This window comes from Arachis ipaensis, chromosome B7 (genome assembly GCF_059453495.1).
Source record: "Arachis ipaensis isolate K30076 ecotype BB chromosome B7, ASM5945349v1, whole genome shotgun sequence".
Lineage (NCBI taxonomy): Eukaryota > Viridiplantae > Streptophyta > Magnoliopsida > Fabales > Fabaceae > Arachis > Arachis ipaensis.
In genome coordinates, this window is record NC_142442.1 from 87,102,417 (window position 1) to 87,174,505 (window position 72,089).

A 72,089-nucleotide genomic window follows, 5' to 3' on the forward strand; every position below is an offset into this window, starting at 1 on the left:
AAAAACAAGCCCTAGTATCATTCACATGCAACAACTTCCAATGCTCTAGATATAAACAACAGCTTGCTTCGACAAAAACAATGCAATACGAAAATTAAAACAAAAGCCAAGAACAGAGTATCAACAAATTCGTAAAAAAAAAAAAAACCTTCACTGACTAATCTGATCTTCGCCGTTTCTTTCTGCGACAATGCTACTTGTTCAACAATATCACCCAACAGTCTAATACATGACGAATGTTACTCTGATTCTCCTTTCTCATAGTCAAGCAGGCGAGAAGAACAAAAATGTGGGAAAGAAGAATAGAAGAAAAGGAGAAGGAAGACGAAGGGTCAAGTTACGTCTGTGTCTTCATCTATAGGTTGACCCAACTTTTTTAACCCAACGAAGCCCTTATACGACGTCACATTGAGTGAAAATTGAGAGGGAACATAAAACGACATCGTTTTAGGGTTTCCTACGTGTCAACTTAACGTGCCACATCAGCTCTCCGTTGACAAAGATAACTACAGGGGCAAACGTGAGGCACGATCCAATATTTGGGGGTGTTGATTGGGTAATTAAAAATTTGGAGGTCGAAATTGAGGTCGGTCTAAATTTCAAGGGTCAAAATGGGTTTCAACTCGTGTAGTATATTCTTCTTTTCTTCTTCGTATCTGCATCATTATTGCTGTTTCTTTTTTTCTTCCATTTTTTTTTGTTTTTTTGTCATTGTTGTCGTTGTCATCACTACTATCTTCTCCTCTTCATTTGATTTTTTTCTCTTCTTACTTTTTTCTCTTTCTCTCGTCATCATTATCATCATCTTCTTAGTTAAATATTACATAACTAATTTAATGATAACAAAAATATATCATTTAATTATAAATGATACTGAAGTTTTTTTTTGAATGACACAGAAAATTTTAGTGAATGACACAAGAAATCTTTAAAGAGTTACAAGTCTAAAATTGACTTATATTCAACTAACAAAATACATTTAAATGTGTTTTAAATTCAAAAGACACATCAAATTGTTTCAAAAAATATATAAATGGCTAAAATCTCTTATATATTAGTTCAATACCACATAATCAATTCAGTGATAATAAAAAATATCATTTAATTAGAAATAATATAAGAATTTTTGATAAATAATATAAGAAATCATTAAAGAATCACAAGTTCAAAAACCTAAACTCTCAATAAACAAAATACACTTAAATGTATTTTGGAACAAAAAAATACAATAATTTATTGCAAATGACACAAAAATAGCTAAATTTCTTATATATATAAGTTCAATACCACTCAACTAGTTTAATAATAAAAAAAAGTATATCATTTAGTTGAAAATATTACGGTTAAAATTTTTTTGTTACGGTTAAAAAATTTTAGTATCAAAATTAAGAAACTTCATTCCTATGTTACACTTCTAAAGTTTTGGTGCTATATATTTTTCTTCTTCTTATTCTTCTCATAATTCTTCTTTCACCATCTTAACAAAGAAATTGTGTTATTATTAAAAAATTTCGATATCATCAAAATTAAAAAAATTCATGCATCACGATTAAAAAGTTTTAATGCTATTTTCTAATAAATTCTGCACAATTCAAAACTCTTCATCATCTTTTTTTTTTATATTCTCCTTTTTATTTCAAATTCTCATAATTCTTCTTCTTTCATCCTCTAAATAAGAATAAAAAAAATAAAAAATAAAAAAATGATGCAATAACTATCCGGAGAAAGAGGAGAAGAAATAATAATAAAAAACAACACAGCAACAACAGTAGCAATAAAAGAACGACGATGAAGAGAAAACACGCAAAGAAAAAGAAAGAACGTAAAGAAGTGTGTGATTCACGTGTACATTGTGTGAGTAGTTTTTGTTAGATTTGGGTCAACTTAGACTAAGTTGACAAAAACGCTTAGATGTGTAGTATGATTGAAATTCTTTATAGCTTTTTGATATACAGGGTTGCCACTATTTTCGGAATCAGTAATGTTAGGGAGATAATAATCTAAAGTGACCTTATTAAACTTAACATTTATAATTTTGCAAATATAACATCTAAAATTACATATTTATTAGGACTGTGAATGAATATAAGGGATTAATTAGTTTATATTGGTACTTCACTATATATATATTGTATTATTTTATTATTAAGTACTATAGTTACAATTTCAATGAATGAGATTCAGTTGTATCCTTTCACTTTCACTTCCACGTTTCACCCTTTCACCACTTTCACCTTCCACGTTTCAAGTCTCTTTCTCCTTTCCAATTCAACTTCCTGCATCCATGCATGAGAACACACTCATGCTTTCAATTTCTTACTCTATCTCAATTGCTATTATGGTATTCAGAGCCTGAGATCCTGCTTCTCTTCAAATTCTAATTCATCTTTCATTTTTTTCCCAATTTTTTTTGTCCCAATTTTTGCCCCAATTTTATTTTGCCCCTTTCTCGATTTCTTCAATTTGGTGTTCCATAATGTCAATCACTCTATCAGAATCTTCAACCAAGAGATCGATCTCTCTAATTTCTGAGAAGTTGGATCACAACAATTATAATACATGGAGACACCAAGCTTTGCTTACAATTCAGAGTTTAAGTCTTGAAGATCACTTGTACCAAAGCAAGATTCCACAACAATATGAAGAAGATGCTGCAAAGAAGACGAAAACAGAAACTGAAGCCTTCAAACAATGGAGATTAGATGATCTTACTCTATCAACGTGGGTTCTTGCATCAGTCACAAAGCCTTCAAGAACAAGATTCTTCAGTGTCATCGATTTTATGAGATTTGGAATGCACTCAATGACTATTTTGCTGAGACCTCTGCCACAAGAATTCAAAGCTTAAAAGCTCAACTGAAATCAGTAAGAAAAACTAGATCGATACCAGATTATCTTTCACAAATCCAGGATCTTGTTGACTCTCTACAATGTATTAGATATCAAATTCAACAAGATGACCATATCTCAGCAATTCTTGATGGTTTACCTGAGGAATATACTGTCTTTATCACTTATGTAATGTCAAAATTATCATCCTACAACGTGCCTGAAGTCGAGTCTTTTCTTAAAGCCTATGATGATATGTTGGAAAGATACAAGAAACCACAAGGTGGCATCCCCATGGAAAATCTGGCACAAGCACCATCATCCTATACCAATCAATCTCAGAGAGGTTCTTTTCTTCGAAGAGGAAGAGGGGGAAGATTTGGAAGAGGAGGTCATTTTTTTAATCAAAGTAATCGACCTCAGTGTCAATTTTGTGGTCGCCAAGGCCATGTGGTTCAAACTTGCTTCCATAGATTCGATCCTAACTTTCAAACTTATGGAAATAGCTCACAATCACCACAATCTACATTTTCCTACTCTAACACGCAACCACCACCACCATCATCACAGTTCCATCAACCAAGAGCTTATTTCTCAAATCCTCAAAATTATCAGGAATCTGTATGGTATCCAAATTCATGAGCAAGCCACCATGTTACACCAGATTCACTCAACTTGCTGAATTTCAACTCTTCAATTCCAGATTCTGATCAATTGTTTGTAGGTAATGGTCAAGGTACGAAAATTCTAGCTCAAGGAACCTCAATTCTTTGTGATAAAGATAGTAAAATCAAGTTTCTTTTAAATAAATTACTTCATGTCCCTGAAATCACACAGAATTTATTAAGTGTATCTCAATTTGCTTTAGATAATCATGTCTATTTTGAATTTTGGCCTTATGATTGTATTGTGCGTGATAAGAACTCTCAAGAAATTCTTCTCCAAGGCAAAGCTAAAAATGGCATATACTCCTTTCAAAATTTGTTTGTTCCCGTGCCTAATAAATCCTTAATGCATAGTTCTTTGAATAATTCTGTTTCTTGTAAGCATAGCATTACAGATTCTTCTATTAAGAAAGCATTTGTAGCTCAAAGCAACAAAAATGTAACCCTTGACCTTTGGCATAAACGCCTAGGTCACAGTTCAATAAAAACTGTAATTTCTGTCTTGAAAAATGTGGAGTTCCTGCCCAATTTGATTCTAATTTTGTTCAAATATGTGAATATTGTGCTCTGGAAAAAATGCATCAGTTGCCTTTTGCAAAATCTGAATCAGTCTATACAGCACCATTAGATCTTATTTTTGTTGATATTTGGGGTCCCGCTTCTATGATGTCTAGAAATGGATATAGATACTACATCTCATTTGTAGATGCTCATACAAAATACATTAACTATTTTTTTACTCACTCATAAATCTCAGTCACTACAAGCATTGAAAAATTATAAAGTGTTTATGGAAACTCAAACAGGATTGAAGATTAAGGCTTTACAAATTGATAGAGGTATGGAATTCATGTCACACTCCTTCACTCAATTTTTAACTGAACATGGTATTATGCATAGAATCTCATGTCCCTACACACATCAACAACAGGGTAGTGTAGAGAGAAGACATAGGCATATAACTGAAGTAGGATTGTCACTTTTGGCTACTGTTGCATTACCAATGTTATTTTGGGAAGACTCATTTCTATCAGCAGTATATATCATTAATAGATTACCAAGTTCTGCATTAGAGAATAAATCACCTTTTGAAACTTTATTTGAAAATTTACCAGATTATAAGAACTTTAAAATATTTGGATGTGCTTGTTTTCCTTATTTAAGATCTTCTAACAAAGTAAAGTTTGCTTTCAAATTAGAAAAGTGCTTATTTCTTGGCTATGATAGTAACTACACGGGTTATAAGTGCATAACTAAAGATGGAAAAATTTACTATTCAAGACATGTGATATTTCATGAAACTGAATTTCCTTACAATTCTCTATTTCCCAATAAAAATTTAGTAGTGAACCATGATACAGTTAAAGATCTGCCAGCTTTTACATTCAACACTTCACCCAAGACTTCTAACCCTTTCCAAACTCTACCTCTTCTAGATATCTCAGATTCTACCTCATCGACTACCTGTCCTGACACTCAAATTACTAAGCATACCTCTTCTAGTACTAGCCTCAATAAGAATTCTTTCATCCCAATTTCAGGTCTTGAAATCTGTTTACCTTTTGAAAATCCTACAAACACTAGTTCTACTACATCTTCTAATACTCATAATATGCTCACAAGATCAAAAACCAAAAACAATAGACCTCAAGCATTAGCTATAACTTCAGTAGAACCTTATGATTTGATTAACAATACCCTAAAGAATGTTAAACAAGCTCTTCAGTGTTTACATTGGAAAAATGCAATGGATGCTGGAATCCAAGCTTTAATAAGATGTAACACCTGGAATTTAGTTGAACCACCAAAGTATAAAACTGTTATTGATTCTAAATGGACATTTGCTATAAAAAGAGATCCATTAGGCAACATCATCAGGTACAAAGCCAGGTTAGTTGCGAAGGATTTTTTGCAAGTTGAAGGCATAGATTACAGCCAAATATACAGTCCAGTTGTGAGACCTACTACTGTGAGAATTGTAATTACTATAGCTCTATCACGTGGATGGACACTAAGGCAATTTGATTTTGATAATGTCTTTCTGAATGGTATTCTTGAAGAAGAGGTATACATGTCTCCACCAGCTGGTTACCAATTTGGAAATGCATCACAGGTTTGTAAGTTGAACAAGGCAATCTATGGATTGAAGCAAGCTCCAAGAGCTTGGTTCAATACATTGACTGCTACGTTATTACAGTTTGGTTTCACTAGAACCAAAAGTGATATTTCATTGTTTATTAAACACACTAATACATCTACCACCTTTCTCTTAGCTTATGTAGATGATATTGTTGTCACTAGAAGTGACCCTGGTGAAATAGACAAACTCATCTCTGATCTTAATAAAATCTTTCCGCTTAAAGATCTTGGAAAACTCAGTTATTTTCTTGGGTTAGAATTCTCCTATTTAACAGATAGATTCATTCTAATTTTCCAACAAAAGTATGCTCAAGATCTATTACAAAAAGCCAAAATGGACACTGCAAAATCAATGCCTACCCCTATGGTCTCAGCCTTGAAGCTTACATCAAATGGTGCTGAACATTTTCAGGATCCAAAACTGTATAGAGAGATTGTTGGATCACTTCAGTATTTGACTATTTCAAGACTTGCTTTCTCTGTGAACAAGGTCTCTCAATACATGCACTCTCCAACAATTGAGCACTGGAAAGCTGTCAAACGCATCTTCAGATATATTGCAGGTACAGGTATTAAATTTAAAAAATGTGCTGACTTGAGACTACTTGCATTCGCAGATGCAGATTGGGCAGGGGATTTGGAGGACAGGAAATCAGTTACTGGCTATTGTGTATACTTAGGAAGCAATTTGGTATCATGGAGGAGCAATAAGCAAGCCAAAGTTAGTCGTAGTAGCACTGAGGCAGAGTATAGGAGCATGGCAGCATCTCAGTCAGAACTAGTATCTATACAGTATCTTCTACAGGAGCTTTGAATTCCACAATCCATAGCACCTACTATTTACTGTGATAATCAAAGTGCTTGCTCATTAGCGGCTAATCCGGTCCTTCATACTAGGTGCAAACACATGGAAATCGACCTTCACTGCCTAAGAGAGATGGTGAATCAGAAACAACTCTATGTCCTCTATATACCTTCTATAGATCAGATTGGGGATATTTTCACCAAACCTCTCTCATCATCTCTATTTCACAAATTTCAAGACAAACTTAGAGTGGTTCTTCAACCCACTACTAAGTTTGAGGGGGGCTGTGAATGAATATAAGGGATTAATTAGTTTATATTGGTACTTCACTATATATATATATATATATATATATATATATATATATATTGTATTACTTTATTATTAAGTACTGTAGTTACAATTTCAATGAATGAGATTCAGTTGTATCCTTTCACTTTCACTTCCACGTTTCACCCTTTCACCACTTTCACCTTCCACGCTTCAAGTCTCTTTCTCCTTTCCAATTCAACTTCCTGCATCCATGCATGAGAACACACTCATGCTTTCAATTTCTTACTATATCTCAATTGCTATTAAGGACTAAGCACGGTTTTGATCCCTAAGGTATAGGTTGAAAATTATTTTTCGTCCAACCAAATTAAATTTTAGAGACGATTTTGTATGCAAAAAAAGGATGGGAACGAAAAAAATTTTCAACTTATATCTTAAGGACCAAAATCATACTTAACCCTATTTATTACCTCTAATATATATTATGTGTTTTTTTTTAAATAATTAATAAATATAAAATAATATAATTTTAGACTAATCTAAACTAGTTTTTATTATTTTTCAAATATTTCTGTTCTTAAATGAGGTAAGTGATCGATTATCATGTTTCATTATTAATTAATTAGTTAGAAAAAAAATCCAAATTGAAAAGCGTAAATGGCATAATAATAAACGAGATGACAAGAATGAGAAAAACAGTGGGACTGTGGTTGAGTAATGCAAAAGGACGACTCACTAATTCTGGAAATTTGATTAAGATAGGTACCTCGCCCGAGCTTAAAGTGATCGAATATATTGAATCACATGCATACGTGGGATTGTGCCTATATTCATGCTTGCATGGATCGGACGTGCCATCTACCCTACTTATTTTGTTTGATTCGGTTTTACTTTCTTTACTTATTTTGTGCATTCAAAATTACGGATTGTGGAAAAGAAACTTCTTCTGTTTCTAAGAAATCAGCAACAATTTGGAAGACGATCAATCAAATAAAGAAACCATGAGCTGTGCCTCTGCGTCATCTAATCTTCTACTCTTACATGAGTATAATCACAAGCTAACACATGCATATTGCTTGAATAAATAATAAAAGTTATTTTCTATAATATACTTAAAAGAATTAGACTTATAAATAAAACCAATTCAATAATATTTTTTATTTAGTATCTCATTTTTCTTTAATTTATTTTTTATAATAAATTTATTAATTTTTATTTTTTAAATTAAATATTAATTATTTTAACATTTTTAATAATTAATTAGCACTAATATTTAGACATCATAACAAACACTCGTAAACAAATATGATAGTTATATTATTCTTATTATCTGAATGCAATGAGACTTAATGTTACATACTATATATGCATAGTATAGGGAAAAGTTTTAAGTGTACTGGAAATACCGGTGTTTCAGTTATTTTAACCGTTGATCTAAATTATAAAAAATATATATAATATATATTAATTAAAATCAACAAGTTAAAACAACTGAAACATTGATATTTCCTGATACACTTAAAATTTTTTCAATAGTATATAGTCATCTTTATGGATAGATATAGTACCTACCGAAAAAAGATGTTTTTGGACTAGTGTTCATTCTCTCTTTTATCACGTGTTGTGCTTAATTAGCCGAAATAACTTTTAAAATTATACAGAGAAAAAGGTATATATATAACTAATCATTATTAACTAATTAACGAATTATATTGTACAAATAACTATTATGTGTCATTGAAATGCAAGCTACACTCTTTGAGTTTTGTATATAAGAAACTATAGATAAATTTTGTATATTTTTTTAAAATTTTAAATGTTATAGTTATAAAAATTTTAATATCATATCATAAAATTAATTTTTAAAATCTTAAATAAAGAAAAAAAGTATATATATGAAATTAATGATCAAATTAGTTTCTGAAAAAATATTCATTATTTAAATTCGTTTTTAAAAAATTTAATCACTTAAGTTAGTCCTTTAAAAATTACAAATTAATTATATTTCTCTTATTATCGCTCCATTAGTAAATTCTGTTAACAATTGATAATGTGAACCATTAAATAATAATATACATAATACTTAACATGTTTAATTAGTCAAAATGAATGTTGATTAGATATATTTATTAAAATCTATTAATTTAGTTTTTTTTGCAAACTACATAAATTATAATCTCAATATAATTTAGGGTATAGATTTTATAAATATATCTTATCAGTTTCTAATTAGACATATTAAGTGCTATATATGTTGGTAGTTAATATTTTATATTATTAATTATTGATAAACATAATTAATTTATAATTTTTGTAAGGACAAATTTAATTGATAAATCATTGAAAGACAAATTTAAAATTATTCCACTAGTCTTTGATTGCTAAATTGTCCATTAACCCGTTATATATCTATCTCTACCTTTAGCTCCACGCATAGAAAATAATGGCATGGTTGGTTGAGAGTAAGAGGAGTTTTTTGTCCACAATCCACAATGAAGAAAAAGACAGAGGCATCAATGTGTTGCCGACAAGTGACATTGTATGGTTAGTTGCTTTAATCTAGAAATTATCAACTCACGTGGGCAGCACATGATTTGAATTATAGTCCCCAAAACGCGTTTAAGGGACAGACACTTGTCATCATAACCTCAAAGCTGTTTGATATATTTCGATTATTGCGAATAAATTGATTCTCCAAATTGATGAAAATATTCATTTGCCTATGTTAAGTAATAAGTAGTAGTGTAGGTTTTTTTTTTTTTAATCTCTAATCAATTTTTTTATAAGACCTATATATCTTGTTACTTAGTTAATAATAGTAAGAAATTATGTTTAATAGTGATCAAATGAAAACTTTTCCAATTAATTAGTTAGTAAATGACCAATTCCACTTCGATTATAGTCCGATCTGCACATGTTTGAACAATGATTTTACAACGACATGCTAACTCATTGTTTCTCGTGGTGGAAACTCAGGTGCAGTCGACTTCACGTGAAGTTGATATTTGACAGCCGTTAAATGATTTGACTGATTTGACTAAATTTTCATTTAATGGCTCTCAGATATTAACTTCACGTGAAGTCGACTTCACCTGAATTTTTACCTTACTCTATTGATCAAATTAATGTGTTCATAATTATTGTGAACAAATAGTGGAAATTAATCAAAACAAAAAGTTTAAAAAATTATGCTTATCGTTATTTTTCCCAACCAATTACTAACATGAATTCCAACTATTTTTATTGCATACATTATACAGTTATTTAAATACTGTTCATGTTTGATTTGTAATAAATTATATGAATATAGCATTTAAATAATATGTATTTTAAAATGGAAATAGAATCCGTAGATTGTCTCCCAAAAGTGAAAGATGGGTAGGAAGTGAGGGAACAAAATCATGGACACAAGATTGTAATTGAAGTTTACCCCTCGTTGGTTGAGTTTAATTATTGAATCAAGGGAGCTTTTCCAATTTAGCTTTATGCTAGCGATTGACTGTTCTACTCTTCATAATCATATATTAACATGGGGTTGAAAGTGAAACAAAGTTACAAATCGCTCTCAAGTAATATTCTCTTTTGTGGCATAACTATTTATTTTTATGTTGAATAATAAAAAATTAAAAGTCAATAATTTTAATTTACATTGGTCAGTATTAATACTTTTAGTCCAACCATTTAACATTATAATTTTAACTAATATTTTTAATATTATTAATTAATTATTAAATAAAAATAACATTTTTCAATATATACTTGGTTGTTGTTGAGTCTTACATCTTGATGTCTTTGTTTGCCTAGCTAGCTAGCTAGGGTGGTAGTGATTGACAGTTTATCTACAAATGAAATTTTTGGGTTCTGGTAGAAACTACAACGAATCCAAAGCCACGTGGTCCAAAGCTACATACTTTAACATGAAAATTGAAGCATTTATGAGAGACCATTTTCTTTAGTGACTAATTATAGCAGGTTACCAAAACGGGTTACTCGTTTCAATTGATATACAATATACTATGATTAGACATGAATCCAATACACGAATTTAAAATTTGTATAAGATACAGAAATATATATATATATATATATATATATATAATATAATATAAAATATTTTTTAGATAAATTAAAATAATATTTTAGTATTTTATTGATATTAAAATATAAATTAATTTTTAAATTATTTTTAATTATATAAAGTATTTAAAATATATTTTATTTTAATAATTAATAATATATACTATTTTTAAATTCAATTCAAGAATACATGTTAATAATAAGATTGGACACACTGACACATGATGGTATTTAAGTGCGTCATGAAAATTTTTCTTTTTATTTTTTATTAAGACAGTCGGATACAAAAAATATACGTGCCGGATAAATGTCGATATGTGTCATGTCCGAAATGCGTCAGAAACACGACAAATTAAGAAAGTGTCCATGCTTTATAGATAATATATTTCCCTTCTTTTATTCAAATATTCCAATAAGCTAAGAAATTAAAATCCACAATAATCTAGCTTGTGAGACCCATTTCATTTCTTTGCCTTCTTATACATACAAACAGAACAAGCCAACAAGTGTAATTGGATAACTTTATTTTTTGTTTGAAAACAACTTATATATAATCAAAAGCTTATTAGCTTTTGGGAAAATAAAATAAATAAAGGAGGCCAGGCGATTGTTCCTCAACATAAGTTGCTTCCAACGTGCCTAAATCCAAAGTTACACTCCTTAATTAGCTGCTTACTCCCTCCAAAATATTCTTCTTCCTCACAAACAGAACTAATTAACCTAACTAGCTACTAAGTCAAAGTTACCTTTTTTTTTATTAGCTCTAGCTACTTATTATTTTTGATAAATGATTAACATTCCTTCAACTTCTCCTTAGGAGATTGTCATCGGAACATTAAAAAATTTGGTACATTTTTAACTCAATGTAATTTGATATAAATTATATATCAAAGTACATTGAATTATTAACGTAACAAATTCATAAAGTGACAGATATTTTAAAACGTAGTGATATGGTCATGTCCAAAAAGCTCCCACATGGAGTTGAGGCTAGTGTTGTCGTCAAAGAAGTTGAGATTATTGTTGATGTGAGGAGGGCTTGCAATGAAGTTGTCCACCGATTGTTGCGGTGACGGTGGCGGTTCTTGTGTGGTGGCGGTAGCCTTATTAGCCTCCGCCATTTGCATGTAAAGAAGAGCCACCATATTGGCCTGTTGAAACTGCATGTTGGCAATCTCAGCTTGAGCCTTGGCTAACTGTGCTTGAAGCTCATTGACTTGCGTCTGAAGCTGGCAAATGGCGCCGGCGCAACCGTAAACCGGATCTCTTATCCTTGCACCTGCTTCATAAACCATGCTTGTTACTGCATCAGCTCTTTGACTCTCCGGAAGTTCCTGCAAATAATTATTTTACAATTTTAATATTCAAAATGTTTAATAACAAAAAAATTAAGGTTTAATTATCTGTTAGTCCCTATAATTTTTGTAAAATTTTCAATTAGGTCCCTATATTTTTTTTAATTGGTTCTCACACTAATTTTTTTTTTCAATTAAGTCCCTCTTAGTAATAATTGGCTTAATTTTATAGGGACAACTAAAAAAAAGAATTGATACAGAGACCTAAACAAAAGGAAAAAAAAGTGTAGGGACCCAATTAAAAAAATATTTTGGTACAAGAACTCGATTAAAAGAAAAAAAAATATAGGAACCTAATTGAAAATTTTACGAAACTATAGCAACAGAATAATTTAAAAAATAGTTCGAATTTATCTTATTTAATAATTAATAAAACTTAAATAAAACAAGTTTTGACTTTTTTTTTTTTTTTACTTAAGAATTAAGGCCCACCATCACCACAAGCTAAATTATTAGGTAGTTGAAAATGATATGAAATAATTAATTTGAGGCATTGTAATAACGTAAGCTTTGGATGGGACTAAATAAGAAAAGAAAAAGAACGTTTTCATTGACCATCAAATGGTTTACTTTTTAGGTACATAAACTACTGTGTATACAAGACTATATAAAATAAAAGTGATAACATCTAGAATTTAGATTATTCAAAAATATATATACACCACTGTTATTTAACTTGGTATCAAGTCATATAGCTAGTTTGAAGGAACATTAAAAATTAGGCAATTGCAGACATAATAATCTTATCTTCTACTTGTCCTCTTGGACACGGAAACAACAATAAAAAAAATTAAAATTATTATTTTTATTATTAATGTTGTAATGTAAAATGCAAATAAGCACCTGCAAGAACTTGATGATGTTGCTGGCTCCAAAGACTCTATGAGCGGTGGTGAACTTGGCAGGTTCAGTTGGAGGAAAATAAGGGGCCAACACACATTTCTCCGCACACCTCCGCCGAAGAATTTTACAAGCAGCGCAAGGGCTCATTATCACTTGCGCTGCTGTAGGCTGCGGCGGAGGTGGAAGAGAAGATGAGGATGTTGGAGACTGAGAAGAAGAAATAGGGGTATTTGTGTCACTTGCCTCCATTTTGTTTTTGTTTTTGTGGTTTGGATATTTGGTGTGTGTTGTGGTGGGAAGCCAAAGGCAGAGACTAAAGGCGGTTATATATAGGGGAAGAGAGTGCGTCATGAGAAAGAAAAATGACGTCAGCGTTGAAATTAGTTATGAGTAGTGACGTGGCTGCGCGCCCTCTTTTCCCACTTCTCCTCTTCGTTAGGTGTTTGGATTTTGATGTCTCTTTGTCTTTTTCTTTGAAAACCTCTCTTCCCATCTTTGAATAACTAACCCATTCTCTCTGCTCTCTTTTTTCCTTTACTTATTTTCATTTCATATCAATTTTGGGATTAATAATAATAACAGCAACTAATATTGACACATGGAAAAAATCTTTGTACTCAATAGTAGTAATAGTAATAATACCCTGGTATTATGCCTAACATGCTGCCCAAATCCACTTTTGATTTTCATGTAATAAAAAAATGAGTAAATAAATATCTCATTCTAAAATTTTAAGCTAATTTTAGAGTTCATTAAAAATCAAATTTTTGATTTTTTAAATTTAAAGCTCTGATACTATGTCATGATATCACTTATCCTAAAAGTTTTAACCGATGAAAAAAGGTAACATTAATGGTTATATCTCTAATAATGAATCGGACATCTATAAACCTCTATTGTACAAATATTCCATTGACATGAGAAAGTACAGGGAACCAATGCAATATTTGTACAATGTGTGCAATAGAGGTTTAGGGAGTATTAGAGATATAACCATTAGTGTTATCTTTTTTCATCCGCGTAAACTTTTAGGATGAGTGGTATCATGACGTGGTATTAGAACTCTAGACTATTGGCTCTATAGCAGGACTCAAACAATTATGCTAGGTGTATTATGCACGTCGAAATTAGTTATTGTTATAAAATATATATATTAAAAATGAATTAAATTATAAATATATAAATTAATTTTAATAGTTAATTTTAATATTTTTTGATAAAAAAATGGAACCTATGAAGCAATTAGAAACATGTCCTATTTGTATTCCTCCAGCTTTATTGGACTTAAATCATGCATGGTAATTCCAATCCTTAAGCTATAAGTAGTTTTATTTTTATGAAAAGAATACAATAAAAAAGTCAAAATTAGTAGAGAAGACTGTTGACTACAGTGGCTACACATACAGTACCGTCCATTTTTGTTTGTCTACCTAATCATTTCCCCCATCCGTTCATATATAATAGGCAACTAAAACCTTCAATAATGTGCAGATCTAAATCTTTTACCTTTTAAAAAGAAAATCTGGTAAATTGAAATAAATGTTGTACTAGTTGTATGAATCTCATACTAGATAGTGTTTTTATTGTACTCTGTGGTCCACACACACTACATTCACACAAACAAAACTACTAGTAGTTGTGGTTAACATCTTGTACTTGTGCCATGTGGCTCAAGTTTGAACATATTAGATTTCAGGTAGAGTTATTGGGATTGCTGCCACCACTGAGACAAATATGCTGAATATAGATACATACTTATCTTAATTTTTTTTTCTTTATTGTTATTATTTTTGTTCAAGACAATGCTATGTTTCTACTCTCTTAACTACCTCACGATAAATTGGTCACACAGAGAAATTTATTATATATTTCTGTGTCCGCATTCGTGTGCAGTGTTAATATTAGCCCACAAGGTGGGTGGAGAACCGTTCACCTCGTTGAACACACCTATCTAAGAAAATAATGACCATCTAAATTCAAAGGATTATTGTTATTGTTACTAGCTAGTGTATTGTTAATGATGTACAATAGTTAAAATTCTTATTTATATACTAATCCTAACTAATCTACTAACCATATCCGTAGGTAACTAAATAATTGAAGATAAGTGTGAAGTGAAAGCATTGAGTCTATTTACCTATGCAGGGTTCAGTGTTCAAATTAACAGTAATACTATATATCTGTAAAAAACAATTAGCCACAAGTGAATTATTGCATATATTTAGCATCTCATTAATTTTTTTTATTATACTCGCTGAAACAAGTTTGATTGTTAGTATATCATAAATTTGATTATTCTAATATGATAAATTTGATTAATTATTCTAATGACAAATTATATAGTTGATAAAATATTAATCAATAAGTATAAATACGTAATAATTAAGTTAGTGATTGATTTTTTTGTGTGTGGATAACATTTTTTATTAACTAATTAATCATTGTGATTTTTGAACAATTGAAACATATAAACACATTATATACTACACCAATATTCTATAATATATAATTACTCAATGCTCTCTTCTAGTTCTAAAATTAGTACTTGTTAGTTCTTAAAATAATTGAGGGTGGGAAAATTAAATGGGTTTATCTTAATTTCGAATGATAAAGTTTTCCACAAGTTAGAAAAACTAAAATTATTATTTCAACTTTGCGGTGGAAGCAGTTGGACTTTTGTAATTTGTAAACAATTTTTCTTTCCCATTGGCTCTATGATCTTGGCTAGAGTCATTTGCGTGTTGACCTTAACAACAACAACATTAGCCAACTTCGCTTTATGGTTTACTCCTACTACATAACACTGTAACCTTTTTTTTCCTTTTAGGTCCATACAACTATACTTTTTCCATAACAAAGTCACTCCACCCCTCTGCTACGTAAAATAATTGAATATGAAAAATGTGGACACACTCCAATTGGATAATGGTACATTCTTTATGGCACGAATGTGACATTTGCTTAAACCCGTTTTAGATTAATCACAAATGTTTAGATAGTAATATTAGCTGGCTAAGAAGGCAACATCTCTATAGTGTGAAAAACAGAAAAAATAGATAGGGGTCATTCACAGTACAATGTGACACCAGGGTAAATAAGAAACAAGTACTATATAGTCATATATGTGAATGTGATCATTACATTATTAGCCAACTAGATGAATGTAAAATGCTATAAATGAAAGGTTGCATCTAACCAGTCAAAATTGCAAGTTCCACCCCGAACTATTATTATTAGTTGATAGGTGGGGGTCCCTAATTAGTCCCTACCCTGCATTCATCATAATAATAGTAATAACCTGTCCTGCCATGCAAGGAATATAAAGAAATCATGTTGAATAACGGTCCTACTAACACTAGTACATTATTTATAACATGTTTGTCCTTGTAGATTATGAGTGCATTTATTATTAGTTACTGCCTTTCATCCTCATGCATCTGCTTCTTAATAAATGCAAACTCCATGTAGCCATTTTTGGTTGGAGTTTGATCATCTTAATTAAACCGTGATCAACAAGGCATCTACAAACTAGAAGAAGAGAGAGAGAGTTGTGCGATCAAGACCGTGATCAGAAACATTCTCAAGACTTGACCTAAAAATTCCAAAACCATATTGGTCAAGGGAAATATTATTTGACTCCTTAATTACGGATACAAATATATGATGTATGATGAACATAATATTATTCCAAAGCTTTTTTTTTTTTTTTTAACATAATATTTCTAGTAAGAACTTAAAGTCAATTTAATATGCTAAATTTGTAGTGGGTGAAAGTTGTCAAAATTAGAAAGACTTAAGCTTATGCAAAGTTCTATGTCAGTGCTCTAGAAACGGTAGCATTAGGCCCACGCGGTTACAAGTTCCTCTAAATTGCTAGCAGTTACCCACTTAGACTGCTGATTAAAAAAGAAAACAGGGAGAAGAGTAAGCCGAAAATAGTTTGCTATTTATTTTTTGTAATAACTCTCCCTGGCGAGGAGTTCTATTAGTTTACTCAATTCCAAGTTCTTTATTTCTCACTTTTCTTTTGAAAATGAAATTTATTTATTGTTCTTAGATGTCCTTTTAGTCATTAGAGTTACATGAGATAATCCCAGTTGATATTAAATAGCGAAAGCTCAACGAGTGTTTAAAGGATTATTGAATTACTTGCAAGTCCAATGCCATCAACATTCGCCTACAAAATCTGACAAGAAAAAGTCAAAAGCTATTGCAGGATCCAGTAATTTGCCGCAATCGGATTCAATCGGATTAATGTACATGATACGACTGGAAGTTGAAACATTTTTTCTTGCAATCTCTATTGCATCAATCAAAGGCATAGCTTCAAAATCTAAAACCATAAACTTAAGGTCAAGGTCTTCATGGATGCATCCTCAACAACTGCATTAACTAATACAAGAGAAGAGAAGAATACAAAAGGAGATTAAAAACCATACAATTAATTCCATACATTCACATTTATTAGCTTTAGGCATGTCCACACTCTTCAAGAGTCTATAGTTCGAGACTTTAGTGTGTCGCTTGATAAGGGTAAGCAACATCACACTAGGTGCGGCATATTATATTAAAATGATTAATTACAAAGAAGTTGAATCCAGCATGTTACAAAAGCTTTTGCAAAACATGACAACTGCTTTTATGAGGAGTCAGGTCAAGATACTACAAATCGAAAACTTTACCATCAAAAATGGAGTAAAGAACTGCTCTATGCGGAGGAGTTGGGAACAGGTCAACATACTACATGTCCTTTCATATTTGTTTTGGTCTGTTTTGATTCTACAAATGAAAGCATCTCAATCCAGATACAATTGCCACTCTCCCAAATTAAGCAAGATGTGATGTACAATCTCTCAATAATCTGCAACAGGTGAATTTTAACCACAGTCAATGTATAATGAAGTAGATCCGTCCAAAATTACCAAACACAATAGAAGATTCTTCAAGTTCATTTTAATTCAAGAGAGAAAGAAAGTACGGATACGAACTATGGAGAGAGTTTTTAACTCAAAAGTTATAATCCTTAAAAAACATGAAATTCTTATTTCTCTTTATAAATGGAGATATGATGTGTTGGAAGTACATTTTAGCAACCTTAATTACATATGAAACTAAATAAAACAAAAAGTATCCATATATTCATTTCAAGCTCAGGATATGCCACACATTCCGAATTATATCAAATACTAAGAGGAAAAACAAAGCTTACTGGTATCTATCACATAGCCGCTGAGAGAAAGAGGCTGCCTGCAAAACTATTCTCACTCTTTATGCTCAATGAAGTCCTGAAGAGCAATCATTTTGATAGAATTGGACTTCAAACTCTTTATTGCTTCAGCAGTTGCTATAGCTCCGTTAACCGTTGTGACAATAGGAACCTTGTAATCCAAAGCCATCCTTCTAAGAGCTAAACCATCTATCCGATCAAGTGCATCACCAGAACTCGTTATCACCATCAGCTGAATGTCTCCATTGGCAATCATGTCACCAGCATGAGGCCTACCTTCATGCATCTTCAGCACTCTCTCAGCTGGGATATTAGCTGATTCAAGAGCATGAGCCGTTCCAGAAGTAGCAACAATCTTAAAACCTGCCTCGACGAAGGTCTTTGCAATCTTCTCAAGGTGAGGTTTCGTTAAATCATTTAAGCTAATGAACACAATACCAGAAGTTGGTAACTTCTGGCCGGCAGCAATTTGAGCCTTAGCAAATGCAGTATTATACAGAGAGTCAATACCCATGACCTCACCAGTACTTCGCATCTCAGGACTTAGAAGCACATCACAGCCTGCAAATTTTGAAAAGGGAAGAACAGCTTCCTTGACGGACACATATTTAGGAATGACCTCTTTTGTGAACTGTATATCATAGAGAGACTTTCCAGACATGACAAGGGAAGCATATTTAGCCAATGGGTGGCCTATTGCTTTTGATACAAATGGGACAGTGCGAGAAGCACGAGGGTTGGCCTCAAGCAAAAATACCTCCTCTGAATTATTAATTGCATACTGACAGTTCATGAGCCCACAGACATTCAGTCGTTTCGCCAATTTTTCAGTCCATGACCTGATTGTCTCCAAGCAAGAAGATGGAACAGTTCTTGTGGGAATAGAGCAGGCAGAGTCACCGGAATGTACCCCAGCCTGTTCAATGTGCTCCATTATCCCACCAATGACCACATTGCCATGTGAGTCAGCCAGTGCATCAACATCAATCTCAATGGCATCAGATAAATACTTGTCAACTAATACAGGGCGTTCTGGATCCACCTCAACAGCAGTTTCAAGATAAGTCACAAGTTTATCATCACTATAAACAATCTCCATTGCTCGACCTCCCAGAACATAGGAAGGGCGAACAACAACTGGGTATCCAATCTCTTCCGCAATGGCGAGTGCATCTTTTTCACTCCTGGCAATTCCTCCTTTTGGCTGTTCAATCTTTAATTCATTGAGCATCACATTGAACCTTTCTCTGTCCTCAGCAGCATCTATGGAATCAGGGGATGTTCCCCAAATGCGAACATGACCAAGCCCACTGGCACATGCTGGCTTGTGTTCATCCAGGTATTGTTGTATGGGGAGAGACAATTTCAATGGTGTTTGACCTCCAAATTGCACAATAATACCATCAGGCCTTTCCAAGTCAATAATGTTCAAAACATCTTCAACAGTTAAGGGTTCAAAGTATAGACGATCACTGGTGTCATAATCTGTAGAGACTGTCTCAGGATTTGAATTCACCATGATTGTCTCATATCCTGCATCCTGCAAATATAGAGAGAGACAGAGAACAGGAAGATTAATCCTTTTAAAAGCATATGCCAAACCGAAAGCCAGGACACATACCAAGCCAATAGACAGTTGTCATCATGATATTGAAAGTGTTTTCATAAATAATTAATGTTTTCATATCGTTACTAATTAGGTCATACAATTTTTCTTTTTTTCTTCTTTTTTATTTACATTTAGGGTATTTATTTAATATCTTTTATGTAATTTTTTATACATAAATTATTTTTTATTAATGAAATATTTTTAAAAAATAAAAAATGTAGTACGTGCTCAATGTGTAGAGTTTATAATCTAGGTTTTAAGCCTTTTGCTATCTAACAAAAATATACTTGGGAAATAAAAATAAGTCACTGCAAAAAAAAAAAAAAAGACAGTTCACTACAAAAAGATTGATTGAAGGAATTTTTATTTTTACCAACAGATTTCAGAATATTGACGAATTTCGTCCCTTAATAAAAACTTTCAAGTTAACAGTTTCACTTTCAGAGAGAAAAAAATGAAGCAAGCAAAGACATAAAGAAGAGTTATGTATTCTCTTTTTAATTGGTTTCAGAGACGCAAATTTGCAACCAATAAAGCAGGAATATTCAGATCTGTGGAATTTAATCAACATAAAATAGAAGAAAACACACCTGAAGAGAAAAGGATGCATGACAACAGCAATAGTCGAACTCAATCCCTTGGCCAATTCTATTTGGTCCACCACCCAAAATTAAAACCTTCTTTCTTTTAGTGGGAGCTGATTCACACTCAAAATCATAAGAGGAATACATATAAGGAGTATTAGCTTCAAATTCTGCAGCACAAGTATCAACTCGCTTATATGCTGGAGTAACACCCAGAGACAGTCGCCTGAACCGAACTTCCTTCTCAGCAGATTTAGTTGCAAATGCTATCTGTTTATCACTAAACCCTCTTTTCTTAACCTCGTAGAAATCAACATTTGTCAAATCAGACAAATTGTGGGACATCAAGAAACTTTCCACATCAACTAGCTCCTTGAGCTGAGCGAGAAACCATTTGTCAATATAACTCAGCTCGAAAATTTCATCAATGCTCATGCCTTTTTTCATTGCAGCATATATGGCATGGATGCGTTCAGGGTTAGGAACTCGAAGACTATACTTCAATCGTTCCCAGTCATAGTCCAACTCTTTCACTTTTGAACAACCCCATCCAGGGTATCCGTGTTCCAGTGAGCGGACAGCTTTTTGAAAGGACTCTTGGAAGGTTCTACCTACAGCCATTGCCTCACCAACAGACTTCATCTGCGTTGTCAATATTGGCTTTGAACCAGGGAACTTTTCGAAAGCAAACCGAGGAATCTGAAATATAAATAACCGTGGCAGAAAAGTACATATGAGATTAAGAAACAAGTTTGAATAAAAATTATCGAACATACAACAAAACAGATATTATCAATGATTCATCAAGATAATACTGAAATTTGATACCCTAGCATAAATGTTGGTTTATCAGATTACAGCTCTGTGACTGGCTGATGCAAACAAAACTTCAAGATAAACTACAAGGCAGGAAGATTCAGAACTTAAAATACACTATATCAACAACCGAGACTTTTTCTACAAGCATATAAAGGATGCAATAATGCTGCCGAAGAAACTAATAAAATAGAAGCCCTCGACATAAATAGAATTTACATTAGTTCTGCTGTAAATGTTCAACAACCAAACTACATTCAAAAGTGAAAATGCATGATGAAATTATCAACAAGTCACTAACCTTTGTAACCACATAATCTATGGAGGGCTCAAAACTAGCCGGTGTCTTTTTTGTTATATCATTTGGGATTTGATCCAGTGAATAGCCTACAGACAACTTTGCTGCCATTTTTGCTATCGGAAATCCGGTAGCCTTTGACGCCAAGGCCGAGGACCTTGAGACTCTCGGATTCATCTCGATCACCATCACCTCACCATTCACAGGGTTGACAGCAAACTGCACATTGGATCCCCCACATTCCACCCCAATCTCTCTAATTATAGCAATGGAGTAATCTCGAAGGCGCTGATACTCCTTATCAGTAAGGGTCTGTGCAGGTGCAACAGTGATTGAGTCACCGGTATGAACTCCCATGGGATCAATATTCTCAATGGAACATATAATAACCACATTGTCAGCCAAGTCCCTCATAACCTCAAGCTCATACTCCTTCCACCCCAACAAGGACTTCTCAATCAAAACCTGACTAGTCAAACTAGCAGCAATCCCAGCCTTGCAAATCTCCTCAAACTCTTCCCTATTGTATGCAATCCCACCACCCGTTCCACCTAACGTAAAAGCAGGCCTAATGATCAACGGAAACTCGCCAATCTCATTGGCAATTTCCATACACTCCCTAATTGTGGTTCCTATCCCGGAAGGCGGGGTCTTAATCCCTATGTTCTTCATAGCCTGCTTAAACAAATCCCTATCCTCAGCCTTCTTAATAGCCTCCAGCTTTGCCCCAATCAATTCCACACCGTATTTCTCCAAGGCGCCGCTCTCAGAGAGCGCCACAGCGAGGTTGAGGGCGGTTTGGCCACCCATGGTGGGAAGCAGAGCGTCGGGGCGCTCAGCTTCGAGAACCTGCTCAACCAATTCAGGGGTCATAGGGGTAACATAGGTCCTATCAGCCATATCAGGATCAGTCATTATAGTAGCAGGGTTCGAGTTTATTAGAATAACTTCATACCCTTCTTCTTTGAGAGCCTTGCATGCTTGCGTTCCACTGTAATCGAACTCACACGCTTGACCAATCACGATTGGTCCAGCTCCAAGGATCAGGATCTTCTTTATGTCTGTCCGTTTTCCAACCTTTGTCGCGGTGTCAGCAGCGGGAACGGGAGCAGCAACAGCTGCTGCGGCGGCAGTAGAGGACACATGGCGGTGTTCGTTAGAACAGAAAATGGAGTTCCTTTTACCATAGGTTGTAGGAAGGGGGGAGAAGCGGGTTCGGAAGGTTGTTTTCGGTGCAAAAAGTTTAAAGTGAGAAGAAGTGGAGGAGGAGAAGGAAGGGGAATGGGAGAGGCAGGTGAGAGGGAGTTTGTCGAGGTGGGTAATACAGTGTCCCATTCCCATTACGGTTCCGACGGAGGAAGGAGCGGAGAGAGAAAGAGGGTTTAGGGTTTTGGAGAGAGTGAACTGAAGTGTGTGGAGTGCTCAAATTGAAATGATGATGCCAACTTTTTTTTTTCTTTCTTTCTTCTTTTTAGTGGGTTCTGTCTTTGTCTCTTTGATGGTGCTCCGTCGCCGTCAAGAATTGATTCTGGAACAGCTAGCTACAAATTTGTGGGTACTTGGTACCTGTCCATTAATATAAAAATTATATTATAATTATAAGTATAACTTGAATAATTGAGGATAGCTTTTAAACTCCTAAACATATATTATTAAGCATATTTATAAAATATAGACTATTATAGTATTATGTATTTTAATATATTGTGTGTCATTTTAAAAAAAGTTAATATTTTTAGTAGAAAAATAGAAAAATAATTATATTAATTAAATTACAACACAAAAACAAATATGATTCGTATACCAAACATTTTTGACATCTATATAAAAATACAATTGTTATTAATTAATTATATATTTAAATTTTTTAATTAACAAAAATAATAAATCCGTATATAATTGTTAAGAAAATACCAATGTCAAAACAGTATTTATTAAAAAAAGATGTACACAGTTAGAATAAAAAAAATTAATCACTTAATAGTTAATACATTTCTTTTAGATATTTATTATTAATAAATTCGTAAATATATTTTATCTTTCATTGTAGTATGTTCTCTTCCACCGAAATTTTAAATAAAATAAAAAAATGTTTGAATTATTATCTACCATGATAACAGTTAAGACTGTGTTTTATTTATTTATCTAAAAATAAAAAGACAAAAGTACTCCCTACAAAATTAGTCATAATAATACACCACCATCATCAAGTACACAAATCTTAAAATTAAAAAAAAAAAAAAATTAATTATATGTGAGATCAAATATATTTTTTCATTCTATAAAAAAGATCATTATTAATAACAACAAATAATAATTATAAGAAAAATAGTGAATTAGTGAAAAGCAAAGAATTTTGATATGATCCAATCTTCACATGTTCCTACTTTCTCGGATCTCTCTGGCTATTTGATAGAATTCACAAAAAAAAAAAAAAACCATATACTCAAAATTACATAAGAGACTAATGATATACTTAAATTTAAAGCTTTTATAACAAAAAAAAATATCATATTAGCCATTTTATGTATCATTTTACTCTAATCATTAAATTTTTACAACTATTATACAGAAAATCATCAAATCATATTCACAGGCACCTGAACTTTCCTAGTTTCAACTTTCAAGATACAATATCAAAATAAATTGAAAAAATAAAATAAATGCAACTATTTTCTTAATTGAAACAAAACAACTACCAAGTACAGTAGAAATTCAAAATCTATGCATAGGCAACACAGATGAAATACATTATAAGATTCATTGAAGTTTATAAAAATGAAACTGATTTTAAACTAATCAAACATTTAAAAGAGAACACTAAAAAATTCTCTTCCCTAATATAATGTCAATAAATCAATGAAAATATTTGCCATACCCTGAGTTGTGAGGTGTCTATTGAGCATACTGTTAATATTTACTTCTATAGCCTCCACCCATTATGCTAATGAGCAAAAGCCTTCCATCAAAGTTTAAACTGTCCAGGTTTTGCTGAAGGTATAATCCCACAATTTGATCTATATGACATCAAAACCTACAGCAATACAAGCAGTAGCAACTGATATAGAAGCTTCAGCTATTGCACAAATCAATTACAAAAGTAGAGAATGATATACCTTTCTCTCCTGTTTCTTCCTTCACTCATGCAATGGAGTCTCTATCGTATAATTGATGACAACATCAGCTCCAAGATCCTTACAGGCAGATAGTTTTTCTCTCCCTGGCTGAAATTCAATTTAGGATTTAGACAAAAATCTGTTCATGCTAACTATATTGTTTGTTCCAATCTGGTCAATTCTATCTTCTTGGAATGCAAACCAACTGGAGTTTGTGAACAGATTACTGTCCAAAAGAAAAAGTATTATGTTCACTTAAAAATTTTGCATCATAGTGACAAAGGTAGCTTCACAAAAGAAAACTGATGCATTTATAAATATGAAAAAGAAAGCCATTAGATCACGTTTCAGATTGAGCAACAACAATGTGTTTTCTTTCGTCAAACTTTATCAATTTTAATTTTAGAATTACACACATGCAAAGATAGAACTAAGCATAGAACTTAATTAAACTACATTGCAGCAATATCATTTATCAGAACAGCATAGAACGCTTTACTTACAATATACTCATTTAAAAATGCTTATTAAATTAAATTCAATAAAGGACCTTAAGAATACCAATATTGTTGCCTATTAAAATGCTCTACTTACAATGATAATTATGCAAAAATGGAATAAATCAAGCTGCTTCTATTTAACCTCAAACATGCATCTAGCCATTACTTGTTAGTTACAAAGCTTCTATTTTATTTGCAGTTGCCATTTTCATATATAACCACAACAAAGTACTAACTTGAACACAATAAAATGGACAATTATGATCACATTTTGACATCATCTATGCATATATCTTGAGACAAATTAAACCAACTTTTCTATCACCACCGTCATTGTAATTTAAAATGATGGACAACTTAGAAAAATGAAATGCAAAAGAATTGAAAATCAACAAAGAGAATTTTGTATGTACTGTATCAAATAACCCTCTAAAATCAGCATTAATCCATTTAATGATTAAAATCTATCAGCATTAATCCATTTAATGATTAAAATCTATCAGCATTAATCCATTTAATGATTAAAATCTTATACTATGCCAGATCACCATACAATGCTTCCGCAAATTGTGCCTGGCTATGATGTCTTTGAAACTGCCATAATATAAAGCAATTCATTATTGACCAAGGTTTAGAAAACCGGACCGATCATCAAACCGTTCTAGTTATTGGTTTATTAGTTTATTGGTTCAACCGGTTCAACCGGAAAAACCGTTTTATAATAAACACCTGATTCTATAAAAATTCAATGAATAAAGCAACTAGTTCTAAACACTCTTCTACTGCATTTTTTTACTTCAAAAGGAGATCATAAACAACTAGTTCAATGAATAAACAAACTACAATGATATGCAATGCCAAAAATAGGCCAATGATAAAATAATAAAGGGTTTTTCTCTTCAATTCTATGTTCAAGCTTGTAGCATACCAGAATCAACAGAATAATACCATTAAAATAGTCTTCCTTCTTAATTCTTATATACCTCAAAGAATTTCCTACAAAATGAAAATTGAACACAACACACAGCTTTAAAACAAAAACAAAACAACACTCAGAAATTAATCACCTCTTCTAAACACAGCCTTAAAACAAAACAGAACAACATTCAGAGTATGAGCATTAATCACAAAAAATTGATTTCTGAAACAACAAGAACAGCAGAACAACATTCAGAGTTTGAGCATTGATCACAAAATATTGATTTATGAAACAAAACAAAAACAGAAGAACAACATTCAGAGTTTGAGCATTGATAACAAAAAATTGATTTCTGAAACAAAACAAACACTGCAAAACCAACAGAACAGCATTTAGAGTTTGAGCATTGATCACAAAAAATTAATTTCTGAAACAAAACAAACAATCAACAAAACAATGAAAACAGAATTTTTTTTCCTTCAGAAGAAGAAAACAATGAAAACATGAAGCATATAATAAATCAATGATCACCAATATCCAGCAAGAATCTCAAAGACAACAATAAATACACAACAACAATTTAGCAAATAAACAAGAACAAGACCTAAATAGAAAATCCAACAAATTAAATCACAGAAACCTAACAATTTAGCAAATTAAAACAACAGCAGCCCAACAATTTAGCAAATTATCAACTTAACAAGTTCAAGAACAGAAAATCACAACAACAAAAAAATAAAATAAAAATAACAGAAGAACAACAGAACAACAACACAAGAACAATTAGCAAATTAACAAGTTCACACTACCAGTTAAAATTTACCAGAAGAACACTAATGCAAGTGGAATCATCATGCTAATATGTTTTCTACAAAGATGCTATTTGTGCAGCTAAAATTTCCTAATTACTAAGATCCAATTATTCTAATTTCACATGCAATCAACTTACTAAGTTTCTAAAAGCTAGAAATGATATAAACCAACACGAAATATGGTTAAAGCATTTCATCAAACATGTTGAGTGCGGTAAACTTGAAACTAAATAAGAGAATTCAAAGCTTAGTATCAATGTGATAGAGAAGAGAACATAACTATTGTATACTTTAATTCAGTCTATAAAAAAATCCAAACCACTGCTAAATCAAATAGTTACTTATTGTAATAGAAATAAGAAGTTGCAGAGTTTGAAGCAGAGTATTGGTGTTGTGTGAGTGTATTGTCTGGTGGTGGGTTTAGGAAACTCACGGCGGCGACAAAAGAGAGCAGTTCGACGGCTAGGTGGAGCGCGCGGGTTGGTCGCAGAGTTTGAAGCAGGGCAACGTGGCTTCCAGACGAACGCGAACCCGAACGGTGAACGGCGAGTGAACGCGAACGGTGAACCCCGAGCAAACTTGAACGGCGAAGAACGCGAACGAAGACGACGGCTGAACGAAGACGCGAACGTTAACGGCAACCAACGGCGGCGGAAGCGAGGCTGAGCAGACAAAGACGACGGACGCCGAGCTCGAGGAAGCAGCTGCGATCGGTGACAGCGAACGGGGGTTGAAGACTTGGAGCACGAGGGAAGCTAGATAGACGGACGGACGGCGGCAGTATGCCACTCCTTATGGCGGCGGTGGTGTAGGCTTACAGTGCGGGTTTTTTGGCTGAGTTTCTGTGAATGAAAGAAAGGGAGGGAGAAAGGGACAAAGAAACGAAGGAGCTTCAGAACCAACAACCAAGAGTAAGCAAATTTGGCAACGACGCCGTTTCTTTTAAACCGGTCGATTCCCTGTCCGGTTCAACCGGCCGGTTCGACGGTTCTCCTCTGACTTTTAGAGAAATGGTTTTAGGAGGCAAACGGACCGTAACTGTTGCTGATTCACGGTTACACCGGTCGAACTGACCAGTCTTTTCAGAACATTGTTATTGATCACTATCTCTGCATATTTTCTTTGATGGTAAGAAATTATGTAAAAAAAATTATGCCGACAATCATATAAGAAATTATGATTTTAGTAGCAAATATATTCTAGAGCAAAAATATTAAATTAGAGTAAAAAGAAATCAGGTATATTTTTGTAAGAAATCATGTATATTTTCTTTGTATCCTAGTTTGCCTTCTTATCTTACATAGATTTTGAGAGTGAAAAGAAAACAAATAAATAAATAAGTAATAAAAAGAGAGCACAATCTAAAAAAAAGCCAAATCAAGCATTGGGCAAAGGTTAACAATAGTGAAAGATAACAATATCATACTCACACATGACCTCAATCCAAAATTCACAAAAACATATTTACATCAAAATGGAGCAGTTTGCAACAAAAACTTAATCCCACGAAAGAGCAGTAAAATTTGAAATGAAAAATTTTTAACTTATAAAACAAAGATAGAAAGAAAGGATATATGGTATAGTTAAAACACCATGTTTTATTTTCAAGTTTACTAGGTCAAGCAAAAGCAATTAGATTCCTAAAAGCTGCAGTTCTCAAAATTTGTTTCTCCTCTGTTTGTAATAAAAAAGTCAAATGAAAATCTTTAATTTAAAAGGGATAACTTTCTTTTGAAGTAATACGGTCATTATGAACTCATATAATGATTCTTCTTCACACAAACAAAAGCATACTGCATAAGTACATATGAAAGAACCTATTTTCTTAGCACCTTAAGTAATTATTTATTATTAAGAGTACACTAAATCAATTGGATTTTTTTTTTCTTAAATATCATTTGCCAATAAAAATAGTAATTCTACTAACCACTGAGCTATTGTGAGTCTAATCCAATGCACAATATTGTTCTGTGAATCAATAACAATGTAAATAATGAGGGATACCGGATATGCTTAGAATTTGAAAAGCACAAAAACAATATAAATAATCTAATGAGGGATATCCTTGGAATTTGGAAAGCAAAAATTGTCTACATAGATGATAGGGTACTGTAGATATCTCAATTTTTTTTATTCTTCTTAGTTTTTCATATAATTGAGTCCTCACATATGAGTATAAAAGACAAAAAATTTACAAAATAAAGGATAATTTAGTAATAGTTTCAAAAAGATACAAACCACCTGATCAGCAATCAAAAGATTTATTAATACTGCACTCATAAGAAACTAAAACTCGACATTAAGTAATGAAAGAAAACAATATATTAGATAAGTTCTCTATTATTTATGCAATCTAATAATTCAATGGGCACATGTTTATAGATGCACTTTTAAATGCAGATCAGGAAAATGTCTATTCAACCACTAGTTTAAATGATTTCTAACGAACATGAGCATAAATATAGTAACACACCATGCCTTCTTCTGTATTAAACCTGCAACCTAAGTTATTTAAATGTTGAAATTTGTATATACTAGATAAAATTAATTAAGCATATGCTATAGCCAATTGGTACAAACTTCAGTTGTAGCATTTGAAAGAAATTTAGAATTGTTTTCAAGCTCAAAATTTATATCTTCCACTGGCATGCCGGAACGCCTGGTGAAACCATCGCACCTTTCTCCGGCGCGAACCCTAACGGCATTTTCTATAATTTTATTTAAAAAAATAATAAAATTTTACTTTTAAAAATAGAAAAATTACTTCTGCAAAAAATATGGATGGTATATGAATCTCAGAGTTCTCCATCCTCTTGACCGGTGTCGTGAACTTGTTGTCAACTGCTCTTTCTTGATTGACGGCAGCAACACCCTAACCCCTGCCATTGTTCTTTCTCTTTAAAGCGGCATCAACAGCCACCGTCACCTCTAACTTATTGTTATCCATCTCTGCTACTCGTCGAAAACAGATTCAAAACCTCTGCCGTGTCTTCTTTGTTTTTCGCCAGACACTCTCCTAACCACAGCATTGATTACCGCCATTCTCTATCTTTTCTGTCAGTTATTGCTTTCATCACCGACGAGCTCCCTCTTTTTCCTTGCCGGTAATATCTCTGTATTTTGAATCAATCATATTGATAAAGAACAAAAAGAAGAGAAGAGAGAGATAGAGAAAGTCCAGAATAGAATTGAATTATAAAACCTTTTTTTAGTAAGCTCTGATTTGGAATGTTTGAATTATAAAATCCTTTTTCATGTTTGAATTCATATCCCAACAGAGAGAACCCGCCCAAAGTCAAGTTCTTCTTCTTGTCATATATATGCTTTGAAGTTTCTATTTTATCTTTACTTTTTTGGATGCCACTTATCGTATAGTTAAATAATTAAACTTCGCACTTGTCAATGTAATCTTATTATATATGAAAAAGTAGGAGGAGACAATTTTAGTATACAATATGTATAATAGAATTAAAAAAATTAAAATTAAAATTAAAAATTAGATCATTAATTATTTAATTTTAAATTTTAAATTTCAAAAATTAAGATTAACATTTAAACTCACTTACAGTATGAACAGTTATTCTTAATTTCACCATAACTTCCAATACACGTCTAAAATTTGCCGTCATCTTCTCTGGTCCTCACATCACGCTGCTGCACTCTCCACCGGTCATACCGACGCCACCGCAGCCTCCCATCGACACCGCCTTCACATCCGCCAGTCAAGCCGACGCGCCTCGTCCTCTGCCGCTGTTTTCGTGCCCTCTCCCAACAGCCATCATCGCGGACGGCAAGTCCTACCTCCCCGTCGCGTGTCTGTTGCTCGTCTCTCTCACTTGTGCCGTTGCAGTCCCTAGCCGACCGTGCCGCCGACATCGCCACAGACTCCCACACTGCCATGGGTTCCGCATATGCTGCCAAAAGCTCAACGATGCCGCTTTTTAAATTAATCGTGTGAGTATGGTATATGTAACGCACGCGTTACATTTTTTCATTTTTTGTTTCTCTAGTTTTATGATTAGATCAAATCATAAGACTCATGTGTTAAATTATTAGATGATCATAGTTGCTTTTTCTATTTATTTATCTCCTTCTTCTTCTATTTTAATGGTCAATTTAGGGTGATCATTTTAGTAGGTATGCGGATGGTTATTTTAATTTTTATGCAGATGATTATTTTGATTGGATTGGATTTAGTAATATATAATTAAAATATTATTTTTATTTTTAAGTGGATGGTTATTTTTACTATAGAGATATAGAGAGTTAAGCCACTGAAATAAAATATATATAAAATATAAATACATACTAAAATAATAAAATATAATTATAATTTTATATAAATTTTAAAATATCATCTAAATTAATAATATTACATTAATTATAATATTATAATTTTATCTAAATACAAATTCAAAAATCAAATAACAAAAAAATAATTAATTAAGACACATGAACTAAAATAAAAATAATAATTAAATTAAAATCAAGAATAACAAATCTACACAAGAATAATTTTATCAAATTAACAAATTATTAAAATATAAAAAACAACACAATTTAACAATCATAAAGTCAAGAACAACACCACAATACGAATTTATTAAGTTAATAATCAAAACAAGTTAATAAAAAAAATATAAATCACCATAAGAAAGAGCAAATATAGATTAAAAATAAAACAAAAATTGTAACAGTAACAGAAGAGGGAGAAAAGAAATTACCTTAGACTTTGATGAAAATAAAAAGAGAAGGGAGAGAGAGTTGGAAGTTGGAACCAAGATTTTAAAAATTAAATCCATCATTGAATCACTTTTAGTTATTAGTTTATAAATTTATTGGTTTAATTGATTTAACTGTGGTTCAGTTGAAATAATTATTTTATAATAAAATAATAAATAAAATATAATAAATACATTAAAATATAATTATAATCTAATATAAATTTTAAAATATGATATAAATTAAAAATATTATATTAATTATAATATTATAATTTCATCTACATACAAATTTACAATAATTAAAATTACAATTATACAAATTAACAATCACAAAATAAAAAAATAATACTACAACAACAGTAATTTATCAAATTAACAAATTCAAAAACATGAACTTATTTTAAAATAATTATTTAAATTAATAATTAAACAAAAATATAACAATAACCTAACAATTCCAGAATATCTCAACAACAATTTATCAAACTACTAAATTAACAAGATTAAAAATATAAAATTAGATCAAAATTATTCAAATTAATAATTAGATAAAAATACAATAACATAATAATCACAGAATCAAAGAGCGGTATCTCAACAATAATTTATCAAATTACCAAATTAACAATTTTAATAATATAAACTCATATCAATACCATGACAACAATTAAAATAGCTAAAAAAAAAAAAACAACAACAAAAATAATATCACAGCAATCCAATAATTCCAAAAAAAAAAGTATAAATAGATAATAAAACGAATAAATAATGTGAACAATAGAATAAAAAAAATTAAAATTATAAATTAAATCATTAATTAGCTATTTTAAATTTTAAATTTTAAAATTTAATAAATAAGAATTAACAGTCACACCCAATTTAAATTTAACCTCCTTTCTTTATTTGTCATTTTCGGTCTGCATAGACACTCCAAACGCCACTTTACTTCTCTTTCTCCGATCTGACGCCACCCAGCCTCCAGCTAACCCCTTCCCCCAAACATCTTTGTGAACGTCCGATCGCTCCATGAGTCATCTTTCGCGCTGTCTATCCGCATGCCAACCGTGCACTCCCGCAGTCCCGTCTTTACTGTTGCAGCTCGCTGCTCACCACTACCGTTGATAACAACGACAACCACTTCGACGTTAACGCATTGTTCAAAGCAATGCAGAATTTTCATTCCGTTCTCGTCTCCCACAGCTTTGACCGCAAGATTTTATGACGGTTCTCGTTTTTTTCTTCCCTTCTTCCTCCACCATCTTCGCCATGAATCTTACAACACCGCACAGTATGGATCTAAAGGGCTACGTCTACAGCAACATGCTGGACGTGCAGTGAGAAGATATGCAGCAAAAATTTTATATATGTACGTGGATGTTATTTTTTCATGCAAATGAGATGTTTATTCTTAATGTAAATGGAGTGTTTGTTCTTTATATAAATGAGATGTTTCTTTTTAATGTAAATGGGATGTTTGTTCTTCATATGCAAACGGAATGTTTATTTTTAATTCAGTACCCGGGATTTGGATTAGAAAAAAGTGTAATTAGAGTAAACAAGAATAGAATAATTAAAATTTTTAATAGTAGAGTTAAAAAGAATTTTTTAAACTTAGATTTAGGATAGCTTTTATTTTTTAATCCTAAGTGGGCTAAAAAATCAGCTCATGTTCGTTGTTCAAATTTTTCTTTGTCTATCAAGCGACACCCATCTCAAAAACAACCATAAGTACACACAAAAAATTACAACATACCCAAACAGAATTCATATTTAAGTTATTTTGCTCAATTTTCAAAACAATCGTACAGAGGGGAGTCTGTGAAACATATCACTCTTTTATGGATTTATATGAATAATTAAAGTACTTCTACTAATTCAATCTACAAACAAGGCTGTCAATTCATAATCTCATTCTCAGTAATTTACAAAATGATGAAATGATTACTCCCCTCAAAGCAGAAATCTAACACATCATCCATAATAAACCCAATTACACAATGAAACCAGATAAAAGTTACAATCTTTATGCTTTGTAGTTTAACTAAGAAACGATATTGATTATGAGAGCTAGAGATGAAAGGCGCTAGGTTGTGTCTTTGTCATCCTTGCTTGACCGTAGGGCTCATCATTGTCCATCCGGCGGTTGTTGCGGTAGGCGGCGTAAGCGACGACATAGAGGATGACAAGGATGATCATGACAACAATGTTGATGACAGAGACCTTCCTCCAGCTCTTCTTGAGGCTGGCGAGGACGCCGGCCTTGCAAGAGTCGCACGAGTAGCAGAGCATCTGCTGGTCATTGCTCCACCGGCTGCAATCAGGGTCAGTTCCAACCAGGCCTCCGCCTTGGTTCCACACTGTCTCGTTCTGGTACACATACCCACACTCTGTTGGCGGCTTGCAACAACCAGACTACAACCACATCAACAAATTGAGTATCAAGAAAAAGGCTAAATTCAACTGTAATGTTACATATGACTTTATCAATAAGCTAAAAAATTATTCAAATATTGCTACATAGAATAGCTACTTTTCAAGCAATACAGTGCGATATTCCACAAATTTTGTTCAATCACGTAAATAGGTATTATCATTTGTTATCAGCAACGTGGCCAGTGAGTCATGCTAGGAGGCCCCCAATAATCATGTCACACTCATACCAAATAAACCCGCATTATGCAATATTAATCATGGTCTTTAAGAAATTAAATATCTTTCTATCATACCCTATGTGTCTGATTGTCTGTCACGATATCATTCTTGTTAGGTGATATTTCAACATATGTGATCGTGACTTCACCAACGACATGGATGAATGATATCCTACTGCTTTTATACTGATCTATGGTACAACCTTAGCTGCTTACTTAAGCTTTTTAATCTCTATAAATTAAATAATGTTTACTGTATATATGTTGCTACATCCTAATATCCTATATATGCGTGAGCTTATTAATGTTTTATTTCATTATTATTATTATTATTATTATTATTTTAAGGAAAAAGTGTACTTGCTATTCGAACATGGGTAGCATGCACGTGATTGGTGGAGTGACACAATTTTCGGTGGTTTATGAATAGTCAAAGCCCCCAGCATGGCCCACGTGCCAGAGGGTTATCTTATTAGTTATTACACTAGCACCGTCCAGATCTACCCATCCAATGAAGTGCATGCACAAGTAACTCTTTCTATTTCTCTACCCTACACCCATGCTTCATTTATAATCACCAACCCTAAACTTTATGGGAACCATAAATCAATAAGAAATTAGATAAGGCTATTTGTTACATAAAATATTAAGAGGAGTGTTAGGGACAGCAACTTTTGTAATTTGCAGCCATTAAATAGCTATCAATAATAATTTTAATGGTATGAAATTGGTGTAAAATTTTATTCAATAGCTCACTTTTCTTTGTTAGTTACATGCTGGCCAGAATTTGAAAAAATTAATGACCCTAGACTTTTTTTATTAACAAATTATTTTGAAAAACACTCATACAACACACTAACTTAAGAAAAAGAATATAAGAGTTAAATATAAAATAAATAAAAAAGTGCACCTGAATGGGAGAAAGTTTTCTTTGGTAGAACATATCAGCAGTTTCAGGAACGGCAGAAAGCTTAGCACAGACCTTAGAATCCCTAATACAAGAACTTATCTTGGGCCAATATGAGTCACTGGCGACCCGCTCCTCCAACCAGCCCGAGTAGTCCGACAGGTAGTAATCCAAGTAGGCCCGGTTCGGCACCACCTGGCCCGACCCTTTTTCGGTGACTACGTAGGCAAACACTATGAAGCCTATGAGGACCGCGATGACGATGAACATGACCACCAGGTAGAGTCTCATTAGGAAGGTGTTGCGGTAACACGCGCCGGCGAAACCCGCCAAGGACACCACCATGATGGTGATCCCGATGATGATCAATGGCCACTGCAGGAACCTCATGCAGTCGGTGTTGTTGGCCCTGCTGCTCAGCCATATTCCGCCGCCTAGGATCGGAACTGAGACCAGGAACGTTAAGAAGTTCAGTACTCCAATCAAGTGGTTGCTGGTCCTCATGTTTCGGGTGATCAAGAATTGTGGAGAAAGAGTGGTGTACTGTGTCGTATTTATTGCAACACTATGGTCTATGGTGTGACTAATATATTAGATTATATTAATATAAAACGACAAGTCCCGCTGCATTATTATTTATTAAGGACAGGTGTGCACTAGATTCTGTTCATATTCATTAATCCAACAAAATTACTCCAATAACCTCATCATCCTTGTTATAAAATAATTAAATAAATAAGGAAGATGTAAATATAAGATAGAAAAATATAAATATAGAACTCTAGGAATAATGTTTACTAATATAATTATTTTGATATAATAGAAGTAACTTTTAGGGTAAAAAACTATAATAAGCCAATGCCAGGCTAAAATTACGTAAATAAGCCAAAACTAAAATCGTTTCAGTAATGAGCCAAACCACATATTTATATAATTCGAACCAGAGTGGTTCAAACTCTATTCATGAATAATTCGAACCAATGCAGTTCGAATTACAAAGGGGAGCTGGTTCAAATAAATCGAACAAGGTTGGTTCAATTTAGTAATGCTAGTAATTCGAACCTAGCTGGTTCGAATTATAGAGAGAGAGAGGCTGAATCAAGTAATTCGAACCAAGTTGGTTCGAATTACACAAACCCAAATTCGAACCAGGCTGGTTCGATTTAGTGGTAGACAGAGCAGTATATATATGGTTGTAAACGTGAGTTGCTCTCATTAGAGGGTGTAAGATGGCTAGTGAGGAGAGTTTTGTGGTTTTGGTTCACCACAGAGGATCCATTAAGAAGAAAACTCGCTCCGGTGTGAAGTTCACAGATAAGGATCCTCTCTGTATTGTCGTGAACCCAACGACGAGCTATGATGACCTTGTTAGATCTGTGCTGATGAAACTTGGTCTGGAAGGTGCGAAGCGGGTTAAGAAGTTTTTCTATCGCATTCCAATCACGGTCTTGCAGGATACCGTGAAGTATGATTGTTTCACGATTGGTAGTGATGAGGACCTGCAAGTCATGTTTCTATATCGGAGGCAGTTTCCCGAGGTGAGGACACCAGAGTTGTTGGCAAAGCTGGTTGATGTGGTATCCAGCTCAGGGGGTTCGAACCGGAATACCACCACTGTAACCGCGGCAGCCGGTTCCAGTTCCAGGCTTGCCGTTGCTTCTTCGTCCGTCCCTGTGTACGAGCCAGCGGTCCAACCTGTCGCCTCCCCGTCTTTTGCTGTTGATCTCAATGACGGAGTAGGCGACGTGGTAGGATCAGTTGATATTCTGCCGAACGCTTTACAGGGCGTTCCACCGGTTGGCGTCGGAGACGGATTGTTGGGTGATGTAGAGGAGGACGACGTCGAGCCGGATATGATTGAGGATGACAGCGGCGACGAGGTTGGAGCGACTGAGCCTGCATTGGCGTTCAGTGGTTCTAGTTCTGGCACACAGGAGTATCCACCACATTTTTCCTCTTTGGACCTGGATGCCATGAGGCAGGAGGGTGTTTCAGGACACTCTGTTGGATTCGGAGCTAGAGATGCGGAAGGGACTGCTGGTCTGACAGAGTTCCAGGTTGGTCAGCAATTTCAGGATAAAGATGAGGCCCTGTTAAGTGTGAAGACTTACAGCATCCGGCGAGGGGTACAGTACAAGGTAGTGGAGTCTGATCATCGCCGTTATGTGGGCAAGTGTTCTGAGTTTGGGAATGGGTGCACATGGTTGATTCGACTGAGTCTGCGGCAGTGCAAGGGCATTTGGGAGGTCAAACGGTACAATGGACCTCACACTTGTCTTGCGACCTCCATCTCAAGTGACCACAGGAGCTTGGATTATCATGTGATTTCGTTGTTCATTATGCCAATGGTTAGGGCTGATGCATCAGTCAGCATCAAGGTGCTCCTAAATGCCACGGCAGCACACTTCGGGTTTAGGCCGACTTATAGGAGGGTCTGGATGGCGAAGCAGAAGGCTATTGCCCTCATATACGGTGACTGGGATGAGTCATACAACGAGCTCCCCAGGTGGGTGTTGGGAGTCCAGTTGACGATGCCCGGTACTGTTGCAATACTACGGACGAGCCCCGTTCGAGTTAGTGGACAAGTAGACGAGTCTCAAGCTTTTTTCCACAGACTTTTCTGGACGTTTCCACCGCTCATCGAGGCATTTCACCATTGCAAGTCCCTAGTTAGTATTGACGGCACCCATCTGTATGGGAAGTATGGGGGTACTTTGCTCATCGCGATTGCACAGGACGGGAACTCCAACATTCTACCTGTTGCATTCGCACTAGTAGAGGGTGAGAATGCAGAGTCTTGGTCATTCTTTCTCTCCCACCTTCGACAGCACGTGACACCGTGCAGGCCTAAACCGAGGAAATCGCCAGAAGATCCATGACTGAAGTAGCTGAAGTGGGCCTGCTAGTTTGACGACATGTCTGTTCGCCACTCGGCACATGCACCGGTACAACCATGCCAGTGCTGCAGAACCCCAGCTGTAGGTACCCATCTCCTCCAGCCTAGCTACGTACGGAAGCCATCTGATGTGAATGCGGTTGCCGGACTTGTCCGCAAACAGCTGCGTGCCCAACAACATCATGATGTACGCACGTGCATATCGGCGCACAGTCTCGTCATCGGCTCCCTCAGGGCACTCACCAAAAGTCTCCTGAAACTAGCTGCAGTTCACTGCGTACTTCTGAACCTGGCTAGGAGGAGGTATCACTCCAAGCATCTCCTGGAACCACTCCCATGCTGGACGCCCACCCTGGATGTATATATGGAACTCTGATAGGCAGTCGCTCACGTAACGCCCATCCACTGGCAAACCCAACTGGTATGCCACGTTCTGGAGTGTGATCGTGCACTCTCCGAACGGCATATGAAACGTGTGCGTTTCTGGATGCCATCGCTCGATGAATGCACTGACAAGGGCCTCGTCTAACTGGAACCATCTATCGTTCAGCCTTGCAAGATGGTATAGACCGGCCATCTGCAAGTACGGAATGTATCTGTCATCCAGTCGCATACCTTGCTGCCGCCGCATGCTCCTGATGCATCGCTGAGGCTGCACATGAAACCGCATAACCAACACGATAAATCATGAACAAAACATTATACTAAATAAAACCGCATAAAAATACATGAACAAGAACCACATGCAAAACAAACTCATAGACCGCACAACTAAACCGGTAACATAAAACAACTTAAGTAGAACCACTAACATAAAACAGCTTAACTAAAACCGTTAACATAAAACAGCTAGCATAAAACAACTAACACAAACCACTAACATAAAACAACTAACAGAAACCACTTACATAAAACAACTAACATAAACCACCAACATAAGAAACCAACATAAACCACTAACTTAAAAGAGCTAACATAAAACAACTAAAACAAACCACTAACATAAACCACCAAAATAAACCACCAACATAAACCACTAACATAAACCACTAACATAAACCACCAACATAAACCACTAACATAAACCACTAACATAAATCACTAACATAAACCACCTACATAAACCACCAACTAAACCACCATCTAACCCGCATGCAAAACCACTAAGTCACATATACCGCTACCACGAAGATTTTTCTGTACTAACCTCCTCGTTGATGACCCCGGCTATATGAGCAACTCCGTCCAAGCGATATAACCGTGCCAGATCGTCCCCCATCAGCAGAGTATTCCGTTCAGGTCTTCTTCGTACAGAATCTGGGTCGTTTTCTCTGGGATTTGGTGGGGTAGGGGAAGAGAAGAATAGTTCGAATGAGGCTGATTCGAACTCCTTATATAGCCGAATCACTTGTAATTCGAACCAGCTCGGTTCGAATTATGAAGGAGCCACGAGAAGTGTAATTCGAACCAGCTTGGTTCGAATTACATGGTTTGTTACAATAGGCATAATTCGAACTAGCCTGGTTTGAATTATGTGGAGCTTGAGTTCGAACCACCTTGGTTCGATTTACCTTCAACTTTTTCTTCTCTTAATTCGAACAATGTTGGTTCGATTTACTTAGGAATGTAGTTTGAACCAGGCTGGTTCGAATTACATAAAAATAGTCCTTGGTTCATTGCTGAAACGATTTTGATTTTGGCTTATTTACGTAACGCGAAACTACCCTTGGCTTATTACGGTTTTTTACCCTAACTTTTATATATATATATATATATATATTACTTAATATAAGTAGTATCCAATGTAAAGAAAGAGTATAAAAAAAGAGAGAAAATATTGTATTAATTGTTGTGTGTAAAATGCATTTGACGATGCTTGCTATTTATACATGTAAAGTGATTCCACTTTCAACTTTCATTTATTACTTTTTGTCTTTTAAATAGATTCATTCAGTCTTGAGAATGATATCCACCTAAGCTATGCGTGGTCATCCATCTTTATCACAACACTCCCCCTTGGATGACCATTTAAGATTATTGCCTCGTTAAAACTTTACTAAAAAAAAACCCAATAGGAAAAAACCTTAGTGAAGGAAAAAGAGTACAATATCCTTTAGTGATGGGGACTGACTCATTAAAAATCTTGTCAAGAAAAACCCATTGAGAAAAAAAATCTGACCAAGGAAAAAAGAGTACAGCCTCCCCCTCTTGCCAACATCATTTAATGTCTCGAAATCGGCGTATCCCAATCTCATGTACCAATCTTTCAAAGGAGGATTTTGGAAGTGACTTTGTAAATAAATCTGTCAGATTATCACTTGAGCGGATCTATTGGATATCAATTGTCCCTTGATTTTAAAGATCATGAGTGAAGAAAATTTTGGGAGAAATATGCTTTGTTCTATCACCTTTGATGTATCCGCCTTTAAGTTGAGCAATGCATGCTGTATTATCTTCAAATAAGACAGTTGGAGCTATCTTATGGTCATCAATCAGTCCACATGATGACAGAATATATTGGATCAAACTCCTGAGTCAAAAACACTTGTGACTAGCTTCATGAATCGCCAGTATTTCAACATGATTAAAGGAGGTTGCTGCTATCGTCTGTTTCGTGGACCTTCATGATATAGCTGTACTACCATATATGAACAAGTATCCTGTTTGAGATCTCCCTTTATGTGGATCAGACAAGTAGCCAGCATCTGCATAACCAACTAGTTGTGACTTGGATCCATAGGGATAAAACAATCCAATATCAACCGTTCCATGAAGATATCGAAAGATTTGCTTGATTCCACTCCAATGTCTTCTGGTTGGAGAGGAACTATACCTTGCTAGTAAGTTTACAGCAAATGATATATCGGGTCGTGTATTATTAGCAAGATACATTAGCGCTCTAATGGCACTAAGATATGGTACTTCTGGACCAAGGATATCTTCATTTTCTTCTTTAAGACAGAATTGATCTTTCTCCACATCCAAAGATCTTACGATCATTGGGGTACTCAAGGGATGTGACTTATCCATATAAAATCTTTTCAAGATCTTTTCTGTGTATGTTATTTGATGAATAAAGATCCCATTTTTTATATGCTCGATCTGCAGGCCGAGACAAAATTTAGTCCTTCCAAGATCTTTCATCTCAAACTCTTCTTTTAGAGTTTTTATAATTGTTGGAATCTTTTCAGGAGTCCTAATGATATTTAAATCATCAACGTACATAGCAATTATAATGAACCCAGATGCAGATTTCTTTATGAAGACACATGGACAGATATCATCATTCTTGAATCCGTTTTTGGCCAGATACTCAGTAAGACGATTATACCACATTCGTCCAGATTGCTTTAGACCGTATAAAGATCTTTGCAATTTAATTGAGTATAACCCTTGCGAATATTCATTGGATGGTTTAGATATCTTTAGTCCTTCAGGGACTTTCATATAGATATCCCGATCTAATGAGCCGTATAAATAGGCTGTTACCACATCCATTAAATGCATATGCAGTTTATGATATGCAGATAAACTGACCAAATAATGCAATGTTATCGCATCCACTACAGGGGAATACGTTTCTTCATAATCTATACCGGGCCTTTGTAAAAAACCTTGTGCCACAAGTCGGGCTTTATAGCGCATAACTTCATTTTTCTCATTTCATTTTCTCACAAATACCCTTCGGTATCCAACAGGTTTTACATCTTTTGGTGTACGGACTACAGGTCCAAAGACTTCACGTTTTGCAAGTGAGTCTAATTCAGCTTTCATGGCTTCTTCCCATTTTGGCCAATCATTTCTTTGTCGACATTCTTCGACTAATTTTGGCTCAAGATCCTTACTTTCATGCATGATATTTAATGCCACATTATATGCAAATATTTTATGACAATTGTCTTATTTCGGTCCCATTTCTCTCCTGTAAAGACATAATTTATCGAGATCTCCTGTAAAACAACTAAATAAATAAGGAAGATGTAAATATAAGATAGGAAAATATAAATATAAAACTCTAGTATTAATGTTCACCAATATAATTATTTTGATATAATAGAAGTAATTTATATATATATTACTTAATATAAGTAGTATCCAATGTAAAGAAAGAGTATAAAGAAAGAGAGAAAATATTGTATTAATTGTTGTGTGCAAAATGCATCTGACGACACTTGCTATTTATACATGTAAAGTGATTCCACTTTTAACCTTCATTTATTACTTTTTGTCTTGTAAAGAGATTCATTCCGTCTTGAGAATGATATCCACTTAAGCTATACATGGTCATCCATCTTTATCACAACAATCCTAACACTCATAAGTCATAACTCATAACCATCTTTCCTGCATAATTGTAAAACTCAGATACGAGCGAGCAGTTCGATCAGAAAATTAGTAAATTGAATTTTTAATTAGTTTGGTCCAGTTTAAAGATTATTTAATATTAAGAATCAATAATAACCGAATAAATTAGTAAAAATTAGTGAAAATTTGGTCCAACCAAATTGTTCAAGAAAAAATTCTAAAATTGATGAAAATGCAATTTGAATTTAAATCTTTTTTATATAACATATTTTTTGCCACTAAAATATATTATTTTTTGTTATTTTATATACTAATTATTGATAATTATATAGTAAAATCGCACAATAATTTTCTTAGATATTATTTTAATTTTATATTTATTTAGTCGTTTAAATTAATTATATTTTTTATTATTCATAATTATTAATATAAATATTATTAAATATATATAAATAAAAAATATCAAATATTTTTATTAATTATAATATAATTATTTTTTATAATTATATGATAATTGTTAATATCATTTTTCAATAAATACATATAGTATATAACATTATAATAAATATAAAAATATTTTAATATAAAAATAAAATTAAAAAATATTTATCATAAAAAAATACTAAAATTTTATATACTTATTTAATAATAACCGAATTATAACTTATTGAATATAATTTGTTGAAACTTAATTATTTTTAAATATTAGTGAAAATATGTATTTTAAATTTTAATTTTAGATTTTTGACTATTTTATATTTTTTATTTACATAGGACTGGTTCTACTAATTCATCCAATGATTCAATAAAGTATGTAAAAGTGATGATTTGTAAATATATGTGTCGTTTTAATTTATTTTTAATCTATATTTATATTCTAACATATATTTATACTGATAATTAATTTTAGTGACTAATTTTAATGTACACGTAATATGATATTTTTATCAATATTAAAAATAAGTCATTAGTTCATTATTTACATACCGAAAGATATTTTTATATAAAAATAACAATTAAAAATGACAACATTCAAAATTCAATACAAGTTTAAAAAATCTTGAAAATTAATACTATACATAATAAATAACAAAATAATATAAATATTAAGCAATTAATATCTTTAATTTATATTTAAATTAATATTGGTCAATTTTCTATTTTTGTTAGTCACGTCATACAATTACATGCATTGAATATCCTGGAAAAACATTAAAATAGAAACAACAAATGAACGATAACTTAAACAGCCAAAATGAAGCCATGCGCGCGCATTCAAACTACTGCTATTTCTTTCTTTCTTCTTTTTTTTTTTTTAAACTACTACTATATATATGTGATTTCTATAATTTCATTTTGATAAACTTTCAGGCTACAACTTTGAGTGAAAGAGTTGTCACAATGTCACGTGTATTTCAATTTACAAATCACTTTTACATACTTTATTGAGTTTAGAATCCTCTATTATATTCATACTTAAACTTACACAAAAACTTGTCAAGTTTACGTTGGGATATCCCAAGTTCCAACATATTTCTAGGGAAAATTTAATTAAACAACATAGCCTATATATGAACGAAACTTAGGTTCAGGCAACTAACTCCAATGTTTCTCAAGAATATTTCCTTGATAGCCTCAAGGTTCACGTGAGCCCAACCATATATATATACAATCTAATACATTAATTATGTATTTTATATATTAATAACACATCTTCCTTTAATAACTGTACAGTTATATTATATTAGTAATAAGTAAAAAAGGAATTTACCGTGAAACTTAAGTATAAAATCACTGCATTCACAAGATACTCTGATCTGGTCAAATAATGCTATGAAGTTCAATAATACTTCTGTTATCTACACAAAATTGATTAATTCTTATTTAATTTTTGCCAATCTTTTCCAAATGCTTTTACTTGTTCATGACTACTTCATTCATGGTGATTGTAGTTTTTGTTTGACTAAGTTCAATTAGGTGAACAAGGCCTTAATTCGGTGCACGTGACAGCCTTTCACCGAACATACCCAATCATTAATATTAGGTTGATGTATGATCTCATTGATCTGATAGGCCTCTTGCAAGTAGAATGGGCCAATCAATAACAATGTTGGGAAATTTTTCATGTCATTAAAGCTTAAAACGTAATCCAACCATCCATAACTTGTGATATATCCATAAGACTTTCTCTCATCAGAAGAGTAACTTTCTCTAGAACGCGAAGTTCTTATTCAGTAGGGAGTCTTCCATATCAATATTTCAACATATACTCAAAAATTCACAGTGCCACCTGAAAGCATATAAGCACAAGGTAACAAGCTGTCAACAAGCTGTAGAATGAAATCCATAGAAGGTAAGGTCATCAAGCTCAATAATACAAAAGCTCTTGGATATAAGAAAGATTATTTGAACATGGTGGTGGGTAAGATAATTAGCGACAAGGAGATCAGCTTTAAAACATGCAAAAATGCACTACATACTAGGAATGTGGGAAAACCCACAAGAAGTTGCTGTCACTAATGTTGGCCTAAAGAAGATTTTATTCAGTTTTAAAGATAGGAAGAAATGGCTCCAGATTCTTCAGAATGGACCTTGAAATGTTAGAGGAAATCTAATTAATCTCAAGCTATGGATGAGAGGAGAATCAGTCTTTGAAATGGATCATGACTATATGAAATTTTGGATACAGATTCATGGTATACCACTTAAGCATATAAACAAAGAAACAGGAAGGTTAATAGGAGAAATGCTAGGAGTGCTAGCTAAAGCTGAAGATCCTTTGGTGGAGGGGATACTTAGTTCTTAAGAGTCAGAGTTGGGATTAACATAAAGAAGCCTTTACCTACGGGCTTCTTTATGGATAGGGAGAATCAGCCACCGCTCTGGATTTTTTTCAAGTATGAAAGGCTGCTTGAATGTTATTACTTTAATTGCGGAATAATAGGACATGAGAGAAAAACTTGCAAGAATCCAACGACTATGGCTTGCTGGGATCAGACTAAACCAAAGTATTCAGCGGGTTTAGGGGTAAACCAAGTTCGATCATTATTAGCCATAGAGATAGGAAGCTCAGGTCAGAGAAGCAAGAAAAATGGGGATGAAGAAGAACAAGCGCGTGCAAATCAAAACATGGGCAGAGATAGTGAAGAAGAACAAGAAACAGAAGAAAGTGTGATTAGAGCTGATCTAAACATGCAGCAAGAATTAAGGGAGAATGAGAAGAATGAGGTAGGGGAGCAGGTAAAGACTCTGCAGAAAATTTTTTATTTTCAGGGATTGGAGGCTGAACATAATGAAATAAAGGATATAATCTGGTTAAATACGCCAAATGAGGAGGTGGGGAAGGAAAGTGGATATTGGGCCTTCTCTAAATAGGCCCAAAACATTACAAATAAGAAAGAAAGGCTGAAAATGAACTCTGGGCTGATTAGGAATATATGGTCAACTAATACAGTGGATCCAGTTCAATTAATGGATGGTATGGAAAATAAATCAACACAAGATAGAAGAGTCAAACAAACTAGTCAGCAGGCAAAAGGAGATGGGTTGAAGCTTCAACAAGTGGAGCAAGAAGTTAATAGCTATAAAGTGCTGAAAAAGGGAGACAAGGCTGCAGGAGGCACGGAACAAAGAACGATTAGAAAAATACTAAAAAACTTTGCTAAGGGAGAAGGGGATAAAATTGGCAAAGGAGGCACAGATACAGGTAAAGGGAAAGGAAACCAAGGGGTACAGGAGGATGAACAACAGCAAAGGACATTAGGAAAGTGGATGTACAGGAAACCGATCATCAATGAGGTAAGCATGAAAGAGAAGGATCCTAAATTGCAGATATTTGAGGAAGGAATGGATTACTTTGTCGAATTGGCAAGTGAAGAAGAATGGGGTAATGGAATACAAGGGACAGAATCTGAAGCTACAGGGTGGGAGATACAACTAATACAAAAAATGGAGATCGGTCTAAACCTGAAAAGGAAAAGAGATGAAGATGAGGTATTAATGCTGACTAATTCTGAATGGTCAGAGGATAAGCACATTAAAGTGGAAGTGAATATAAAGAAGCAAAGGAAGGAAGAAGGCAAGAGTGGAGACAGGGAGGAGAATGTTGGAGGAACGGATAGGAACTGGGTTATGGAAGGTAAAGTAGAAAACAAATCCATGGCCGAGGAGGCGGGCCTTATCAAGCCCCACTCTCAGCCATGAGCATCATTAGTTGGAATTGTCGAGGGGTGGTGGCCCCCGCGACAGTTTCGAAACTTTTGCATCTGTGTAAACAGATAAAATCCTCCATTGTATTTCTCATGGAGACTAGAGCTAAGGATAGTAGTGTAAGTAAAATCAAGAGAAGGCTTCATTTTGATAAATACTTTTGTGTAGAATCCCGGAGTATGTCCGGAGGTCTATGTTTCTTATGGAATGAAAATATTAATGTTGATGTTTACTCTTGGTCTAATTATTATATTAAAGCTTACATTAAAGATAGAAAAAGAAATGATTGGGAAACCATTTTCATATACGGTAACGCAAACCCAGGCAAGAGGAGGGAGGAATGGGAGGAGCTCACAACAAGCAATTTTAACAGGAATGAACCTAAACTCTTCATAGGAGATTTCAATGTTGTATTAGCTCAAAAGGAGAAGGAAGGCATGCATGAGCAGCCGAGGAAATAGATTGTGGATTTCAAGAATTTTTTGGATTCTAATGCTCTCATGGACATGGATCTAAAAGGATGTAAATTAACTTGGTTTAGCAATCCTTGAAATGGGTTAATAATTAAGGAAAGAATAGATAGGGCTCTTATTAACTAAAAATGGAGGCACAAGTTTCCAAATGCAAGTTTGATAGCTATGCCAGCAGTGAGCTCAGACCATACGCCCATTGTTTTGAGGTTACAGCCTAAGTATAAGGTGGATACGTCATTCAAATTTGAAGCATTTTGGAACGACCATAAAGAACGTGAGGAGATTATTAAGATGAGTTGGAAAAAAGATGAGCATAGTAATAACGAATGGGGTAGGTTGCTGAAGAAGATAAGAAACCGTAAGAAAAATTTAAGGAATTGGAGTAGGAACACTTTTGCTAGAGCTGATATAGAGATTAACAAGTTGAAGGCTGAGCTACAGAAGCTTCAAGAGGCAGAATTAAATGAAGAACAGCAAGCACAGAGGTGTCAAATCAAGGAAAGGATAAGCCAGTTATGGAGGCAAGAAGAGAAATATTGGGGAATGAGATCCAAGCTAAAGTGGCTAAAGTGGGAAGACAAAAATTCCACATTCTTTCATGCGACAACGATTCAAAGGAGAAATAGGAATAAAGTGAAAAGATTAAAAGATAAGGAGGGCCAATGGGTCTCAGGAGATGATAGAATCTTGAAGATAGTGGAGGAGCACTTTACAAAGTTGTTTACATCCTCAGCCAAATCTGATTTCAGAGATTGTATAAATAGGATTCCAAAAAGAGTTACTCAAGAAATGAACGAACAACTCATGGAGGAAATTTCAGAAAAGGAGATTGAGGAAGCTGTTTTTAGCATGGGGAGCCTCAAAGTCCCTGAACCAGATGGATTAAATGGACTTTTTTTTATCAGAGTCACTAGAACACAATAAAAAAGGAAGTTTGTGATGTGGTTAAGAGCTTTTTTTATGAGGGTATTATGCCAAAAGAGGTAAGTGAAACTATTGTTGTTCTTATTCCTAAAGTGAAACAATCGAAAAATCTTAATCAACTTAGGCCTATTAGTTGCTGTAATTATATATACAAAATTATAACTAGGATTATAGTATTAAGACTTAGAAGGTTCATGGATAATGTTATTTCGCCAATCTAGAGTGCCTTTCTAGGGAGTAGGTTGATCCAGGATAATATTATCATAGTTCAAGAGATTTTTCATAGTATTAATAAAAAAAAGGTAGGAATGGATTGAAAAGCCTAGCTATTAAGATAGATATGAATAAGGCTTATGATAGATTAGAGTGGAATTTTTTGGAGGCTACATTGATAGCTTTTGGTTTTGACCAGAGGTGGATTTCCTTAATAATGAAGTGTGTTAGAAGTGCTACGTATAAGGTTAGAATGAATGGGAGGCTCACTAGTAAAATTATACCTAAAAGAGGGTTGAGACAGGGTGATCCTATATCCCCATATCTTTTTATAATTGTGGCTGAAGTGTTCACTATTCTCATGGAGGAAGCAAGAGAAAGAAAAGAAATTTCAAGGTTCAAAATCGCACCAACAGCCCCTCCAATCACTCATCTTCTGTTTTGCGGATGATTGTATTATTTTTACAGAAGCAAAAGAGGAGGAAATTTACAATCTCATTTTGATTCTTAATAAGTATACAAAGGCATCAGGTTAAATGATCAATCTGGATAAATCGAGGATTATTTTTGGTAGTCAAGTACCCATACAAATCAGAGTTAACATAGAGGAAATCCTAGGAATGAAGTGTTGGGATAATCCAGGGATGTATTTAGGGCTGCCAGAGATTTGGGGCAGGTCAAAAATTAAAGCTCTGAATTGGATAGAGGAAAAGGTGATGGAAAAAGTCGAAGGATGGAAAGAAAAGCTCTTAAACCAAGCCGGAAAGGAAGTCCTTATTAAAGTTGTTATACAAGCTATTCCTAGCTACGCTATGACAGTTATTGGATTTTCAAAAGTATTCTGTCAGAGATTAAACGCTAGGATTGCAAGGTTTTGGTGGGCCAATTCTAGAAAAGAAAGAGGCATACACTGAAAAAGTTGGGACAAGATTTGTGTAAGTAAAAGAAATGGAGGGCTAGGCTTCAAGGATCTTCATGGCCAAAATTTAGCTCTTTTAGCAAAACAAGCTTGGAGAATCATAGAAAATTCTAATTCAATATGGGTACGTATTTTGAAGGCAGTCTATTTTTCTGATGGAGATTTTTGGAATGTGAAATGCTATAGTAATATATCTTGGGCTTGGAAAAGTATAATTAAAGGAAGGAATTTTCTTCGCAGAAATAGGAGATGGAGTGTGGGTGACGGATCAAGAATTAATGTTTGGGATGATAAGTAGGTAGTGGGCGAAGAAAAAATTCAAAGACAAGAAGGAATAGAGTTGAATTATGTTAGTGAACTTTTGAAGGAAGGGGAAGGGTGGGATGTGAGGAAGATTGAAGGGGTTTTTACTAATATTGTCAAAGAAAAAATTCTTAAGACTCCTACAAATATTTTGAAAAGAGAAGATAGACTTATCTGGCCATATAGAAAAGATGGAAGCTACAGTGTCAAACTGGATATCACATAGCTAAGAAGGAAAGCCAAGGAAACAAAATGGAAGAAGCTTAATTGAGTATGAATTTGGAAGAATTATGGAAGGAGATATGGAATGTCCAAACTCCCCAAAAGATTAAAAGTTTCATTTGGAGAGCAGCGCATAATATAATACCGGTTAATGAAAGGTTGTTTAAAAGGAATATAGTCAACTCCCCAATGTGTCAGATTTGTTTCATGGAGCCTGAGACTATTGAACATACATTGTTACTATGTTCATGGACAAGGGCAGCTTGGTTTGGTAGCCAATGCCAATATTGTCCCTCTCAAGATCACATCACAAGCTTTGGAGAATGATTTTTACAGAAAATTAGAAGAATTGAGGAGGAAGGGGAAACTGACAAAAAGGAAAGGATAGGAAAGATGATTTTTTTTTTAATATAGGAGATATGAAAAATCAGGAACCGAGCCATATTCAACACTAAGGAGATCAATTTTAAGGAGGCTATTATCAAGGCTAAAATAGCAGAAAAACAGTACAGAACAACTATTGATCAAGCAGTTCAGAAGCAAACAGAGAATAGAAGAATTTGTTGGGCCAACCATGAAGAGCTCTCGACCATCGGGGAGGAATCAAGCGAGAGAACATAAGATGAGAAGACACTACATCCAACTCAAAACCTTAAGGCGTCAAGTTAATGGGTCTCTCATCTTATAAACTCATCACTCTTCCTTGCTTTCTTTGATGTGGGACTAACTTCAACACTCCTCACACTTGCAACACTAACAATCTCCCCCTCAAGTGTGAGCTTCCACATCAAGCACCTCCACCACATGAGTATTCGTCCATCATACCGCTGCAAAATACCGCGGAACACGCCGCCCGGACCACCTTTGCCGGAAAGACTTTCGATGCTTCACCTTGAATACTCCTTAAAACCAGACCGATTAAACCATCGGCTCTGATACCACTTGTTGGGCCAACCATGGAGAGCTCTCGACCATCGGGGAGACTTCGGGGAGGAATCAAGCGAGAGAACATAAGATGAGAAGACACCACATCCAACTCAAAACCTTAAGGCGTCAAGTTAATGGGTCTCTCATCTTATAAACTCATCACTCTTCCTTGCTTTCTTTGATGTGGGACTAACTTAAACACTCCTCACACTTGCAACACTAACAAAATTAAAGTAAGGCGCGTTACCTGGAGACCCCCGCCAAGAAATTGGTTGAAATTGAACGTTGATGCAGCCTTCCTCTGGTGATGGAGCAACGGCAATAGCTACAAGGGACAGCTTTGGAAGATTTTTTGTGGGAAACACAGATAGAATCAGAGCTGTATCCAGTATTGCAGCAGAAGCATTAGCAACAAGGAATGCTTTAATTTTGGCAAAAAATCTACAGCTAGATATGATACTAATTGAATATGATTGTTTACCTTTGGTGCAGGCAATTAAATAAAAAAGTAGCCTTCAAGAGATTGATCCGATTTTGCAAGATATCTTTGAACTGTAAGGAAGTTTTAACAAATATGGATTCACCTGGATTCCAAGAGAAGCAAACCAATTAGTACATACAATAGCAAATTTAGCAATTATAAATCAATTGGGTCAAAGGTGGTGCACTGATTTACCACGCACCGTTGCATGCATTCTTTGGAGAGAAGCACCAATATCATTATCTGGGCGGTCAAGCCTGGCGTCAGCCTAGAGGAGGAATCCTTACCTCTGCGGTGGAGTTTTATACCGAAGTGAAGCCAGTAGAATGACCTGATTCAGACCTCATCAACAGATTCGCAACTTGATTTTCAGATCTTGGCTCAGTCCGGAAGTGGATAACATAGTCTTCTCATGGAGGCCATGGATTGGAGTTCACTTCTCGGCCACAACATAACTCCCGTGAGGGAGATGATGAACTTGGAATTGGGTGGGTGGGTTGTTTTGGGATTTAGGTAGGGTTTTTGGGCTTAGCCCATGACAAAAAAAAAAAAAAGAAGCTTAAAACGTCTTTTTTTAAAATATTTTTTAGTAATTAAAATTTGATATATATAATCAATTAAATTATATTATTTTTGTCAAAATTAAATCAGACAAATTAATTTGTCAAAAAATTAGTAAATTAAACCTTGAATCGGTCTAAATTAATATTCTTTTTTAAAGAAAATGACTACATTAATTCTATTATAGAAAATGATTAAAATATTCCTATTATATATATATATTAATTTTGAGAATCCTAAATCCTAATCCTATGATAGCACAGAGAGAAGAGAAAGATTAGGATTTAAGGTTTTTAAAATAATAATAATAATAATAATAATAATAATAATAATAATAATAATAATAATAATAATAATAATAATAATATTTTAGTCATTTTTTATAATAGATATATTGTAGTTATTTTTTATAAAAAAGTATTAATTTAGACCGATTCAAGGTATAGTTCATCAATTTTTTAGTCAAATCAATTTGTCTGATCTAATTTTGACAAAAATAACACCGTTTTAATCAATTATATGTATTGAATTTTAATTACTAAAAAATATCTTTAAAAAATAATATTTTAAGCATCTTTATCTTAGTGGCTCCCTGCTAAAATATATATATACACATTATTTAAATTATGGTTGATAACCAACTATCAATTACTGTGTAAAAAACTAAAAATCAGTATGCATGCATAAATTAAAATTTCTTTTTGTTTTTTTTAGTCAAGTGGATTGGACAATCTCCAATTCTAGGTATAAATTAAATTTTTTTTTTGTCAGGTGAATTGGATAATCCCCAATCCTAAATACTTTAAATGGATTGGACAACCACCAATTCTAAGTACAACACACACACCCACACGCTCCTCACATACTTACCATTTTTTCTTCTTCGGTTGCCGTTGATAGGAGTTGAACTCGAGACCTTTGAGATGGGAAGGGCGGAATGCCGTGTGAGTTAAGGCTCATTAGCAAATTAAAATTTCTATATAGTTGTAAAATGAAATAATTTTTGTAGTGGATCCCAATGAGAAGCCCAAGAACCTAAAAGAGCCCATCATTTTGTAACATTATGCGTTACTATAATGTTATATGGAGATAAGAGGTCCTACTTGAAATAGATTTATTAATTTTTGTGACACTAGTATATTTCCCCCACCATTCCCTCTAATTTGTAACTCCCCTTCCTTCCTTCCTTCTTTCTTTCCTTCCTTCCTTCATCTTTTCCTTGTTTTCCAGTCTCTATATTTGTCACCATTCCCTCTAATTTGTAACTCCCCTTCCTTCCTTCCTTCTTTCTTTCCTTCCTTCCTTCATCTTTTCCTTGTTTTCCAGTCTCTATATTTGTATAAGGCTGCTGCATTCTTCTTCTTATTACATAACATAGAAACAAGAAGCTGATACACAGTATGATCATCATGTCTATATATATTTTCTCATCATAAGATGCCAAAAAGCCTTAGAAACCAGAATAGTACTTAAGAGGATCTACGTCTTGAGAGTTGAGTAGTTTGTGTAACCACTAATAACTAGGTAAGACTGTTCATTATATTGCCTACCTTGTCTTTTCTTACTTTACATAATTAGCATTATTATTATTAAATGCAGGAGCTATGTAGCAATCATACACAAGTTCATATACAAAGTTTGGGAAACATTTCAAGTGCACCGGGAGTACCGGTGCTCTAGTTGTTTTAACCGTTGATCTGAATTATAAAAAATATATAATATATATTAATTGAAATCAACGGTTAAAACAACTGGTGCACCGATACTCTCCGGTGCACTTGAAATGTTTCCCAAAGGTTGTATATGTTGCCATATCTAGTAACTATAATTTTACTTTATTATTTAGCTTGTTGCCCCTCATTAGGATCTGTTTAACTTGAAGTTTTGAATTTCCTTCCCTCCTTCTCTGATCCATCTTTTCTTTTCATCTTTCTTAAAGTGATGAGATAAAAAAGAGTTTGTTTGTTCATAATTTCTTTTTATGCATATGGTTGCTTTTCTCTGCTGGAAATAATAATAAGCTTTATTTCGTTTCCACTTTATATATATGCTGTATATAAGACTATAAGTTCATTATTTATACTGAAAAAGGTTAATTATATTATGCTATATAGATGTAAAGCTCACTTGAATAATGCAGTCCCTTTCATTTGGAGTATGTTATTATTAGAAAAGATATTGATTATTCCATGTATGTAATCATTTTTTATTTATTCTTTATTTATTGAATTCTCTTGCATATGTTTTCTGGTTTTTTCTTTTTTGGTGAATGATAATCCTTAGTAGAAGTGATAATTGTCAAGTGTTTTTTTTTTTAATTTATTTTTATGTCATGTCATGCTATAAAAAATCACAATCATGATTTTTTAATTTGTTTGTTTCCCCTCCCACGTTAAAAATATTATGTAAAAATGTCAATGGGAAAGAGCCAAGTGTCCCTTTCGTTTTTTGGACCAAAATTGAAGGCACATATATAATAAATTTTCTGTGAGTCATTACCAGAATGCTATTGTACATCGTGGGATTTTCTTTATTTTTCTTTTGTATTATAGGCACATGTACGTCCCATCTTTAATGTAATAATCAACTTGTTTGAAAGACCTTGTCATATTGGCACCATCCATGGTAAAAGGAACTTTCATGGTATATTTTTATTTTGTTATGGCATGTTGAATGATGAAACACCACTTTCGTCCTAGTTAATGCTAGCTTTTGGGTTTATTACTGTTAATGTCATATTTATTTTAAAAACTTAAATCGATAGAAAAAAAATATAAAAATAATTATTTTTTTAATTTGTTTTTATTTTTCAAAAAACTTTTTTATATTTTTAAGATATATCTTTTTTTTATTTGTCTGGCGTTGATTTTTTTAAAGTCAACAATAATTAAAGTTAATATTTTTTTTGGTGATAAAAATTCTGATACAATATTGCACAAATAATGAGGAAAAAAAGTTCATGAAAAAAGATTTCCTCTAATTATAGTATATGTTGAACATAATGTTGATAATTACAAAGTGAAAATTAAAGTAAGCAGGTATTTTATTTGATGTATTTATTATGGCATGATGCAAAGCACACATTGTGCATGAAGCTATTTATTTTGTTCAGGTTTCACTGACCTTACATTGGATTCCACTGTCTCAGTTTGTGGCATACAATTCTGAAAGTTTACAGTGGTTGTGGTGGGTCAGAGGAGCATTCAAGTAGAGACCCTAATTATTAATAACGCGTTTCACTTAAACCATGCAGATGCAAACCCCAAACACAAGGTAATGTTTCAAATTCAAACTTTGTTTCACCATATATATATGTTACTAGTTCAAATTCAAATGTCACTTTGATGTAAAAGCTTTAGTCCAAAGTTTGCATGTATATATAACTTTGTACAACATTATTATTAGTGGAGTGGAAGGTGGCTTTAGTGAAAAAGTTTTCACATGGTGAGCATTGAGCAAACACCAAAACCAATTTGTTCATCAACTTTATTCCACTGTGCATAGACCCTACTTAATTATATGATTAACTTTTTGTATGATAATATATGTAATGTAATATGACCAATGCTGGATTGGTGTTCTTCTTTTGGAAATTCATTAACTGCATGCATCACTATCACTATATCTTCCCAAGTAGCTTTCAGTGTTGCGTTACGTTATAAAACATGCTTTTATACATAGCATCAATATATTATATATACCTGTAACTAATTAATGTTGATAGTGAACTTTGAAATGGAAACTTCACTGCATATGATGTTGTATGTGAATCAATAACAATCACCTAAATACAACTGAATTTTGAAAGAATGGTTTGGAGTATCTATCTAACACTATGTATGCAGTAATGGAAGTTGTGAAATGAGTAAGCCAGCTAAGAATTGAGAGTGATGTGAAGATATTGCTTCAGCCATATATGGCAAAAGCTTTTATTGCTCCAGAGGATATGTTTTCCTTATGAATCATAACTGTGATTTGGTTTCAGAAATGGCTCCTCTGAGGTGTCTCGGAAGGTGTCCCCTCGCGGCCGCGGCATGCGCCAGCTCAGGCCTTCTGCGCTGTACATTGATTCTGCATCAACATTAAATCAAGTTCATAGAACAACATCAAAGGATAGAAGCCCTAAAGTCATTGAAAGAAGATCACCTAGAAGCCCTGCTCCTGAGGTATCACTTTCTTTCAAATTAATAACACTGTTTCCTTAACAATATGTTATGTCTCGGAACTTGGAACCTTTGCACACAAAATCATACACAATTTTGGTTATGCAGTTTTATTATATTATTATACTAAGTTTTATTTGTGGTGGAAACTTACGAATAGTTGTGTTCATGTGAAATTTGACAGTTTAGAACCGTTAGATAATTTGATATATTTAAAGATAACTGCACGCGAGTTTTCTTTATTTTTATTTGTGATGTTAGATAGATATTAAATGGCCTTTTTAAAGAGAGTGGATAGAATAAGCTACCCTATCTACTGTTATAATAACCGGTTATTGATTCCATTTATGTGTAAACTGTGAAGGTTGATGGCATTATTGTATATGCAACAATTGTGATTGAAATTTGTTTACATGTTTCTGAGACTCAATTGATTCCTTTGGTATTTTTTCATTGTATTCTGTAATGTACAAATTTTCATTATGATTTTGCTTTTGGTATTAGAGGAAAAGGCCAAGCAGAATACCTGAATTGGAATCTCAGGTTTCTCATCTGAGAGAGGATTTGAAGAAAGTGAGGGAGCAGCTAAGTTTATCTGAATCATGCAAGAAACAAGCTCAACAAGAAGCTGAGGAATCCAAGCAAAAACTCTTTGCGTTGTCTCTCAAACTTGAAGAATCACAGCAGCAAGTTCTGAGCCTCACTTCTGCCAATCTTGAAGATTCCCTTACATCTTCCATGATTGAAATTTCTCATTGTGAAAACTCACAGACACAGTTTCCAGAATCATCAGATTTGGAACTACTAAACCTGAAACAAAACTTGGCAGAATCTCTTTGTATTGTGAAGAACATGAAAAACCAGCTCAAGGATTGCAAAGAGTCATCTCAGGCAGAACCTTTGGTTGATGAGACTTTGCGAAAACTCGAGGCTGCGAAAAGAACTGTGGAGTTCTTGAGGGCTGATGCTGCTAAATCTGCTACAGAAATAGACCCATCTAGAACCGGAAACTCCCTCGATTCGCATGTAAGCAAACTCGCAACCGGCCTCATTAGTAGCAAAATTGTCCACAATGGAAATCTTGTTGATGATCATAAGCATAAGCATGAAGCTGAAAAATTGGAAAAGCAAGAGGGTGCTGATCAAATTGGTTCTGAAATTCAGTTTCTCAAGTCTGAGGTAGAAAAACTGAGGTGTGCCATGGAGACTGCTGAGACTAAATACCATGAAGAACAGATTCGGAGCACGGTTCACATCAGGAACGCATATGAATTAATGGAACAGATGAAATTAGAATCAAGTAAGAGGGAGTCTCAATTAGAGGCTGAACTTAGAAGAAAGAAAGCTGAGATTGAAGATTTGAAGGGTAACTTGTTGGACAAGGAAACAGAGTTGCAGTGCATTGTGGAGGAGAATGAGAAGCTGAATGCAAGGATTGAAATGAACTTGTCATCACAAAGAGAACATGAAAATGAACTCAAGATGGAGATTCAAAGATTGCATGAATGTGTTGCTGAAATGAAGGCAGAGATGATGGACAAGGAGACGACACTTGAGAGCATATCCGAAGAAAATGAAATTCTGAAGAATATGGAATTCAATAAGGTACTGAGTGAAAGTGTGGCTGCAGAAATTGAGGCAGCTAAGGCCGTGGAACGCGTGGCGGCCGTGAAGCTTGGGATTGCAATGGAGGAGGCAGACCGGAGCAACCAGAAAGCCGCGAGGATCGCGGAGCAGCTGGAAGAAGCACAAGCATTGAAGTCAGAAATGGAGGCAGAACTTAGAAGGCTTAAGGTACAGTGTGATCAATGGAGAAAGGCTGCAGAAACTGCTGCTTCTCTGCTTTCAACAGGAAAGGGGAAACTCACTGAGAGATCTTTGTCTCTTGACAATAAATACAATATCCCTTTGATGAATAACAAGTATGAGCCTTGTTGTGATGATATCATCATTGATGATGATGATGATTTCCAGAGAAAGAAATATGGTAACATGCTTAAGAAGATTGGGATCTTGTGGAAGAAGCCTCACAAATAATTGTCCACTCTCTTGATTCATGGAGACCTATAAATGTGTAGTAGTACATCAGTATTTTGTGTTACTTAAATTTGGATTTCATCATCATGTGTTTCTCAATGTTTTAATATATAATGCAGTTGCTAAGTTTTGTTTACTCTAAATCATGTATGCATGTTTAAATCTGAAATTAGTGATTCTGTTTCTTATGTATAGGCATAGTGTAGAGCTTTGAATAATTAAATTTTTACTCTACATATAAGAATTTTATCAAGTTGTGCATGCCTCAACTTTGGGTTTTGAATCTTGAGCCTAGTAACTGGTCCCACTTTGCCCAGCAATAATGTGAGCCTGATTGGTATAAGTATAACCCCCTAAGTGTGCTACCTTGGGCCCGTTAAAGCTTTTGGATTTTTGTAGAAAATTAATCACATGTTTTCTGGAATGTGGAATCTGAAACATTCTTTGCACAACATAGTTCTTATGAGCTCTGTCTGGAATATTTTGTACATAATTATATGGGACAAAATCAACAAATCTTAGAAGGTGAGCAACCAATTTAAAAGACTATTATTTTGAAATCATGTAGATGTAAAACATTTAAGCAACTAATTAAACTAAGCATGGAAGATTAACAACCTTACAATAATAAGGGGTGTGTTTAAATATTTGATCTTGAAATGTGCTCCCCCATTAATACATGAAGCCCAAACCTAAGTCCTCACAATTCACAAAGTTGTTGAGGTGCTAAGAGTTTAAGACAAACATCAAACATAATGGCCAGAGTTTATGGAGTTGTATGATTTGTTGTTTTCCAAGTCTGGCCCATATGGTTTATGTGAGGACAAAACTCTGTGATCTTGATCTTATCTCAATTACATTACAACACTAGGCAAAGGATTTCTTCAACTTGTGCTACTATTTCACAGCATTAAGAAAATAACGACAAACCAAGCAAAACAGTAAACAAAATAACCAAACAAAACAAAACAAAAGCAAAAGAGGTTTTGAGTATAAATACACCTTTCAAACACACAACAATGTGATTTAAGCATTAGACAACAATAATTGAATATCAGGAGAAGAGAAAAGTCCTATTGCATAAAATCGTTATGAAGTATAGACTTACAATAATATTAGTATATTACTTTATTTTGTGCCCCAAATCTGCATTAGAGGAGGATGCTTGTGCAATCTGCATTAGAGGAAGCAACCATCATGCAAAAGGAAACACATGGTTTGGACCAAAACTTGATGAAGACAAAGAACCATGAAGCTGTGCATGGTGATTGCTTGAAGCTCTACGACGACACCATCTTCCATCTCAAGCGTACCCTGGAATGCCTTAACAACAACAACTGTTCAGCGGTTGATGCACAAACATGGCTCAGCACTGCTCTCACAAAGTGTCAAACGGGTGCACAAGAACTCAGCGTTCAAGATTTCAAGGTTCCATCTAAGAACACAGAATTCCTCTGTAGAATTCGCGAGAGATAATGCAGAGCAAGAGCAACATAGGAGCAGGGAGCACCACAATCATCCCCATGAACAACTTTCACCTGAAATTGAAGTGGCAGACATGAACATCCTCCAGCAAATTATCTCTGTCTCAACTTCTGCAGGTAGCTCCATCACGCAATGAAGAGGGAGAAGCGCAGGCGAATCTTCTCTCAACTTGGATGGGCAATGGCGCGGTACCACAGCGGCGGAGCGAAGGACAAGGGAAGAGGATCGCCGGAGAAGCTCGATATCGAAGCATCAACGCAGCGAAGTAACCTTCGGTTGAAGGAGACGACCCTGCGGTTGAGGAAGATGGCGCTGAACGACCCTCCGAGAACGATGATGGCATTAGGAAAGGATCTGCATTCTCATTGTTGTTTGGGCGGGGTTTTACCCGACCCGATTTTGCTTGTTTGGCGAGAGAGTTTTGGTCTTCTTGGGCATACAAACTAGAGTTCGTTAGACAGAATAAACAAATATAAGCTCGAAATAAATGGGCCATTTTATTCATAGAAACACTCTTCTATTGGGGCTTCAGACATTGGGGCTTCAGAAATGCAAAACTACAGTTCATAGGACCATTATTGGGGCTTCAGACATTACCTTCTTCTGTTCCATGGGGACATTTCAAAATAAAAAATCAAATTAATACATGAACACTTGTATTGGGGCGTAATCTCTAGTGTGTAGGCTTTAAAGCTTATTATTTTTGGGCTGTAGGTCCTTCATGTATACCAAAGTCCCAAAAACAATTTTTAAAAGAATTGACCAATTTTGTCGTTGCTTTATATTATTATCATTTCAAAAATTGACATTAAGGTGTCCTATGATCATCATCTCGTATTATTATTCTTCATGAGAATTAGGTGCTCCCCCCCCCCCCCCCAAAAGTCTCATTATATATGGCGTTTTAAAATATATCTCGTGTGTTATTTGTAAGATTTCCATAGGAAATTGTTCAGATACTTTTTTTAAAATTAAAGAGTAAATTATACGATAATACATAAGAGAAGATAATTTATCTTTGAAATTTCAAAGAGTACTAGATGAATGATAATAAGGCATGCCAGTATGCCACAATATTAAATATGCCATGGGCCTCAGAGTTTGATATGAAAGAACCCAGAGATAGATCAAAACTGGCCTTAACCGAAAGTGACCCAATCTCTCAAGTATCAACATGAAACAAACTAATCACCATAACTATATCATGTTATTGATAGAGATGACCCATGAGCCTGAATCAATAAACACATTACACATCCATATGGTAATTGGTAAGGACCAGGGACCCATGTATAATCAGATTGATTATAAGAACTTTAGGTCCATGTCCATAACAAAAAAAAAAAAAAACAAAGAACTTAATATGCTGTTTTGTATAACGCTTGCTGTTGTCTTATAAAAAAGTCTAGGGACCAACAACTTTGTTAAATTCTGACCAGTATATAATATAACCAACAAAAAAAAAAGTGAGTCATTGAATGAAATCTCACACCAATCTCACACCATTAAAACCATCATTGATGGTTACTTGATGACTACAAATCACAAAAGTTGCTGGCCCTAGCATTCCTCATTGTCTTAATTAATAAGTATCAAATACATGTAATTTGTGGCACTTTACATATATTTGTATTTCAATTTGAGAGCAATGTACGTAATGGATCGGAGCAACATGTCAAATTTATATATATCATATCTTAATTATGTTGTCATGTATCATTATTCTTGGACGAGGTTGGAGCCATTAGGAAAACTATTACGTGCATTCATTTCGTCATATCCCAATAACAAGCCTTCACCATTATTGTTTATTTTCTCTTCCATGCACAACTGTACTGCACTGTTAGTTATATTTAGGACTTTATTACGATTATCAAAGTGTTTTAATTTGAATTTAATTAACTACTAGCTAATGCCACCCCTTCTTTTGGCTCAGATCCATATATATATAAGAAGGACTTTAGCTAGTATAAGCTTTATTTATCAAATTCTCAAACATTTTCAAATGTTTCAATTACATAATAAAAATGTACGAGCTTTATAAAATTTATTACTTCTTTATTAAGATTATTTAAATTATGATTTATTTAGCGATGTTATATTTTTATGTTTTAATTATTATACTGATAATTTAATTAATAGTAACAATTTGAATATCTTTTTAACATGGAGAGAATCTTGTTTGAGACTTTATTTCCATATAAATGAAGGGAGCTACTTAAATAAAGACGTTTAAAACGTCTTTTTATATAGATGTTATTTAATAATTAAAATTTAATACATATAATAATTGATTAAATTGTGTTATTTTTATCAAAATTAGATTAGATAAATTATTTTAATCAAAAAATTGATAAATTAAATCTTAAATTGGTCTAAATTAATATTTTTTATAAAAAATTATTACAATAACTCTATTATAGAAAATAAAAAATAATTAAAATACTTTTATTACATATATATTTTTTTAAATTTTGAGAACCATAAATCATAACTCTATGACGGTAAAAAGAGAAAAAAAAAAGATTAAGATTTAGGATTCTCAAAATTTATACATATATATAATAATAAGAAGAATAAGAGTATTTTAATGATTTTTTATAATAAAGATATTGTAGTCATTTTTATAAAAAAATATTAATTTAGATCGGTTCAAGGTGTAATTCACCGATTTTTTTTGTCAAATCAATTTATCTGATCTAATTTTGACAAAAATAATATAATTTAATCAATTATATATATTGAATTTTAATTACTAAAAAATATCTTTAAAAAAAATATTTTAAGCATCTTTATCTGAGTAGCTCTCATAGCTCCCATAGATGAATATGTATTGGTCAATATTCAGAGTAATTTTTTTCCCAAAAATATTTAATTATTTCCACTGTGTCAAAAAGTATATGCTACATTATACAAGTTATGGAAAATAACTACTATCACTGGCTGATTAACTAAGATATACTACTATACATGTTACATGAGGAGCATTGCTGGGTTTTTATATCAAGAATCTTTGATATATACCCATTCCACAACATTTTCTCTCCAATAATATTTCAGCAATGTCATAAACAGACAAAATCCTCCACCACCATCATCAATCAACAGCACTCAAATTTCTTGACCTGTATTGCCTAGTGAGTCCAATATGTATTATTTTGGCACTGCCATTTGTTTAGGGACTGAACTTTTGTCGGTCGGTATTATTAGTGAGTAATATAGCACTTTATACTTTGTTGTAGTTTTATTTAGTTTATTTATATACACATGCACCTTATTTTTTGTTTATTTAAAATATTATTTTACATATATATTAAAAATCAATTACTAAATTAATTATTTATATAAAATATATATTAAAATCGTATAAAATAATATATATTTATATACAATTATATTCAGTGAATATATAATTTTAGATATTATACGCATAGTATTTTGATTTACAATATATACTATGATAATAACAGGATTTAAGATGGTTAAAGAGCGAATAATTAATCTCTTGACACTGTTGTTCATGTCATTATTCATTAATCAATCCTACTTATATATGACGTGATAATGAGGATTCTAGAAGGGCAATCAGTTAAGTTTGATGAAATACTCAAATATATATTGTTATGCATCATTTAATTTATCTCAATTAATTAAGAATTTATTTAAAAAATGTTTTTAAGAATACTTAGCGTGTTAAACTTTACAATAAAAAAATTAGTAATGCAATTAAATACATTTTTTAAAATTCTAATTTTCAACCAAGCCTTTTGAAATTTGATCCTTTTTTGAAGTAACTTGTTGACCGTTGAGACAATTATTAAAAAAAAGATCAATTGGTGATTAATTAATGTACTAAAGTGTGAAACATGTATTCGAGAGGAAGCTAAGTATCTTATCCACAACAACAAACTAATGTAAGCATATGTTGGATTTCCTCGTCAACACTGACTCATAGTCATCTCCACCGAAAGATTGACACAAAAGTTCAAAATTAAGGGAAAAAGAAGGGAGCATTATTCTTGCTCCACATTTTTAGCTAGATTGTTTTTTGTTGGTTTGTATATATAAATTAATTAAAAAATTTAAGTAGTAGTCAGCATATATTCAGCATTATTGTTTTGACTTTTGTGTTACAAATACGTAACATTATTTAAGATTGTCACCGAAATTGAGACCCAGAAGTTAGCCTAGCTAGCTAGTTGTACGTCATGTGAAATTGAACAATTAACACGTATAGTAACCCTTGAATTTGATTATGTAATGTTGTTCTCAAGAATATAGATTTGTTTGCTTAGGAGGAAACAAGGTTTATCCAAAGAAATTGAATGCATGAAAAAAGAGGTAACTGTCTCAACAACATTCAATAAATGAAACCTTAACTTTCCACAGACCACAACCTTTTTGGCGATAGATCAAGAAAGTTGTACAACTTTGGATAAAACCTTAACATAATTCATGCCACGAATAATCTGCTGTGTATGTGTGTTTGTGTCTTCTACGATAAACATGTATAGATTCATCCACGCATGACATGTTAAATTAAAGCATGTTTCAATCAATGCTACTTAATTAATTTGGTGGTGAATATTGATCTTCTGGTCTTAATCTCCCCTTTACAAATTGGATAGGTCACTTTTAGGATTTGAAAGCAAGTAAACAACGCAAATTGGAGCTGGTCACATGCATGCATACTTATTAAGCTTTCTTTTTATCTATTTCTCGTGGTTACTCTTTCTTGTTATTTATGTTCCCCCCATCTATCCACGCCAGATTGATCTGGATACACATGTTTAAAAAAAGAACAATAAAAATAAAAAATCAAGTGACATTTTAATGATTTTTATTAAGGTAAAAACTCAAGTGAAGTCGACTTCACGTGAAGTTGATACCTGAGAATCGTTATATTAAAATGTAGTCAAATCAATCAAATCATTTAACGGCTCTCAGATATCAACTTCGCGTATCCAAATTTGATGGCTTTTCACTATCTCAATAATTAAACAAATTCCTACAAAAACAATATCAAATTGTATATACATTATTTGTGTTAGATATCAGCGTGACGTAATGCATAATCCAGCATCCACCTAACAGATAGATTATTATTCTTGCTTCCAAACTTGCTTTCTATAGCAAAAAAAATATATATAATTCGAGTATGTATGATGAGGTACCTACTATATATGTGACATATATGCCTTGTTTAGATTGTTCAAGAAAAATATATATAATAAGCGACATAGGATATCATGAAATTAAATAAATGATTTGCTAATTAAAAAAATACACGTCTATTATTATTTAACATTTCGAACAAGTAATTTCGTAATACTGTGTCGTATATGATGAAAAAGAATAAACTAAGATGGCCATGAATATATCCATTTCTCAATTAGTTATACGATCCTTTTTATAATTTTTGGATGTGGTCCAAAACGAAGTTGCTGTGTATATAATAAATAAATATTTATTTTATTTATCGAGGTAGATTTGGTGTTGTGTACTAATATATAATATAAGTATGATGAGTAGGTGAAAAAGCTAAGAAGGTTGGGATTTTGATGTGACACATTGACCTTTCAAGTGTGGTGGGATTGACTAATATCAACTGTAATGATGTCATTAGCAAATTTTGACCAGTGAAATTCAAACACGTGTAAGGTGGGACCCACGCCACGTAATCGCATACTCAAAAGATGATGCTCGGAGTCATATGTAAGACCGACCTCCACTTTTTCAGTTCGCACTTTCCATTCTTCTTCCTTTTATTTCTCTTTTTTTTTGTTTTGTTCGTTTTTCTTTTTAATTTTTATATTAAAAAGTTAAAGGAAGCTTCTCTTAGCTTTTTCAGTTTTTCCCCCCAACAAAGTTTTTATTTTTCTTATGTGATAATGTAAAATGTGCTACTACTAATGATTCCTAAGAACTTAATTAGTGGAAAGATGAGTAGTCTCTTAATTGGATGAATTATAATATTAATATAATATCTTCGTTGTCAACTTCATCTGATTCTTCTCTCTCTCTTTTTTCTATTCTTTTTCCCTTTTCTCTTTTTTTTTTTTTTTCCTTTTATCTGAATCCGATTCTATTCATTCTAGAATGAGACTATTACGCTCACAGCTTCCCAAGATTAATAACTAAATAAATAAACTTGCTTATTATCAAAGAATAATATTAGGTATATATGGTATATGTTAATAAAAATGTGAATTGTATGCAAAATCATGCTATTTTTTAAGGTAAAATTAGTAGTGCCAGCAGAGATGAAAACTATAATAATGAGGAACACATGTCGATTTTTTAATGAAAAATGTTAAAAGATTATCATTTAAAAAAAATTACGTAAAATAAAAATATGAATTATTCATAAATTAAACACTACATTATATCATTTATTTCTACTTAACCATTTAAACTAAAGAAATATGTAATGAATTAACAATTTAAAATGAAAAATTGTTAGAGGATCGGAGTAATATTTTTTTTTTTTACTATTTTTAGCTAATATTTTAGTCTAATACTTTATTTTATTTATATTAATATTTAGAATTTAAAAATTAGTTTTTAATGTCTAAAAATAATTAAGTGTTAGCTAAAAATGATAAATGTTATTGGTAATATAATATTATTTTTAAAATATTTAGCAAAACAATCAAATTATCTATAAACTAAAATCAACCACTAATATAAAATACATATTGAAATATAAAATATATATTAAAAATAAATTAAATAATATATATTTATATATATATATATATAAATATGTAGTGATTAATTTTAGTATATAAATAATATTCTTGTTAGCCAAATAGTTCATTCAAGACGTAATATTAGATTTTTTTTTCTCATAAAAAGATTACGCAAAAACTTAAACTTTTAAAAAATATGATTCAAAATAAAGTTAAATAATGATCATTTATTGGATATAAAAATTTAAAATTTCAAATTATTCAACTTATTTAGGATATTGTATTGACCATGTCAAATAAATATGCTAGGTTTTTCAAAAAAGATAGAGATAATTCTGTCAAATCATTATGTTACGTGAAATAATTCCAATTTTTGTCTTGTACTACCCGATTTTCTCTTCACTCTTACCCCACGGCAAGTATTTCCTTGCCTATATATATATTCCTCTTATATAATGACATTTCTGAAAAATTCTAACACATCATAACAATGTATAACTTATTAATTTAACCAAAGCATATGTCAAAAGGATTTGGGCGGAAGACATGAAATACATTTATAAATCATAGCAACATGAGATTGTAAATAAAACAATAATTAGGCCAAAAATTAAACCTTGTGAACCAATAGAAAATTTTTAAATACTGTTAGCATAAAGATTTGACGCAGCATAGTGACTTCGACTATAATCTATAATAACATATATAAAATGTATTTTTTGATTGACATGATTTAGCTAGGGTCGAAAATAAATCTTAAGTCAAATAAGATTAATGTAAATAACACGTAAAAAATATAATAATTGATGAAAAAAAACGTGAAAACTATTACTTGACCATCAAGATATGGTAAAAACATATCTAGTTAAATTTGTAAATTTAAGTAAAAATAAGAAGGTGAGAAAGATGCAAATAACAACTCAGGACAATATAGCTTTTCTCTCTACAAATAAGAGAGTCAAAGGCATTATTCAAAAAACTTCAATTTCAACATCTCAAACCACACTAAATCTCTACAAAATTCTCAATCATCAAGCATGACGCTTAGAAAAATCATAATCCAAGGGAGTGTTTGAAGTCAATTCTTTTCTATTTTTATTTATTTTTTTTATGTTATTTTCTTTTACAGTATTTAATTTTGTTATTTTGTTTATGTTCATATTCAAGCAATTTCTTTTTATTTTAGGTTCATAAGCAGCATTTATCTAAATTTGTTTGATCTCATTGTATTATCATTCTTGTTTAGTCTTTGTTTATTATGCATTTATATAAGGTTTAATTACTCTATTGGTCCTATAGTTTTGCAAAATTTTTAATTAGGTCTCTATACTTTTTTTTCTTTTAATTGGACTAATTTTTTTTTCAATTAGGTCTCTCTTGATAGTACTTGGTTTAATTTTATAGGGACTCAACTAAAAAAAAAAATTGGTGCAGGGACTAAAATAAAAGGAAAAAAAAGTGTAAGGACCAATTAAAAAAAATTTGGTGCAAGAACTCAATTAAAAAAAAAAGTACAGGAACCTAATTAAAAATTTTGCGAAACTATAAGGACTAACAGAATAATTAAACCTTTATATAATTATTTTTTCAAGAATTTTCATTTACATTATTTGGCAAGTCAATACTGACACTACAGTCCATAAATTCCAGATCAAGAACAAATTTGAACTGATACCTGTGTCGAAGTATAACAAAAAATCAACTAAAACAAAGACACATGACCACTGAAGTCAATAAGAAATTTAAGACTTCAAATTCAAAAAATTAGTGTTCAATAATGAAACCTTCTCCTCACATTTACCCCCCACACATTCCGATCCAATCTATCATATGATTCCAACTAAGACAATGGAGATCTACAATGTAGATTACTCATCACTACAGTAGTGAAGACCAGCAAGTAGTAACAAAAAGACATAATACATTCAATTATATCATTGAAGGCCAAAAAAAGACAAACCTAAAAGTGTGACTTACTTATTAATTATTAGCTACTTTGTCTCAAAATATTATTAACTGTGCAAATTGATCTCAAAAACTGCTACTAAAGATCAAGATTATATATCTTTTCTAAAAAAAATCCTACCTAGCTACATGATGTCATTTAAATAATAAAATTTAAAAAGATCTTATTATTAGAGAAAATAACATCTGAGGGACAGACATTATTATCAAGATGCAAGTTGGAATCGTAAAGCAATAAATAAGTGGTCCAGCCTTTGGTGTCGTGACCTAAACCATATTATTGTAGGTTTTTGTTTCATATGCTTTGTGTCAAAAATGACTCCTGCGGTTCTCTTAAAGATTGGGTTGGCTTTCTTAACTTCATCTACAATCAGCTTTTGTCTCTCTACTTAACTTCCAATTTCACTCAGCAAAAAAACAATTAAAAGTCCAAGCACATGTTCCTCCCACAGCCATATATATAGTCTTTTCTTGAAATGTCAAAGAAAATGATATTTATATATTATTATAGCAATATTCTTCTCTTACTATATGACTATATATCACTTTGTTCACACAAGCCATGATCATTCAAATTGTAATATCTCTTACTATATGACTATATATCTCTTAGAATTGACTGATGTTCTTATTATTTGGACCGTCCAATACAATTTCATTTACGGACAAATTAAAACTACTATTAGTAACACAAAATTGACTAAAAAATTTCAATGATATGGTAGAATTTAAGTCCAAGATAAGTAATTTCTTTGGAGACTTAATGTCACTAGGTAACATTTTTTTTTTCAATTTCTTTAAATATAATTTCTAAATATGTCTATATATTTTGGTCAACTAGATGACCATCACTACAACAATATAGACTATTTTTTAGGATTATTATGTGTAAAAAAAATTAAAATTCGTCAAAAAAATAAATTTGACACTATTTTAACTATAAAAATATGTTAATAAAAGTTTTGTCAAAAATAATATTTTTAACATATAAGTAATTGTAAAAAAAGTTTAAATCTTATTTTGATAAATATTGACCGTCAAAAATAATTTGTTATAAAAAATTGAGAATATATTTTTTGTGATACTTATTAACTGTCAAAAATACTATTTATTTTGATATTTATTGACCATAAAAAATTTTCAACAAAAATTTTTAACAAAGAATGAGATAAGATCTTGAAACTGAAGAATAAACTGAGATTTTGAAGATGAAGAATGAGTAGTATGATTCCAAACTGAGAGCAGTGTAATGCTAAAATTGACGGAGCTCAACGAAAAAAATAATAATGGAATAAGTTGAAAACAAATGAGTGTCAAAATTGAGGAGTAATTTTCTATAATCAAATTATTCATAAAAAACATAAAAAATTTGATATTTATGATATTTGTTAAAAATATATATTAATTTTTACACTTAAGTATAGCTGTTAAAAAAAATCATGTTAAAATAGTTCTCTTTTCTTGTAATGCATGGTTCAACCATATATAACATCCAAGTCAAAATATAACAGCTATAGCTAAGTGGGAAGAATAAATTAAAAATTAAAACGGAAAGAATAGCATGCTAACTTAATTAGCTTTAGAAGTTTACAAATGTGACACACTGAAAATGATAATACAGTGTAGTCAATAGGAGAGGGACCATATAACATGTATATATGACTTGATAGAGTGTGAAATCGGCATTAATAAGCCATCCCTGTTTATTTAATTTCCAACTGGGTGGACCAGTTGATGATGTATGTATCTATCTATCTTTTCACTTGTAATTCCGTTAGCTAGATAATAAAAATTGTGAACAATGCGAATAATAGACTACATTCCAAGTTCACTAAATATGAATAAATTTAATTAATTTAAAATTTAAATTTTAAAATTAAAAATAATTTTTTTTAATTTATTATTTACGTTATTCAAAAAAAAATATTGTTCTCCTATATACTTTCTCTTTCGCTTGAGGTTACGGTTGGAAAATTTTTATGGAAGGTATCTATCACCATCCGTGAACTTTGGTGGTGTCCACTACTTTTTTTTTTTTTTCCCTAGCAATTATTTATTTTTATCACAAGATCCACCCATTAATTCGTATTTATTTGACGCCAAGGGAAGATAAAAGAGAATATTGCATCTACTTTACTTTGTTCAACCAAGTGTGGATAAAGGTATTTACAAATGGCAAATAATCTGTGTGTACTAATAAGATAAAATTTTGACTTGTCCATGAAAGACTTTTGTAACCAGATAAAATTAATTAGGATAAGTAACCATCCATCTTATTGTGTGGCCTTAAAGAATAAGGAATTAATATTATATGTTTTCTATTTGTTTCCTTTTTACAGCTTTATTTGAAATGTGTAAATTAATAATGGTTCTCAAAATAAACAAACATATTGTTATTAATTAGTACTTTGCTTAGCCCACTATATATATAGAAAAATTTAGAAATGGGATAAAGTTTTGACATAATGTCCATGGAAACCTTTTTGTGTATATGAAAGAAATTAAAACATTAGAATAAAGCACTCAATAATGAGATCGTCAAAGGAATATATATACACAAGTATTGATTCATTGCTTAGCTTGGTGAAAAGCTTGCATGATATATATATATAAAAGAAGAAAGTAACTACTTAAAAAAGTTAAAAGATATAATTATTTATGTATTTTTTTTATTAATTTAAATTTTAGAGATAAATAATTATATCATAATATTATATCAGAACTTTTAAAATCGAAAAATATAGAACTTAATTTTTGTTAGACCTTAAAAGAAAATTTTAACATGAGATAAATTAAAAAAAATTATATAAAAATTTAAATAAACTCAAAAATATGTTCTTATTTAAAGGAACGTGTTAGAAATATAATTATTTATATTTTTTATCAATTTAAATTTAAAAAAATTATATATGTTAAAAAAAATAGATTCCAAATGATAAAAAAGTTTCTGTAAGATAAAATTCAAACAGATAGGGCTTATATATATACATATGCATTATATTTTGCTTATCTACTTGACTTTATTCTTTTAACTTTCTACCTTTTTAATTATTATTCCTTACAAGCTTTGCTTTTACTACTTTTATTGAAAGAAAAATATTCCTTCTATCTACATAGGAATCCTTAAGAGTAAACTAGACTGTGTCTCGAGAATGATTATCCATACCAAGATTATTAACCGGTGTTTTAAAATTCTTAGTTAGCCAAACTCTTAAAATATTATGTTATAAGTTTGACTATTAATTTATGTTGACATAAAGAAGTAAATAATGTTTCAATACTTGTTTAATTTGTATATATCCGTACCCATAATGATGCAAGTGTGTTAATCAATTTATACTTCTTCCGCTTTTAAGGTATTCTTTTTCTTTTCCTTGTATTATGATTTGGACCTACATAAATTTCTTTGTTATCTTTATTTGCATCTATATATACTACACATAGCTGTAAAGTAGGAATAGTGATTGTGAATGTTCATTTAAATTCACATAGAGAACGTTTCTTGTATATAAAGTTTAGGTGAAATTTGGCGTAATTAACTACTAATTATCAAGATTAAGCTCCGCGCGACCTTAATTAGTTACTTCAAGATTAAAGTGCATTATCTACAGAAAAAGAAACTTAACAATTTGATTATCAATATAAGCAAAGTAAGCACATACAATTATATTAGAGTAGTAACTAAACAAATCAACCTTCAAGAAAATTTTAGTAAGATATTACTTTAATCCCACACAAGTTTTAGTTATTAAAATTTTTAATATTTTATTTTATTAGACAAATCAATTTTACTGTTTCATATGTATTGCTGAATAAGTTTAACGAGATAAATAAATGATAATAATTATTTAATAAAATATAAAATATTCTAAATTACAAGATTTATTTAAATATCAATTTTTGACGTGGACGAATAATTTGATATAAAAATTAAATTATTTACGAAATAATAATTTAAAAATTAATTTGATAATTAAAATTGATGGGAACTAAAGCATATATATAATAAAAAAATTATCTAAAACTAATTTGGGATTATTGCTCTCAAAATTACCATTGAGAAATGTGAAAAGACAAATTAACCATAATGAAAAGGAAATAAACCCTAGAAGTGAGTATATGCCTTGGAATTTCATTAGTCATGCAGTGATAATGCTGAGACATG

General features: G+C 32.6%; 5 protein-coding genes and 1 long non-coding RNA gene across 9 annotated transcripts; 2 read left to right on the plus strand and 4 right to left on the minus strand.

Annotated features, from left to right (window-relative positions):
• Nucleotides 1-11,163: 11,163 nt before the first annotated feature.
• LOC107611970 (LOB domain-containing protein 11-like) lies at nucleotides 11,164-13,276 on the minus strand. Its single transcript, XM_016313826.3, has 2 exons — nucleotides 12,987-13,276; nucleotides 11,164-12,122 (listed from the first exon to the last, which is right to left on the minus strand). Exons 1-2 carry the CDS (start codon nucleotides 13,233-13,235, stop codon nucleotides 11,727-11,729), a joined length of 645 nt encoding a protein of 214 aa, XP_016169312.1. The 5' UTR covers nucleotides 13,236-13,276; the 3' UTR covers nucleotides 11,164-11,726.
• A 4,136-nt stretch (nucleotides 13,277-17,412) lies between these two features.
• On the minus strand, nucleotides 17,413-27,784 carry LOC148553244 (carbamoyl phosphate synthase arginine-specific large chain, chloroplastic-like). Of its 2 annotated transcripts, none has more exons than XM_088495139.1 (7): nucleotides 27,301-27,784; nucleotides 24,637-24,744; nucleotides 24,399-24,554; nucleotides 21,524-23,086; nucleotides 20,413-21,105; nucleotides 18,196-19,753; nucleotides 17,413-17,847 (listed from the first exon to the last, which is right to left on the minus strand). In XM_088495139.1, the coding sequence occupies exons 4-6, from the start codon at nucleotides 22,859-22,861 to the stop codon at nucleotides 18,248-18,250; spliced, it is 3,537 nt and encodes a 1,178-aa protein (XP_088351265.1). In that variant the 5' UTR covers nucleotides 22,862-23,086; nucleotides 24,399-24,554; nucleotides 24,637-24,744; nucleotides 27,301-27,784; the 3' UTR covers nucleotides 17,413-17,847; nucleotides 18,196-18,247. The 2 variants fall into 2 exon arrangements, with proteins under 2 accessions (XP_088351265.1, XP_088351266.1); XM_088495140.1 differs by having other exon boundaries at nucleotides 24,637-24,862; nucleotides 27,301-27,750.
• Nucleotides 27,785-33,434: 5,650 nt separating this feature from the next.
• LOC148553245 (tetraspanin-3-like) lies at nucleotides 33,435-35,725 on the minus strand. Its single transcript, XM_088492438.1, has 2 exons — nucleotides 35,153-35,725; nucleotides 33,435-34,003 (listed from the first exon to the last, which is right to left on the minus strand). Exons 1-2 carry the CDS (start codon nucleotides 35,651-35,653, stop codon nucleotides 33,659-33,661), a joined length of 846 nt encoding a protein of 281 aa, XP_088348564.1. The 5' UTR covers nucleotides 35,654-35,725; the 3' UTR covers nucleotides 33,435-33,658.
• An 11,472-nt stretch (nucleotides 35,726-47,197) lies between these two features.
• On the plus strand, nucleotides 47,198-47,956 carry LOC148553246 (uncharacterized). The gene has a single exon (XM_088494799.1). The coding sequence runs from the start codon at nucleotides 47,198-47,200 to the stop codon at nucleotides 47,954-47,956; it is 759 nt and encodes a 252-aa protein (XP_088350925.1).
• Nucleotides 47,957-52,826: 4,870 nt separating this feature from the next.
• On the plus strand, nucleotides 52,827-57,974 carry LOC148553247 (interactor of constitutive active ROPs 2, chloroplastic-like). 3 transcript variants are annotated; one of them, XM_088492529.1, is made up of 4 exons: nucleotides 52,827-53,106; nucleotides 54,731-54,855; nucleotides 55,568-55,748; nucleotides 56,250-57,974. In XM_088492529.1, the coding sequence occupies exons 2-4, from the start codon at nucleotides 54,830-54,832 to the stop codon at nucleotides 57,780-57,782; spliced, it is 1,740 nt and encodes a 579-aa protein (XP_088348655.1). In that variant the 5' UTR covers nucleotides 52,827-53,106; nucleotides 54,731-54,829; the 3' UTR covers nucleotides 57,783-57,974. The 3 variants fall into 3 exon arrangements, with proteins under 3 accessions (XP_088348655.1, XP_088348656.1, XP_088348657.1); XM_088492530.1 differs by having other exon boundaries at nucleotides 52,844-53,106; nucleotides 54,695-54,855; XM_088492531.1 differs by lacking the exons at nucleotides 52,827-53,106; nucleotides 54,731-54,855 and adding an exon at nucleotides 55,157-55,447.
• Nucleotides 55,237-59,708, minus strand: LOC148553248 (uncharacterized). Its single transcript, XR_015891990.1, has 3 exons — nucleotides 58,891-59,708; nucleotides 56,272-57,809; nucleotides 55,237-55,653 (listed from the first exon to the last, which is right to left on the minus strand). It is a non-coding gene; the product is annotated as an uncharacterized LOC148553248 (long non-coding RNA).
• Nucleotides 59,709-72,089: the final 12,381 nt, after the last annotated feature.

Bases quoted from the DNA above. Each gene is read 5' to 3' on its own strand.
- LOC148553247 (XM_088492529.1), top strand. From the start codon at position 54,830: ATGCAGATGCAAACCCCAAACACAAG. The intron at 54,856-55,567 runs GTAATGTTTCAA...ATTTGGTTTCAG, and splicing joins ATGCAAACCCCAAACACAAG to AAATGGCTCCTCTGAGGTGT. The intron at 55,749-56,249 runs GTATCACTTTCT...TTTTGGTATTAG, and splicing joins CTAGAAGCCCTGCTCCTGAG to AGGAAAAGGCCAAGCAGAAT.
- LOC107611970 (XM_016313826.3), bottom strand. From the start codon at position 13,235: ATGGAGGCAAGTGACACAAATACCCCTATTTCTTCTTCTCAGTCTCCA. The intron at 12,123-12,986 runs GTGCTTATTTGC...AATTATTTGCAG, and splicing joins ACATCATCAAGTTCTTGCAG to GAACTTCCGGAGAGTCAAAG.
- LOC148553245 (XM_088492438.1), bottom strand. From the start codon at position 35,653: ATGAGGACCAGCAACCACTTGATTGGAGTACTGAACTTCTTAACGTTC. The intron at 34,004-35,152 runs GTGCACTTTTTT...ATGTGGTTGTAG, and splicing joins GAAAACTTTCTCCCATTCAG to TCTGGTTGTTGCAAGCCGCC.
- LOC148553244 (XM_088495139.1), bottom strand. From the start codon at position 22,861: ATGGGAATGGGACACTGTATTACCCACCTCGACAAACTCCCTCTCACC. The intron at 21,106-21,523 runs GTTAGTGACTTG...TTTATATTTCAG, and splicing joins TAGATTATGTGGTTACAAAG to ATTCCTCGGTTTGCTTTCGA. The intron at 19,754-20,412 runs GTGTGTTTTCTT...CTATATTTGCAG, and splicing joins ATGCATCCTTTTCTCTTCAG to GATGCAGGATATGAGACAAT.
- LOC148553246 (XM_088494799.1), top strand. From the start codon at position 47,198: ATGCCAGCAGTGAGCTCAGACCATACGCCCATTGTTTTGAGGTTACAG.